General features: G+C 38.3%; 2 protein-coding genes and 1 non-coding gene across 8 annotated transcripts in view; 2 read left to right on the forward strand and 1 right to left on the reverse strand.

Moving 5' to 3' along the window:
* Positions 1–16,047: 16,047 nt before the first annotated feature.
* On the reverse strand, positions 16,048–55,487 carry NGLY1 (N-glycanase 1). 6 transcript variants are annotated; one of them, XM_036266179.1, is made up of 11 exons: positions 55,345–55,487; positions 50,532–50,777; positions 40,288–40,453; positions 36,096–36,174; positions 33,457–33,578; positions 32,013–32,158; positions 29,615–29,725; positions 28,197–28,361; positions 23,871–24,056; positions 16,782–16,959; positions 16,048–16,433 (listed from the first exon to the last, which is right to left on the reverse strand). In XM_036266179.1, exons 1-11 carry the CDS (start codon positions 55,357–55,359, stop codon positions 16,258–16,260), a joined length of 1,590 nt encoding a protein of 529 aa, XP_036122072.1. In that variant the 5' UTR covers positions 55,360–55,487; the 3' UTR covers positions 16,048–16,257. The 6 variants fall into 6 exon arrangements, with proteins under 6 accessions (XP_036122072.1, XP_036122073.1, XP_036122074.1 ...); XM_036266178.1 differs by lacking the exon at positions 36,096–36,174 and adding an exon at positions 35,645–35,867 and having other exon boundaries at positions 16,065–16,433; XM_036266180.1 differs by lacking the exons at positions 28,197–28,361; positions 36,096–36,174 and adding an exon at positions 35,645–35,867 and having other exon boundaries at positions 16,049–16,433.
* On the forward strand, positions 18,507–18,612 carry LOC118633703. Its single transcript, XR_004960246.1, has one exon. It is a non-coding gene; the product is annotated as a U6 spliceosomal RNA (small nuclear RNA).
* Positions 55,488–71,634: 16,147 nt separating the features above from the next.
* The window catches only part of OXSM (3-oxoacyl-ACP synthase, mitochondrial), a 3,853-nt gene continuing 3,398 nt past the window's right edge, over positions 71,635–72,089 (forward strand). The window contains exon 1 of the mRNA XM_036266184.1: positions 71,635–71,677. The gene's annotated coding sequence lies outside the window, so the exon portion shown is untranslated. The remainder of the gene's footprint in view (positions 71,678–72,089) is intronic.

The following is a 72,089-nucleotide window of genomic DNA, read 5'->3' on the forward strand; positions in this document are numbered from 1 at the left end:
AGAGTCTCTCTACCACAGCTTAAAAGAGATATACACGTTTTAAATAACTTTGAAACATAAGCTAACTTCCCACATTTCTTTCCAGTCTGCTTGAAGCATGGGCAACTTGATACTCAGCCTACAGTGAGAAAGTTTAGAGTGCACAGTCAGAAAAGCTAAAAGAGCTTCTGACTACAAACCAGAGAAATATGCATATTCCGCTCTGTTATTTGGAAACTAACGATCCACAATCATCCAAAATTAGCCAGAATAGATCGGCTAATCTACTAGATTTCCCTCATTTGCAGTCACTGATCAGCAAGGTGTACATTTTTCAGGAGTACCTACAGAAATTAAGCTAAGAGAAAAAGAAAACTTTGCTATCAGTTAATATTTAGGGTTCTAAAACCCAGCTGTGGTAACCATAGCGATGGTTATCAGCTGGGGTCATGGAGGAGCGAGAATACACCAAAAACACCCTTGGAACTTTTTCAACCAACTCACAGATTCTGTTCAGTTTGTGCACTTTGATCATGTACATGTGTCACTTTGAGCTGCGTTATACAATTAATCTGAAGTTTTTATTCAACCTTATTTAAAGTTAAATGATCACAGCTTTGGAAATCCTAAAAGAGCAAACGGGAAGAAGATAAAGTACATCCACTCCCAATGCAAACATGTAACATTTCATATAAAACTTCTTTTCAACATGTAATGATTAAACTCCATAAGCTCAATGGATTCAACTGATTTATAAACATTTATGCGGTAGCCAAAAACCCTAACGTTACAATCCTGTTTAGGGATGGTCTTGCTCATCAGCATCTCATAGGCAGATGATTGACAAGTTGGCTGGGTCTAAAAATAAAAGAATGGGAAGAAGGGTTGAGCATACACAGGGAGGTAGAAAATAATGAGGCTGATTTGCAAGTAAGGATTATGGAAATCAGTTTCTTCACCTTAAAGACACACATTGTGGATGATTCAAGTTTTAATGAAGCGCAAGTTAGATTGTGACTCCAAATTATTTCACAAGATAAGTGTATTTAATCTCCTTAGTTTATTTTATTGTTAACAGTCATTTTCCAATGCCACCATACATTTAATAATTGTAAATGAACATAACCTGAAAGGAGTATCACAGTAACAAGTTCAAGCTTAGTGTATCACATATTTAAGCTGAATCAAAAGGGAAACCTCACATTTTGGAAACCAGTCCATGAATTAGTTCATTAGGCCTTTAACTTTTCCCTAAAACCTACTGGGGAGTCAAGGGCAAGTTAGAATTGGGGGTTGATCTGATGAAATTAATATTTTAGGAAGATCATATGTCATGTTAGCAATGATTTATGGAATGTTTTAGAATAGGGAGATATCAGAGGTACGGAAACCCGTTAGGAAAGATGAAGGCTTGGATCATGTTGTGGGTTCAGAAAGGAATTGGGTGGAAGACAGAAACATGTTAAAGGAATGATCAGCAAGAAGGACTTGATAACATCTCATGACAATTGGTGGCATTATTGATAGAAATAAGAAAGAGGAAAGGGAATCACTTGGAGATGAGGAGCTAGATTTGGGGTTGGTGTGGTATACCTTCAATTTAAGGTGACAGTGGCTCATTTAACAGTTGCTGAGTCAATTAATTAACTATCAGAATTCAAAGTGTGTATAATTTCTTTCCAATGGTGTCACCCATAATTTATGCAGTGATTAGTTTTGAAAGAAGGAATCAATTGTAGTTATATGTTTACACATTGACATTCTATTCATTAATAATAGTCAGGTATAACATCTATTGCAGAGAGCTGAGTTTCAACTGTATCTTTGAAACCTTACTTTCTTATACAATGAACATTGTCTGTATCTTACCAGTCACTAGGTTGAAACTTTGCCCATGCTGGCAACCTGTCGGGAGATTGGGGGCTGCACCTGTTTTACATAATACTGAGTTAATCACAGCCTGCCATTATCTCTGAAACAGCCCACCGAGGCCAGTGTATTCCGGTTCATGTGGGTCTCTGAATTCTAGAAATTGGAGTGTCCGTCTCTCTGCTTTCTTAAAAGCAGGCTGCCTGCAGCTCCAGGACCCCCAGGCCTGTGCTCAGCCACCAGGTTCTATTTTCATCTCACTTCCTCTTCAGAATTACCATCATCCTGGAAGGCCACACATATCTGCCACAGATGACAGAAGTCCTTCCCAGTTCTTATAATATTCCTTAACCTTTATGGGACATGGAATGAGCAATAAGATTATGTTTTGTTTTCTAAGCACCTGATAAGTAGAAAACAGTTGAAATGATATGTTTGATGTTCTCTCTGTTTAGACTAGTTAATAAGTTTGAACTTCAGATTTAAAGACTATCTCTGTAATGCCTGGCCGGTGCGGCTCGGTGGATTGAGCAGTGTCCCATGGACTGAGAGGTCCCAGTTTGATTCCCAGTCAGGGCACATGCCTCAGTTGCGGGCCCGATCCCCAGTGCAGGGTGTGTAGGAGGCAGCCTATCAATGTATCTCCCTCACATCGATGTTTCTATCTCTCTCTAAAAAATCAATAAAGACATATATTAAAAAAAAAAGAACATCTCTGTTCTAATTATATATGTGCCACAAAATCTGGCTTATTTCATTTCATTTATTTATTTATTTTGTTAATCCTCACCTGAGGATATTTATTTCCATTGATTTTTAGAGAAAGTAGGAGGGAGAGAGAGAGAAACATCAATGTGAAAGAAACCCATCAATTGGTTGCCTTAGGCATGCACCCCAACCAAACCTGCAACCCAGGTACATACCCTTAACCCTTGACCCTTCAGGGCACAGGACAATGTTCTAACCAGTGAGCCACACTGGCTAGTATGGGCTGATTTTATTTATATTAGATTAAAACAAAAATGTCTTTTAAAACTCTTTGCTTAAATATTTACTCCCCAAAAAGTATTTGTCCTATGCTGAAGAGTTCAATAGCTCTTCAAAGGCTGGGCTGGTTCCTCAGTTCCCACTACAGCACTTGACATTGAGGAGGTATCCAGCACCGACAGAAGTAGTGTGGGAGACTAGACTGACTAGGTTATCTCAGGACATGCTATGAGTATTTTGATTAAAAAAAAAAAATAGCTGAAAGCTGCTTTTTCTTGTCATTTACCTCTTTCTCTTAAAAACTCAGCAAAACCCAAACCAAAACAACAAACTAACCAAAACACCAAAAATCCAAGAAGAGATTGGTTTGCTTTAAATTATAATGCATCTGTATAGTTGATTACTATACAATGATAACAAATAGTGAAGATCACATTATGATTTACAACATATTTAAATTATAAAACATTGTGCAAAGTGCAATTCTATTTTTGAAAAAAATAAACACATAAACGTTGCAATACATATCTTTATATGAAGGCAAATATCAGAATCTAAACAGTGGTTATATTTGAACATTGAGATTATAGGTGACTTAATTTGTGCTTATTTATATTTTAATTCTTTTATGTAGTTGATTTATATTATAATAAAAAGTTCTAAGAAAATTAAAATTAATTGCCTTTAAGCTAGTAAAATATTACTGCATGCTATTATATTTCTTCAACATTTCTGATTTTTTTGGCTACATTTTTTTAAAACAAAACTGTAAATTTACAAAAAGATGCTAAAGGTGAAGCAAAATTATAAATGAGTAGAATGATATCTAAACAGGATTGGCCAAGGCCAGAATTCTGGAAGAACATATGGTGTGGTCACGCCTGGCCCTCTGGGGAGAGGGAAGATCAATCATAGTGGCCACTTCTATGCATTGAGTCCTAATATATTCAAACATCATACTAATGCCCTATATGAAACATCTCTAATTCTTACTTCATTCTTGAGAAGTTGGAAATTTTTTTCTATGTTAATCTTTACCCAAGAATAGTTTTCCATTGATTTTTAGATAGAGTGGAAGGGGGGAGGAAGGGGGAGAGAGAAATGGGGGGGGGGGACATTGATGTGAGAGAAACACATTAATTGGTTGCCTCCCACATGACCATGACCAGGGCCAGGGATCAAACCTGCAACCTAGGTATATATCCTTGGCCAGGAATTGAACCTGTGACTGTGGGCCAATGCTCGAACAGCTAGGCCAAACTGGCCAGGGCTAAAAGTTGGAATTCTTATTACCACATATCATACAATAACACAGACTCAGATGGAACTTATTTAAAGCTATATAAGTATTTAATAAAATGGCTATACCAGAGCTGACAAGATTAGTGAGACCTAATTTGCAAGGGAGCAAATTCAGATGCCAGTAAGTACTGCATTTCAGTGCAGTGTTCCTCCTAATCAATGTTTGGTTTAACACCACTTGGCCAATGGCTGGTCCTTCAACAGGTGGGGCCACAATTTACATTAGTAACCCAAGAGATGGGAGAGTTAAGTACTTTGCGTGGAGAAAAGGTGCATTGGGTTTATCCTAAGGACAATAGATGTGTGGGCAACCAGAGTGACAGAAAGGGGAATGCTTTGCAGGCACCTCAGAGAATTGTGCAAAACCCACAGCTTTGTAAGTTATTAATGGATGGTACTGTGTCCTTGTAATCATCATGTCAGGTAGAGGTGGTTCTCAACCTGTGGATCACGACCCCTTTGGGGGTCGAACGACCCTTTCACAGGGGTCGCCTAAGACCATCCGAAAACACATATTTCTGATGGTCTTAGGAACCGAGACACCGCTCCTCTATCCGTCTCCAGGCGGGTCCACCCACATGCAGATATGCCCACATACCACATGAAGAACTGTATTAAAGGGTCGCAGTATTAGGAAGGTTGAGAACCACTGATAGACAATAAAGCCACACCAAACTGCCTGTCATTTCACTCAGAGGCTGGGGCAGTCAGCTAGGTTCATTAACTAAGCAAACCACTACTGGTTCATCAGCCTAATTTTGTGTGTTGCCAGAATAATAGTCTAGTATCTTTTTGTTTGGAATTTATCACTATCTAAATATAAGAGAGTATCTTGCTTAAAACCCATATCCCTCTTTACAGTATAAATTCCACAAGGCCAGGGAGTGCTGTCTATTTTATTTGTTCCCGTATGCTCCATACCCAAAACAATTCCTAACACAGATTAAGCTGTCAGTAATATTTATTGAATGACTAAATCAACTATGTCATAAACATCAAGGTGGCTCAAATTTATTTGTTAGTGCCCTGGCCGGTTTGGCTCAGAGGTTGGAGGGTCAGCTTGCGGACCAGAGTCCCAGGTTTGGCTCCCGCTAAAGGCATGTACCTTGGTTACAGTCTGTCCCCCGCCCCGGTTGGGGTTGTGTGGGTGGCAACCACTCGATGTGTCTCTCTCATGTCAATGTTTCTCTCCTCCCCCACCCCCGCTCTATCTGAAGATAAATGCAAAAATGTCCTCAGTGAGGCTATAAATAAATAAATAAATAAATAAATAAATAAATAAATAAATGTAGTTGTTACCAAGAAGGTTGCCCTCCTGGAGACTGGGCTGGTTTGAGAATGGCAATGGGGTATCTGCATGGAAACTGACCTCATGGGGCTGTAGACATGAAACTCAGGCATGTCTGAAATGTCAGCATAAAGTTGAACTGTGGGAGGCATCTATGTCTGGGTTGATCAATGAAGCTACGAGATATGTTTGATTCTATAAGAGAAATAGTGAAACTATAACAAAAACCCAGATTTGGCTGCCTACCACAATGGAAGCCAAACGCTTGAGACAGATACTGGTGGAAAAGGAAAGAGGTTTATTCAAGTGTCAGCCACCTGAGAAGACGGAGGACTCTTGTCACAAAGCCCATCTTCACATCTCACTGTAGGCAGAGGTTTTCATAAGGAGGGAGAAGGAAAGCAGAACAAAGAGATCAAGCAGAGGGTGGTGAAAAGTTCTCTATGTGCAGACCAGCACAGTCCAGTCTGATAAGGACCTTGAAATTGGTCAAGCGACAGTCTGGTGTGCGTCATCTTGGTTTTACAATTGAAGGTCAGCAATTCTCCTAGAGGTGGGATGACTGAATGTCGGTCAGAGTCTGTATCTTCTGAAGTTAGTTCTTAGCATTCTTATACACACATGCTGTTTATCTACAAGCTACATAGTAGTCAGGTCAGCATTTACAGAAACAATGTGAAAAAAATGCTCAGGTGGGTTACAATTCTTCACTGTTACAAAGTTAGAAAGAAAATGCAACATGGAGCTTCAGTAAAGGAGAACTGATAGATGAATAACAATTGACCATGACAAAATAGTTTTAAGAAAGATGTGACATGTGCCACTAGCTGCCCAAGTGTTCCTATGATTATTTCAACCACAGATTTTACTTTAGATAACGTTAATACTATTTTTTAATATATGAGGACTTATTGAACTTATTAAGGGAATGGAAAGCCATTTGAATGATGCTGATAGATCCAATTAGAAATGGAACCAGAATGTGGATTGAGAGAGCGAGTCCCAGAGACTAAGGAAGAATGACAAGCTATCTATTTATCTGAGACCTAACAGAAAAGATAAAGAAGAGGTGAGAAGCAGATCTTCAATGACATTGCACTATTTTATACTAGAATCCACAGCACAGTGGGTGCAACATTTTTAGATTGTGTCCTGGAGCAAAACTGCTAAATATACTGCCAAAGAGTAGCAGTTCCCTAAAGAGGCAGTAAGCCCACTGTGGGGTCCTTTTATTCTGCAGTTTATCCTCTTATCCTTTGTTGCCTCTTACCATATTCCTTCTAAGTTCTGTGCTAGATGTTAAGAGGGGCAACACAAGAATGGGACATAGTTCCTGGCTTCAGTGGGCTTTCCATCTTGTGTTTTCAGCACCAAAGAGAGGCAAAAAACAAACAAACAAAAAACAAAACCACAAAAACCCAACAAACACAAAATACTATAATGAATTCAAAGTGAACTAAGATGCAGAGATGGGCTCAGCTCATCTAAAACACCATTTTTGTTTCTTTGCTTCTGCTTTCCTACCCTCTTCCTCTGGAGGTAACCTTGGTCTGCTCTAACAGTTGAGAGAAGAGAACCAGGAAAAAAAATATATCATATTCCTTTTGCATTAAATTAAAGAAAAAGCAGCCAGCACATAGGATGCAAGGAATAAAACCAAACAACCTCATGTTAGTCAAATCTTGGTAAAAAGGATAATGAGACCGGTTAACAATAGTAGAGGCTTCCAAATATTAGGCACTGGGGAAGGAATCACTAACCTGTGTGAACTTGGGCCAATGTCTTCACCTCTCTGACCTTCAATTTCCTTGTCAGAAAAAGAGAGCATAGGGTAGAATGGCAGTTCACAGATGTCCATTTAAGAATCGGGGAATTGTTAATAAACCAAATTCCCTAGCCTCAACCTAAGAATTTTGACTTAAAAATCTCCTGCATGAGGCCCAGGAATCTGAACCCCTAAAATGGTCTAATCCAGTCCTCTGGGGAACACCACCTGACAGATTCTGTGTACTGAGGCATCTCCATTACAAAAGGGAAATAGCAGAAATATTAAATACACAGCTTGTAATTTATTTTCTTCCTGTTTCTATTTATGTAGTCCCATTGTAATACATTTGCAAATGGTTTAAAGCGGGAACTATTTCATAAGTGGAAGTCTAATTTCATCTGTATGCAATTTCTCCTGCAGTGAGTGAAATCAAAATTACACTTGTATCAGAAAAATGGGGCTTAGACACAACACTACATTCAAATTAAGAAAAATAATTAACTCTTTCTCACAAAGCAAAATGCAGTGTTTCAAAAAAAAAAAATCATGACTTATGATGTGGAGAGCAGAGTCTGAGAAATCAAACGTAAACTATTTCTATTCTCCCACAGAAAATATATATTTGGAGTAGTGATTATTTAATATGCATGCATATTTGTTAGCAGGCATCATATAGCTCCTGCATCCAGGGACTGGCATGAAGGATTCTACAGAGGTGTGGGGAGGGGGGGGAGGGAGCAGGAGGGCACCCAGCCCTTGGCTGGCAGTTCAGGTAGAACAGGAACCTTGTGATATACTCAGAGTACATACACATTCCCAAACATCTGGATAAGAAAAACTGCTAGTTAGGTTTGCACTCTATCTTTTGGGCAATTCCTCTGCCATCTGGCATTTTCAGGCTAATAGTATTTTGTTAAAAGTATTTTTCCTTAGTGGCAAAGATGCATGACTTGATTGTATGACCATTCAGTACGGACACTCATTTGTGAGATGAATTGAATCCAACTGAAATTACAGCACTCATTTTTTTTTCAACCATAAATTTTTTTTTTTGAAATTCAACTACTTCCGTGATTCATTTTACAAAGTTCTCCTGCCATCATTCTCCCTGAGCATTTAATCTGTTTCAAATTTAAGTTTACAAGAAGTACCAGAGCTTTGATGGTTCCATATTTATTAAGTGAAGATCAAAGGCACCCTTTGCTTTTTTTAGTCTTTTACATCTGCAAGGGATGACATAACATTTCAGATGACAGTATTTCTTTCCAGCAAAGAATTCGGCATGAGAATGCCTTCATTTTCAAACATTTATTTCTCCCGAAGCTGAAACATCTCCAAATTATAAGCATGCAGCCATCACACATGGAATTTCATTCAGTCTTATGTTGCAGTACCAGGAAGTTAACACACCATCCTTTATTGCCACCAGACACTGCTTTGTCTTTTCTTTCCACAAAGCCCTTTTCCCAGTAAGACTGGCTTCAGGGCTTATAAGTCAAAGGTCATCTTCCTAAAGAGATCTTGCAAGGGAGATGACTTTTTGTTGTGCTGTTTCTGTCTGACAAAGGATCATCCACATATTAAAAAGGTAGTTCATATATGCCGAAAAATATATCACAGGCAAATAACTGCTGTCCCAAATACATGAAGAACTAAAAGTCCATGAGAAAGGACAAAGAACCCAATAGAAAAGGGGGCAAAATATTAGAAAAAGCAATCACAGGATAGGCAACCCAAAAGGATCGATAAATGTGGAAGGATACGCAAACTCATCAGTAGTCAGAAAAATACAAAGTAAAGCAACAAAATACCATTTAACTCAGATCATCATGGCAAAAATTGTAAAGCTTAACAAAATTTTTGGGCCAGGATGTAGAGACGCAGAAACTTGAGTACACTGCCAAATAACACTGTAAGTTGGCAATAAATATCTTGGAGAACAATTGGCAATACATTTGAAAAGTACATAGCCTGTGACTCAACATTTCTATTTCTAGGAATATATCCTAGAAAAATTGCATTTATCCACAAGGAAATACAGATAGCATTGATTGCAGTAGTAATAATAACTGCTTGTAATAAACACTAATAAATTATGGTACTGTTAAATGATGAAATCTATGCAGGAATTAAGATAGGTAAATTTGTTAACATACATTAGAAAATGACTGAAAAAGCAAGTTGTAGAACATTATGTACTATTTACTTATTTAAATTTTTTTTTCCTTTATTGATTTTTTAGAGAGAGAGAGGAAGTGAGAGGGAGAGAGATATAGAAACATCGATGAGAGAGAACATCGATTGGCTGCCTCCTGCATAAACCCCACTGGGGATTGGGCCCACAAACTGGATTTGTGTCCTGAAGGGGAATCAAACTGGCGACCTCTTGGTGCATGGGTCGATGCTTAACCACTGAACCACACTGGCTGGACCATTATGTACTATTTATAATACTGTTTAGGTATACTTAAAACTATACAATTCAACATTATTCATTGTTAAATATATGTATATAATAAAAATTTTAAAAAATGAAAACAATTCTAAATTCCTGATTATAAATGCCGCTGGAGAAGAAAAAAAGGGGAAATGGGACTGAAAAAATGTGCATAGGGGACTCCAACTTTTTAAGTGCTGTTTTGATTTTCATTAGATTATGTGAATGAAACAAAATGTTAACATATTTCACTTTAGAGTGAAGAGTACACTGGTTTTTGTCATTTCATTTTTGTATTTCTAAAAATTATAATAAAGTATTAACAAGGAATGGTAGGGGAAATGTGGGGGGGGGGGAAACTATAGATATTGTGTCCCTTTTTTAAATTAATTTAATTAAAAAATTTTTGATCCTCACTCGAGGACATTGTTCCATTTCTGTTCAGGTAGAGTGGGAGGGAGAGAGAGGAAAAAAGAGAGAGAGAGAAATATCAACATGAAAGGGACACATCAAGTGGCTGCCTCCCACACGACCCAACCGGTGCTGGGGACAAACTACAACCAAGATAGGTGCCCTTAGCGGGAATCGAACCTGGGTCTCTGGACTGCAGGCTGACGCTCTAACCGCTGAGCCAAACAGGCCAGGGCTGTGTCCCTTTTTTTTAAATTGATTTTTAGAGAGAGAGGGAGAGGGAAAGATAGAAACATCAATGAGAGAGAAACAGTGATCGGCTGCTTGCACGCCCTCTACTGGGGATCGAGGCTGCAACCCGGACATGTGCCCTGAGCGGGAATGAACTGGGATCTCAGTCCATGGGACAAAGCTCAATCCACTGAGCCACACTGGCTGGGCTGAGTCCTTTCAAACTGCGCGAGTGTCATGGTGCGGCTGGCCACCCTGCAGTGTGTCACAAAATGATATTTACAAAGCATTCCAAGAATATTTATTATGAGGATCTAAAGATAGCTACGAGGAATAACTAAGCATATTTGCCTCACAGAAAATTGAAAGATGTTGGGAAAAGCACACATTTTAGAAATATTTAAAAATAAAGTCTCGTACATTTGTTTTTGATCATGGAAATAATTCCTAAAATCTTAAGTTACTGACGGATTCTAAGTTCCTGAAAATTCAAAGACAACCTCCTCCTCAAAAGCTATTCAACATGTCAAATTATCTTGCTTTAAGCAACTTGTAATACAAAGCAATTACTTTAAACTTCCCTGAAATATGCACAAGTAAAATAGTACATCCCTTCAAGGTAGTCACAAACTCCAACGTGTACAGGCAGATAACGTTTGTGAGTCAAGTGACTGAAGGTAAATAAATTAATGAATAAATAAAACCATGCAATTTATTTAGTCTTTGATTTTATCATTTTGGTAGACATGAGAATGGAGAAAGATTTCTTGAAGAAGAACACATAGTGCTAGGATTACAGTAAGTGGTGACTGACACTGGGCTTCGGCATTGGAACTGGGGCTGGGGCATGGGAATACGGGCCGTCTTAAAGGAAGCACAGCTACTGTCAGGCTCCGCCAACTGCTGCCATGATGAACAGTTGTCACATCATTCAATTTTTTGATGTAAGCTGAAATCCAGATTTTGTTATGTCTACTAATATAAGTAAATGTTGTTTGAAAAAGACTGGAGATAGCCCCGAATGTGATCATGCATTCAAAGGAATACCATGTTCCAGCAAAGGGGATGAGGACACTCTTAAAATACTGATGTAAGAGTGATCTCCATGATACATTGAAAAAGGCAAGCTGCAAAACAGTGTCAGTAAGGTAGTATAGTTCTATCATGATGAAAAGGGGAAGAGAAGTTTTACTTAGATTTAAAAAAATAAAAATAAAGGACAAACCAAATAAATGTGGTTACCCACGAGGGTGGAGCGGGTGGGAGAAGAGAATAGGGAAATGAGAGAGAACAGGGCTGAAAGCAAGACTTCAGTGCTTTTACCTTATTATATGGTTCTGACTTCAATATTTTGCAAATGTTTTCAAGAAAAAAACAAAATTAGATTAGAAAGAAAAAGAAAAATCTCTAAAACAAATGAATCTAAATGAATACTGAGCAAAAAGGGTGAGGTGTGAAAGTCTATGTGTCCGCCTGCTTGATGCCCAGGCACTATGCTGAAGCCCACTGCTGGCCCACCACACCCACCACTGACACAGTTCTGTGATCAGTCCTCCCAAGGGAGGGAGCTGGCGAAGAAATACCCTACACAATGAGTGGGAAAACCCAAGCCAGCTACCTGTTAGCAGCAGCTTAGTCCTTAATCATAAATATAGCTGATCAAAGGAAAACCAGTAACATGAAAGGGAAACCAAGATGGGCAATGTTATATGATCCAGAAGAAAAGAGATAATTCTTTAACAAGAGAATTAGAAAAGTTCTAATTAATAATCTTAGAGAGAGGACATTATAAACATTGAATAAGCACAGCTGCTATGAAGGAAAGCAATCAGAGTTGGATATTAAAAATAATTGTCAAAACAAAACACCCAATAGGGATATAGAGAAACTTCAAGAACATGGCTAATGAATATATAAAAATTTGTTTAATCTCACAAGTAATCAAGGAAATGTTACTTAAAACTAGGTATTTTTCACCCATAAGATTGGTAAAATTAGCACTGCTGTTTTAGTAATTGTCTTAGTGAGGGTTGCAGACTAGGGGGCTTAAACAACAAACCTTTATTTCTCAGCCGAGGAGGCTGAAGTCTGAGGTCAGGCTGGGTTTTTTGTGATGGCCCTCCCCCCTTTCCTGGTTTATAGATGGCTCTCCCATTGTATTCGCAGAAACAGTAAGCTCTCCTGAATCTTTTCTTATAAGGGCACAAATTCCATTTATGAGGGCTCCACTGACCACCATGGCCTAATTATCTACCAGAGGCCCTCCTCCTTCTACTATCACATCAGGGGCTAGCATTTCAACATACAAAATTTAGGGGACACAGCCCTGGCCAGTTTGGCTCAGCAATAGGGGCATCGACTTGCGGACCAGAGAGTCCTAGGTTTGGTTCCCACTAAGCCCTAGAGGCTAGGGGCACGTACCAAAGAAAAAAGGGGGGGGGAAGGGGCACAGACATCTAGTCCATAACAGTAATCTAATGCTACATAAACAAATCACTCCAAAAGTTTTATTTTTAATATTTTTTCTTCATCGATTTGAGAGAGAACACCGACTGGCGGTCTCCTGCAGGCCCCCCACTGGGGATTGGGCTCACAACCTGGGCATGTACCCTGACCCAGAATCCAACCAGCGACCTCTTGGTGCATGGGTTGCCGCTTAACCAGTGAGCCACACTGGCCAGGCAGAAGGTGTTTTAAAAAATCATTTATTGTCACCCTGGCCAGTTTGGCTCAGCGGTTAGAGCATCAGCCTGTGGTCCCGAGAGACCCTGGTTTGGTTCCCGCTAAGGGCACGTACCTCGGTTGCGGTTTGTCCCCGGCCCTGGTTGGTCGTGCGGGTGGCAGCCGCTCGATGTGTCCCTTTCACATAGATGTTTCTCTCTCTCTCTATCTCCCTTCTACTCTATCTGAACAAAAAATGTCCTCGGGTGAGGATAAAAAAAAAAAAAAATCAGTTGTCTCATGGTTTCTGTGCATTAGGAATTCAGCAGTGGTTTGGCTGTGCAATTCCAACTTGGTGTTATCTCATGAAGCTAACAGTCACTGACGGCTTGGAGGTTGGAGAGCCTTTGTTCCTCCAGACTTGCTTGAGAAGCCTTGCGGCATGGAAACTGACTTCCTCCAGAGCAAGCAGTCAAAGAAAGCAAGGCCTTTATGACCAAGCCTTGGAAATGCATGGTCACTTCCGCTATATTCCACTGGACACCGAGATGAAAAGCCAGGAGGTGAGGATCTTTGGAGGCTGGCTATCACAACTGCAGTATTTAGTTTTGGCAAGAATGAGAGTAAATGAGTGTGCCCTGATGTACTATTGCTAGTGTGTTAATTGGTAGACTTGACTTGGGTGATCTGACAGTAGATAGTAAGAATTAAAAAGCACATACATACCTTTGCATATATTCTATGTAAAAAAAATATGTATGGTGATGCATTGTTTGCAATAACAAAGGAAGAACAAACCTAAATAAGTGTAAAGAAAGGAATGGGTAAAGAAATACTAAGGAACAGTAAAAAAGAATATGGCAGATCTATGACTAACCAAGAAATATTTCTAAGACAACATGGTTAAGAAACCATGAAACATACTTCCATTTACATAAAAATAAAAAGCAAATCCATGAAAACTTATTTTATGTTTATATGTATATACCAATGTGAAAATCTATAGCAAAGGTCTGGAAAGACACGGGAAACATTTTTGTAGTTATTTCTAAAAATGGTAGAGTGTGGGGACTAGAGGCAACATTTTTACTTTATAACATTGTACTGTTTGAATTTTTAACAAAAATGGCTTTAATACTTTCAACATTTAAAATTGGTGAATAGCAGACTTTGACAACCCAAAATGCCCTCTTCCAGGAAAGAATATGGACTTTACTGGTCAGACTTGATATTTACATTAGCTCTTCAGAGTCTCTCTCTGTCGTATGGATTTTCAGTTGCTGCCACAGTTTCACTGATCTCAGACCAAGTCTTTAGAAAACTGAGAGAAGAAAGCAAGGTCTCACCGTGAATGTTTTTGCTTGTGATTGTGCTATCGAATAGGGAATGGCTGGATGTTAGACCTATAGGCAGTAAAATACTGGCTCTCACGTAGCCTGTTTCATCATCTAAAAACTGGGGTTAAGAACGCTACCTACCATACAATGCCATTATGATCAAATGAGATACTGAAGTCACTGGCACTTATTAGATACTTAAAAGGTGGTCATTATCAGTTTAGGTCCTTCCTAAATCTCTCATCAGAAGTAAAAGCGGTTTGGTCAGTATAAAGATGTGATGGAATACATGCTAAGGGAATGAAGCCAATCATGACATGTTGGTTTACTCTTACTCTCTCTCCTAGAGTATTTAAGGAAGGAATACCACCTGGGTCAGTGCTATTAGCTTGTAAGAGGGTACTCATTCTGACTTAAAAATCAAAACAGTTTATTGTGTTGTAGAGGAATAAAAATCCTTTAAAAATTAGTACACAAACAGAAAAGCATCCATATCTAATCTATTGTCAAATTACAATATATTTATTTTCCAGAAAAGTTTAATTACGGTTAGAAAAAAATCATTGGTTCTAATATCAATTTCAATACCTCCTTCAAATAGAATGTTCCTGTCAAAATTAGATCTATATTTGGGAAGCACCTACTAAAACAGCAACCCACACAACAGGACTATAAGACTATAATCCTGCAACTTGGTAGAAGACTGAGATGTGTAAGTGAATCTTGCCCACGTCATGAACCCACTGAATTGTTTGGCTACTATACAATGCTATGATGAACTCGAGTCCAAGAATTCCGGAAAATGTTCTAATATTAAACCATATTAATAACTTTATATGCACAAACTACTTTTTTTAAAGAAACTTTTTAGCAAGAAAGCGATCTTCAGCTGAGTTTGACTACAATTAAAAAGCAAATATAAAACCTTTGTTCCAGGATCTTAGAGTATATTTTATAATGCATATACATGGTTTACTGCGTTGCACAGAGTGAGAATCTCTGAGAATGCACTTTCCTTGTATGAAGAGTTGAGAACTGTAGAACATCAGCATCACAAAGGCATTCAGAGGACAGCGGCTGTATCCTTTGCACCACTGCCTCCTTCATGATGCTATCACAACGCTCTTCCACAAACGCTAATAAACGTTCACTAAATTTAATTGGAGAGGTACATGGAACACATACAAACGACCCCTAACACAGCTATAAATACTGTACAACACAGTTACATAGTTTCAAAGTCAAGATAGTTTATTCAATGAGGTAGATAAAAATACTCAAAGGAAAATAGAAAGTAAAGCATTTTAAGTGTCTACATATTATGGATTTATAATGCAGCTGAATTTATGCAGTCAATGATACATGTTTTCATAACTCTTGTCTATTCAAGCAGTTTTCAATGTTTATCATACTTATTAAAGATTTTTATTTAGGCAAAGTAAACACTAAAAAGATATAAAGCAAAATAATTCAATTTATTTCTTAAATGCCTACATATTTACAATCATAAAAATTTTCATGCATTATAACTTATGAGATACTACACCTTTCACAGTTATTAAAAATTAAAAATCTTAGGAAACCTGATTCAATGAACTTACAAAGAAATTAATGGCTGATCAGAAAATATCAAACTACTATTATTACCTTAAGGTTTTCTCATAATATGAACAGTTTTTAATCATGAATACCTTCATTTTACTTTTAAAACTATACTTACACTTTTTAGACTGAAATCTCATACTGGAGTAATGAGACTTTACTCCAAATTATAGTCACATATGGAAAGGAGCCTTTAATTCGAGGTTTCATTATGGTCCACGGTACAAAGATATATTTTCATGAGGGTTACATGATGGATAGCCAGCAAAAAAATATGCTAGCAGAGGGTAGTAAACTGCCCACTAAGCATGCACTGAACCAACAGACTAATTGAAAACATGGTAAGTCCTTGATTATTGCCAGCTTTTCTACAATATTCAGGTTCTCAAAGGTCACTGAATTTTATAATTATCTCCAAACAATTTTCTTCATGGTCATTTAAGCTTTGTCTAAATAGTTGAGTATGTTGCCAAGCAACATCACCATCTCCTCTGCTTAATTCTGCTTCCAAAATAATTTCAGTGGCACCAGAAAAATCATTATAGGAGCGAAGAATTTTATCTGTTGGAGGAAAAAAAAAAAACCACGTTGCTTTTGGAAACTTAAACATAAAATGACTTTTGGAATGCATTTTAACATATCTTACTTATAGGTAAAAATCAACTCTTAAGAATGTGTCCTTTGAAACAAAGAAATGATTTTTCTTCTTCCATTTGTGTTTCACAATAAAAAAATATAAGCCCTTCTACTAGAATGAGGCTATACAGGCTTCAATTACAATATTTTTTCTGCAATAGTATGAATAACTCTTGGGTATGAAAAACTCAAAACTGCATGTCAAATAAGTACGATTCCTCTTCAGAGTGGTAAATACACCCTTTGCGATTAATTCTCCGGTCAAATGCTTACCGCCCAACAGTTCTACTTGTGCTACACCAGATCGCAGTCGCCACTGTACTGTTCCAGTCTGGAAGGTCTGACTGCTTGTTCTAATGGAAATACTATCTAGTTTTAGGCCAACTGACCCACACTCAAACTTCCAGGAAATAGAAGCATAAGATGATCCTTCCTTTCGGGCTAAATACACCTACAAAACAGGATGAAAAAAAGGAATTGTAAGAAAAAGTTAAATAGTGTAGAAAACACATATAGTCAAAGTCATTGTCACAGGGTACTAGGTACAAATGGTTATTAAAAACCTAATTTTTTTCCCACTGAAAAAAATTTTTACTAACATTTAAACATTTTTATTAGTTTTACCTGTGGTATCTTTTGCTCTGGAAGGAAAATAATATTTGAATACAGGTAGTCCAACAAGTACAGCCCTAAAGGGCTGTATGCTAACTAATGCTAACTAAATTTTGGTAAATTATATTCTTTTAAATTAGTAAGTCCAGGTATTTAAACTTTATGATGAATCCTGCCAAAAATGAAGAATCCTTTTAAAATGCAATTATTTCTTGTCTCTTCAAATTCTGGATTTTCAGATCAGCTTTCCTAGAGTGAGATGAGCCATATCCTCTAAATTAAAAAAAAAACAACACACCTCAGTCACTGCTAAGGAATGGTGTAGCAAAGGTAATATCCACGCTGGCCTCCTAAATGGCACGCTCTCCATTCCTTCACCATCAGTGACCCTTAGCACTTTAAATCTATACTAGTTAAGGCATCCAAGTTTATTGGCTGCTTCCAGCTTATCTCCTCTCATAGTTTCATCTATACTCTTCAAATGATGACATGACAATTGACATGAAAACTGACATCCCCAGCCATGGTCTTTCACAGGTAACTGCATTCACCCAGGTGCAAACCCCCAAGGGTCTGACTCTTTGATCATTAGGATAAAGGCCCCCACAACAATCAATGCATTTTCTTGAAATAAATCCACTACAGTCATGACTTTATGCTCATCTTTGTGCAACTGCCTAATTCCTGTTTTAAAAATCCCACTTCCCTCATCATTTGCCTGGTCTAGAATGTACAGCAAGCATCTGGCTCTTGCATTAAATCCACACTCTTAGCTTTCACAGTTCTCCAGAATTTTATCCTACCCTGAACTACCAATATGCAAGTATTTCTCAGATCAAGTATTTCTGGTGTACTTGTGTGATTTAACTTAACCCAATCATAGCTCTCTGGGGCATAGATTTTGCAATCTTAAGAGGATTTAATAAATAGTATTTAAATATTAAAGGATTGTACACACATTCACATTCTTTTGGAAATGTCAAATCTGCTTCTCAGGGGCAAATAGTGGGAAGTGACACATAAAACATCTGCATGAAAGTCCTGCTCCACATCTTTAGTCATCAAGGAAAAAATCACTGCCAGCACTCCGGGAGTCGTTAGTTTCACCTACCCTAAACCACTGGCTATCCACAGCTTGCTTACTCCTTCCAAGAAGTGGCTAGTAAAGGACATTATCTGGGAAAGGTGAGCCAAAAAGCAGGGTTACAGGAAGAAAAGGGGTTGGGAACGACTAAAAAACTGGGGAAAAGTAATCTTAATACAGAAATACGTTCAAACTCATATTTCAGTATATACTTCTATATAATAAATTTTGAGAGCTCAGTGGTTTTAAATGCCCCCCCCCCCCCCGCCCCGGCACAATATGGGTGTAAAACATGATGGGCTGTGCTCACTCCGGCAGCACATGCACTAAAATCGGAACGATACAGAGGAGATTAGCAAGGCCCTGAGCAAGGATGACACGCAAATTCGCGAAGCGTTCACCTTTCCTCATGCTCGGAGACCCCACTGCCTCTGCAGCGCAAGTTTTATTTCCTTCAATAAAAGGGATGGGGAAAAAACCATATGATGGGCTTAAGTCAAGTTAATTCCAAATTTCTAGCTTGCCCCAAGAATTGTCTTAATTATACCATGTGGCTCTGGGCCAGGATTGTGGTTTTAACTGTCACAGGAGGTTTGTAATAGTTGTTGAACATGTCCAAGAGGATCGCTTGTTTCTAAGACTTACATATTTTCAATACTAAAGGCATCAGCTTTTAAGACTTTAAACAGTTAAAGGATAAGATGGACCACCCATGAATTCTTAAATGCTTAAATAAACAATCAAACATATTGTGAGCAAATAAAAGGTCTAAGGCTAAAGAAATGGTATTTGGAGATAAAACAGACCTTATTTATATGGAAAATTCATGTAATCTCTTTCACAAAATACAGTCTGTCTAGAGCATTTTAACCAATTTATTTTAACTCAGTATTTTTAGAGGTGGTAGAAAGTTACCAAGAATATGCATATTAGTTTGGTAATTTGAAATGCACCAAAACAATAGGATTTATGTAAACCTCCAAATGTCGTCCTGTCTATGTGTAATACCAATAAAAAGAATAATTTTATTTAGAATAACAATATATATTAACAAATACTATAACAAATACTCAATTTTTTGATTGTGACACCCCCAAAAGCATTTTTATAACTGTTGGGTGTTCCTAACTTCTTGAAGTTACGTTAGACAACTTGTTTGTTCGCATTTTAAATTCATAGGTGTCATTATTGTGTATAGTTCTACATGCTCATTTTTGCAATTTGTGGGCCTACTAAGAGGTGGGTGACGCTACCCTACTTTAGCAGCAGTGGTATTACATAAATCACGGAGTTTTTCTCCTGCAGACTTAAGTCTATATAGCACCCCTTCCCCTTAGCGACGCACCCTTGACCCTCTGGCATCTGTAAGGACATGCAGGCATATCACAACCTGTGCGTGGGAACAAGGCTGTGTCTGTGGCTAAAGGTGTAAGCTGTATACTCACAATGTACACAAATGAAACTTGTCCTTTGGGTTGTGTCTATAACCACTATTTTCAAGACTGAGAACAATCTGCTTGTCAGCTTTTTTACACGGTTCACATTCTGCAGATCTTCACTTAGAGATGTTCTGATTACGACATGCCAGGCTGGTTGCCAGCTGCCATGGCTCCCTGGAGGTTCAGTTTGTACTGCACTATTTGAAGTTCTTCTCTAGGATGCTTTTAAAATTATCCTTCTGCTTCGACTCCTGGATTAACTCTCATTAAGCTCACCGTGCAGTAGACATTCTGTAGTCAGTCATTCCTCCTACAGATATCCAGCAGAGCAGTTTTATTTCAAGAGATTTAAATTTAACGCTGGTAAACTGATATTGCTCATGAATCTTATTTTTGGTTATTCCATTTTATCACTGAAATCAAACGTGAATCACTATCAGTCCCCTCTGTAATCTTTCTATACTACGCTTCTGATTTTTGCCATTTGCAGCCTCTGGAATGACCTCTGGATCGCTAGTGTGATCACATCCTTTCCTTGCCTGAACTTTCATGGGTTCCTATTACATAATCATAAGGTAATCCAAGTCCCTGGGACCTGACAACTCTTTATCTCTCCTCTCTCATTTCCCATTATTCTTCTTTCTACTACTTACTCTTCCCTGGATATATCAGATGTTTCTCTCCTCAGTACATTCGTGTGTTATTTCTCACGCCCCAAATCACCCTGACCTTCCACATCCTGTCCCTCCACTGAGAAACTCTCCCTTTGCCACTTCCTCCAAAAGCCCACCCAGGTATTACCACGCCTGTAAGGCCTTCTCTCAAGAATGGACAACAGCTCTTCCTTCTGTCATCTCTCCCTTAGTATCATATGCTTCTAGCACTTACCTTGCTAATCTAAATTGTAGGTCCGTGTGTCTTTCTCTTTATTCAACAGTATACCCTAAGTGTCCAGCGCAATGTGTGACAAGATGCATGTTTGCTGAGTGACTAAATGAATTAATTCTGGACATAATACTATTCATCAAAAAGTGTTAAAATGGCGCTAGCGACAAAGAGAGTGATAAAACTGCTCAAAAATGCAAAATATCTAAGAACAGCCATAGTCTGTGGTGGTCTACCATAGTCCTGGCTGGGGTGATGCAGAATTTATGCCATATACACTTATTCTTATAGTCACCAAACTTTACTAAACATTTTTTATACATCAAATACCATGATAAATAGAGAAATGCTGAGAGTTGTACAAGTGAGTAGAAAAAGACAAGCTCTCCCCCCAAATGATGATTACAATCTAGTGGGCGAGACAAATACTCTGTTCTCATACTATTTGTTGGAAAAAAATGTCATGAAGGAGAGGTACATGGTATAGTAAGCCAATAAAGAAAGAAATAAATCCAGCTAGCTGGGACTGGAGGGAGTAAGGCTTAAGCCAAGTTCTAAGGACAAGAATAAGCTAATGTAACCGAAACAGAAAGTACAGGAGGTTCTGTGGAGAGGCTGAGGGCAGGGCAGCTACAAAGCAGAGAGCAGCGGGTAGCATGGTACGAGGTGAGGCCAGAGAAGAAGGCGAGGGCCAGCCTGGAAAGACACTTGAGCTGGTTTTTGCCCTAAGAGCATTTAGTAATGATTGGGGTTTTGAAAAGTTTTTATGGCGACAGCACAGAGAGCATCTTTGAAGGGGCAGATGCAGGGAGACTAGCTGGGAAGCTATTAACGTCACTTTTATCAAGGTGTTATCACTTGCCTCCTAAAATGTGTATCAGTCTTCTTGATTTAGCTTTTTATATTCCTTTCAAATCCACACAACACTGAAGAATGTACTTGCTAAGCAGTACAGTGCAGTAAGTCTCTGTGCTCTTGGGAGGCTACCTCTTTGAGAGAGTAAGAATCTGTTCCAAATACCCAAGAGCAGGCTGCATGTGATCTGTCTTGATTCCAGGCTTACCAAGGAAATGTGTGGTGAGAAATAGGCTTGAAAAAAATAGTCAAGGTGAACGTATTAAATACAAATTGGTAGTTACAAAACAGTCACAAGGATGTAAAATACAACATAGGGAATATGTATGGTGCCAGGTGGTACTAGGATTTATTGGGAGGATCACTTTGTAAATTATACAAATGTCTAATCACTATGCTGTACATCTGAAACCAATATAAAATACTGACTGTGAACTATAATTGGCAAATATAAAATTACATTAAAAAAAAAAAGAAATAGGTTACTTCCATTTAATGGAGCTAGAGAATCCCTAACTGGGGACATGCTAGTACAGAACTAAAAAATGCCGATTTAGGGGGAAAATTTTAGAGGCAATATCTTAGTTCTGAGTTATTAGTTTCTACAATATAGTTAAGATTTAAATATTTGTCTTCATCGTATATATTATAAATTATATTAAATATTATATATTATAAATATTATAACTAAAAACAGATTAATTCAACTTCTAAAAAGATGCCCTTCGTAAAAGTGTATCAAGGCATAAACTTAATACGTGAGTAGGAGCCTGTTTTTCATTTAATGGCCTTTGTATCTCATTTACATTATTTAAATCTTTCTCATACAAAATACCCTCTCTGGCCACAATGCTCTATTTAGAAATCTCGAAACATGCCATGTGCTGCATGCTTCTCCCCTTCTGTTCCCGGGCCTTACGACACCTACTCATCCCTCAGCGTCCAGCTCAAATGTTGCCTGCTCTAGGGAGCTTTGCCCAACTCCCACAGCCAGAGCTAATTACTCCCTCCTTGGTGTTTCCATGGCAATGTGTTAATATCCTTATTATAGCACTCTTCATCACAGTTAAGATGGCTGTTTACACTTTGGTTTCCCGTTAGACTGCGAGAGCAGAAACCGTACGTCTATCTTTTCATCCATGTAGCTGACAAATGCCTAGCACAACAGGCGCTCAGTAAATGTTTGCTGATGAATCAATGAGTGAATCGCACAAAGAAGAATTATGCCATACAACAGACCCGTTCCTCTGCACATCACATCTTCTGCAGCACAGCATCATGTCCTCCACTTTCTCCATTCATACTGCTGGTTAGGAAGAATGGCAAGCTAGCCTAGTTTAGTCCTTGGATAAAAAACAAATCTATTCTATCCTGCTTCTGTTCAGAAAAATTTTAAGGTTAATGATATTCTTCCAGAAGAAGTTCAACACCTCTCAGCAACTATATAATCGATTACAGATATAGATACAAATACAGATTCAAATCTTGAAATCTTAAATTTTATCTAGTTTTTTTATGCCCTTCTATAACTAAAGAAAATTCCTAAATCTACAATTTTAATAATGCTATAAGTTATTCTTGCTTTAATACAAAAAGATCACCAGAAACTTTTGTTTGAAACAAAAACTTATGATTGGGGGGAAAAAGCAGGAACCTCATCTCTGCATATCTTCTGTACTCTGATTAATGCCTGAGTACGGTGATAAGCATATAGATGCTCATAACACTAGCAGCTGTTAACCTGTGACTCACTCTTTTAATCGATCCAATGTTTTGCCAAGTGAACAACTCCCTTCCCACTCAAACATTAGCAAGTTAACTTTAAAAGCTCCCTATAAGTTCATCTATCAATAATATGGTTAGACCTACTGAGGTCATTTGAATAGCTGAGTTTATTTTTAGCGCTTTTCTAAGGAATAGGGCAGATTAAAAGCAAAGCTTCTTGTTACAGATAATGGGACAACGATATGCAAGTAGGCATATGAGAACTACTACAGTCCTAGCAAACCATTTCTTTATTCTTTAAGACAGAGTAGAAATAACCAATATCAGTGCTCAATCATCCACATTATAATGAAATGAAGGTGTGTTAAATGGTTAGCTCTTGGGACTTTGAACTAAATGCTATATTCCATAATAGCCCACCTTTAGTAGGCAATCAACGCATACCTGTGAAGAAACTAAATAACAACATACTTCATACATTTATGCTAAAATTAGTCATATGGATTAGTCATATACTTGATTATTTTTCCCCATGAAAGCATTAAATTCAGCCTCTTTGATGAAAACAGATACTTCCTTGTTATAAATGCACAAATCTTGGGATTAGATGCTGGGAATAAAATTTTCTTTTACAGGTTTAAGGAACATTAAAAGCAATTTTGATGTATCAGTTTTCATGTCGTGCACAACTGAAAAATGAAGCCAATCTATATCTGTTTAAACAATGACAAAGGTTTTAAACAGTTTCACGCATTAAATTACCATGTTCCAGTCTGTTTCAACTTTTCTGAATATGGATTCAGTTGTCCACACACCCTTTTCCCATCCAGAAATGGTTTGATTATTATTTGAAACTCGAACATAACGATCTTTCACAATATTATAACAAAGGTGAAGCTGTTTAGAAATCTTCTCATTTTCGGAGGGGATGAACAAGGTTTCTTTTTTCTTAAAAAGAAAAACAGAGAATTAGTTTATCAAGATAATGAAAGATTTATATAAATATGGGGGGAAGAGGGGGGAGGGAGGGAGAGAGAGACTGCTATGTGTAATGGTAAGAGATTACTTCAACTTGAAAATGACAAATCAGTGCCATTAAAAATTCAGAAAATATTTTACAGGTTAAACATGATCAGTATAATGTAGATACAGCACCAATTGCTACAAGACAGAAAACAAGAAGTATAAACAATAGCTCTGACTTCAATTTTTTTGATTTTGTGTTCACCTACATTCATTTCTTTTCATTTACACCATCAACATCTTCTAACTGACTGTAATAATCGTCTCCTGAAGTTACTCCCAGCTTTCAAGTTTTCTCTCTCCTGTCAATGCCTCCACATAGCAATTAAAGTGATTTTTTAAAAAATGTAAATTGCGATGGTATTTCCTTGCTTACCTCACTCCACTGACTTCTACTGTTCTTCAACTCTAAACCTTTATCAAGAGTTACATTACAGGGCCCTACATGATCTGTCCCCTGCCTGTTTCTCAAACCAGATCTCATGTTATTCTTCCCTTTTGTCTCTATGCTCTCACCATATTACTTTTCCTTTAGTTCTTCAAAAAGATCCAGCTCGCTTCTGCCTCAGTGCCTTGACACATGCTGTTCCTGCTGTCTGGAATGCTATTCTCTCTACTTCCACATATATTTGATTGTTTATCATCCTTCAAGCCTAAACATAAAGCCATTTCATCAGAGAGTCCTTTCCTGATACCCTACGGTAGGGGAATGTCTGGGAGCTTGAAACAATCGTCTGCACATGTGCAATTACTACAAAACCCCATGTTTTACCTTAAAATTCCGGGCAAATTGTGTATTCTAGCCCAATAAATCCATGTTCGTTTTATTGTAAAACAGTCCCCAGAAATCCTAAAATCACTGAGTGAATCTAAAGTTTGAGAAAGATGATATACTTATTTGGTCTTTATGTGCCACTGACACAATGGTCCCTCTCCCTTAGACATGGGCTTAGTAGCATTTTGAATCAGATAATTCTCTGTTGTGGGGGGCTGCCCTGTGCATTGCAGGTTGTTTAGCAGCATCCCAGACCTCAGACCACTTGATGCCAGGGGCATCCCTCCTCCCAGGTGCAACAACCAAAACATCTCCAGACATTACCAAATTTCTCCTGGAAGGCAAAATCATGCACCTCTGCAGAACCACTATTCTAGTCTGTGTTAATGTCTTGCTACAGTATTTACTCATCAATCAGGATAGCAGGTAATGCTATTTTTGTTAAATATTGGGTACTAGGTATTAAACATTATAAAAACTTTGAATGTACAAGAATCAGTAAGAATATATATATTAGACACAGAAAAATTACATATGTGTATGTATATGTGTGTATACACACACACACACATATACATATAATCAGTTAGAATTACAAAGTAGTAAAATTAAGTGTATAAATAAGAAGATAATTGTCCAGTAGAACCTGTGTGTATTACTACCATAAAGGTAAAATAAAAGCAGTTTATTATTTTTAGAAATTGGTATTATAAGTTTGTGTACTACACTCAAAGCAAGCATGTAACAAAGAGCTTGACATAAGCCAAATGGAAATAAAACTTAAGGTAGCATTATCTATATTTCACAAAGGATAACTAACTGCAAAAGGGAAAAGAAAAATATATGTTACTGAACATACCATGTATGCAACTGAACAAAAAATCTGGAGTAGGAATAACATATTTTGTAAAATCTTTAAAGTCTAAGATTAAGATGAAACTATTCTTTCTGGAAATGATATCACCAATGTTTTCTTCTTTTTCCAACTCATTTCAAGGTATAGTTCCATAATTTTTTAGAACTGACATTTTTCGATTTACTTTTAAAATAAGCATTTATTTCTAAAGAGAAAAATGACATTTTAAATCCATGGCCCTAATATGGTCTTCAGTAATTGAGAAATTAAAAATATTTTCAAAAGGAGAAACAATCTGAGTATATGACCCAATTCATATTTTTAAAGTTTAATCAACTTATACGCCATATAAGAGGAAGCACACCCATCCATAAAAAGAAAAAGAAATGAAGACCTAAATAATATCAATGTTTTGAATTGAACACAGCTGTGAATTAAATTAGCTCTTTTAAGTTGGCTTCATTTAGATTTATACTTATAACTTGCACTGCATCAGCAGTGATGTGAATGATTTGTTGAATTTAGATCTTGTAATTCTATGGCTAAACCAATACTTTCAACTGCCTGCTAAAGATGCTAGAATAAATTAAAAAGCAAACAAAGTTACTGGGGATAATTCACCCCTTGTGGTCATATTTCTTTACTGGAGAAATGAGTTACAACAATGGCAAATTTAAAAACAGCAGATATAAAAATTTAATTTGTTTATAACTATTGATATTGATCCTGTGATGGGTTATTTTCCTTTCAAGCATTTTTCATTACATATCATCTTAGACCTTCATATGAAATACTTTCTAGTGAGTCAACTTTAAACCCTAAGGTCAAGAGACAGTCTATTGTACTTTCTTTGTGTCTATTACAGAGCTTTTCACCTAGCCTCTAATTATAGATATTTTGACATTTTATTTCCATTGCTTGGAGATTAATCAAGAGACACCTTAAAATAAGTTTGATCATATAACAGTAATCACACCAGCAGCAATAATTTCTAGCCAATACCAGAAGTACGCAAGTCGAGCCCTGGCCAGTTTGGCTCAGCGGTTAGAGCGTCGGCCTGCGGTCCGGAGAGACCTGGGTTCGGTTCCCGCTAAGGGAACGTACTTCGGTTGCAGTTTGTCCCCGGCCCTGGTTGGTCGTGCGGGTGGCAGCCACTCGATGTGTCCCTTTCACGTCGATGTTTCTCTCTCTCTCTCTCCCTTCCTCCCTCTCCCTCCCGCTCTATCTGTACAAAAAAAAAATAGAAAAATATCCTCGGGTGAGAATAAAAAAAAAAAAGAAGTACGCAAGTCGATAACAAGAAATAAACACTTCATTAGCTGAATTACCCAGACTGTATTATTTTCCCACTACAACATTTTAATATGCGGGAAAAAAAGGTAAAACCGAACTTTTTTAAGTGCATTAAAATCTTATTTTAAAAGACTGGATCAAGTACTTCACAAAAGAGGATATCCAAAAATTTAAAGAACAGGCATTCAAGTTCATTAGTCATCACCAAAATGCAAATTAAAATCACAACATACTGATACTATATACCACCAGAACTGCTAAAATGAAAAAAAAAATTACAACTATATATATGTAAAGATGTAGAAAAATATCATCTACTGCTGGTGAGAATGTAAACTGGCACAACCACTGTGGAAAACTTTGGCAGTACCTACCAAAGCTGAACATACTCATATTCTATCACTTCACAATTCCAACTATGTCCCTAGTATATACCCAACTGAAATGTGTATATCTATTCACTGAAAACATGTATATGAATGTTCACAGTGGCACAATTTTTGATAGCCAAAACCTAGACACAACCAAAAAATATATATTTTCATACAATGGGATATTTTACAGCAATGACAACAAATATATCATAAACATGCAGCAACAAGTATGAATTCACTAATACTGAGAGAAAGAAACCACAAAAGGGTACATATATATGATTATTTAGGCTACTTACATAAAGCACAATAACAGGCAAAACTAATTAGAAATCATAGTCATGGTTACTCCTGGGGTGGAAGGCAGTGACTAAAAGGAAACTCAGGGTTGTTTGTGAGCTTCTGATGGTCTATTTCTTATTCTGGTTAGTGGATACATGGGTGCTCAATTTGTAAAAATTTGTTCAGCTATATACTTATAATCTGTGCATTTTTCTGTATATACTTCAGTAAGTTATTCTACACTCAAAATTTTTATATAAGGTAAGTAGAAAAATCCTATTTTAAAATGTTTTGCTAAATATCTTGTATGTGATTAGACCATGTTAATCAATCTTTGGTTCTCTTCAAATGTTTACATTTTTTAGTAATTAAGCTGAAAAGTTAATTGAAAGGTCATGGCCAATGCATTTTTTCAATAAGTAAAGAGCACAGTATAAGCAGCAGGAAAGTAAGAAGATCATCATGCTATATAATGAATTATATACCTCTAGACCCATTTCACCTCGGGCTACTCTCCAAGCCACTGACCCAGATATTCTTCCACCAAGTTCTCCAGGTTTAGGGGTTTTGGGAGATATAAATTCAACAAGCTCCACAATTATCCTCTGGAGAAGTTCTTTTCTTCTGTTTTCTGACAAAGATATTTGCCTCTGCAATTCATGTTTTAAAAAAAAGTCATTAAGATTAGGAAAATGTAGAGGTCCATCTCTAAGTAAGAATGTACTTAAAACATTTGTATCTTAAGGGGATCTTAAAAGAAGAAACATACTTTATTTTCATATGTATAATTATTTGGAAAATAAAATGGACACTACAAAATTCGAAATAATTTTATAAAATTTATGTAAAGAAATCATTTTATACCCATATCCAACTCTACATGACCTTTACTGTCCTAGTTTTAAAAATGAAGGTAGTAACCTCTGTTTTTGGCCACAATAAACTAGCTTGTGTCAGACCAACTGTTTGCTGAGAAACGCTAGAAAAGGGGGACAACGTGCACACAGACACACACACCTGTTTGAATGCAACAGAAAACTACCAACATAGCCAGGACGGAGGAAGCTAAGATCCCAAAAGATGAAGGAAACTGAGGTGAACCAATATTGCACCTTTTTTGCCTTCCAGGCATTTGCTAATTATTAACTGAAATGAGGAGGGGAGGCTGAGAAACCAAGCACAAAGTGGAGGCTAAAGTGCTGAAAAACAAAGCAGAATTTTTAGCAGAAACAAAGTGCTGGCAAGTAAATAATTAGAGTCCAGAGCCTTCCGTGGTGAGGGGCTCTAGTAGATACTCCAGGTTTTCAGTTTAGCATCTCTGAAGGGTTACACATTAGAAGTAAGGCGAGACTCAAAATAGACTAAAACCTCACTCTGAATCTCAATCACTGACTACATTAAGGTGATCGGCCTCTAATCTAATTAGCCTTCTAATCTAATTAGCCTTCCAGCAGCAAAAAAGTCATATAAGTATACAGTTTAAAATTTCAATACTACCACAGGGGTGTACAATAAAAACAATCTTCTCTCTTGAACCCTCAGGTCTTCTCAGAAGTAATCACTATTAAACAATTTCCTGTGCTTTGTTTCAGAAACTTCGATAATTGAACAAGTGTGTGTGTGTGTAATTATATTCAAGACACAATTACTTGGATAAATAAAACAACACACTTTTTGTCAAGTATTATATATACTTAAATTTTGTTTCCCTGATCTTTAACAGACAAGACAATTTAATGTAAAAAAGTACAATATGTAAAATAGGTCGTCGAAATTTTTAATGAAGAAAATGACATTTAACTTATTAAAATATTTCTGCTTGCAAAATAATGCTACAACTTTAAAAACTGGCTCTTGATTATTTCAAATGTCCTCTCGAAAATGACAAATGCCCATCACCTACCTGTTTATTAAGTCCATTAATAGTTTCTCGAAGTAAATCTTCTTTAATCTGAGTTCTTCTGGAGATTACCTCTTCATGTTTACAAGAATATCGCCAAGTGACATCAACCACCTCAAATTACAGAATACAAATTAACGAGATTACAACCATCAACCTTAAATACATAGAATGTAATTCTTAAATATAAAATTTTAAATGCTATTTTTGTTTAAAGTTTTAAAACCTGTGGGAAAAAAATCAGAGAATGTGTTTTTTATTCATTTTCTAACAGGCACACTTCCAAAAAATACTCATAAAATGCAATTTTCAGAATATTTAGGCATTTAAAACTTATCTACAAAGCTGATTTCACAAAAAACAACAAAATATAAAACCTTTTCCATTTTTACTAAATAATATTTGTATTATAGAACTGATTTTTGACAAAGGTGCAAAAAGAATTCAATGGAAAAATGATAATCTTTTCAACAAATGTTGCTAGAACATGTTATCCATATGCAAAACAATGAATTTCAATCCACACCCTGGAGTATATACAAAATTAACTCAAAATGGCTTGCAGACCCAAGTGTAAAATTAAAAGCATACAACTTCTAAAAGAAAATCAAGGCAAAAATCATTGTGTCTTGAGTCAGGCAAAAAGTTCTTAGAAACAACATCGAAGAGCATGATCCATGGAAGGACAAACTGATATACTGGAATGAGTTTATTTCTTTTCGTTAAAAATCGTTGAGAGAATGAAAAGATAAGGCACAGATAAGAAAACATTTTTTTGCAAAGCAGTATCTAATAAAGGACTTGCATTCAGAATATGTAAGGAATTCTCAAACTCAACAAATATAAAATAGACTAATTTTTAAAAGGGCAAAGAGGACATGTGGACAACAAGCCCATAAGAGATGCCCAGTATTGCATGGCTACTGGAACAGTCAGACATCTCTCAGAGGGAGGGGGTAGGGTACTGGATAAAAGAAGGTGAAGAGATTAGCCAAAGAACATATATACATGACCCACAGACACAGACACCAGTGTGGTGATGGCCAGGGCTGGGTGGGATAGGGCAGGGGACTGGGTGGAGGTAGGCAAAGGGAGGGGAAAATGGGGGACATCTGTAATAGTATCAACAAAAAAATTTTTTCCTGTTAAACTAAAAAATAACTAAAAGTGCGGATAAGATGTTTTATTATGCAATATTTTCATACATATGAATGTACATGTGTAAGCTGTGAAAAATAATAATAAATTGAACACTATAAACCCCCCCCCATAAAAAAAGATGCTCAGTATTATTTGTCATTAAAGCAATAAAAATGAAAACCACAATGAGATCCCACTACACATCTAGTACAAGGGCTAAAATTAAAGAGTGAGACTACACTAAATGTTAGCAAGGACATGGAGAAACTGAGCACTCCTACTGGTGAGAATGTAAAACGGTACAATCACTTTGGAAAACAGTATAGTAGCATTTCTTAAAAAGTTAACCACACATTTACCATATGGTCCAGCCATTCCACTTCTAGTAATGTACCAAAGAGGGTAGAAAGCATATTTCCATTTAAAGACTTGTGCTGAATGTATATAACAGCTTTATTTGAAATACAAAAAACTGAAAAATACCCAAATGTCCATCAACAGGTGCATGAATAAAAAAACAAACAAACTATGGTACATCCATACAAGAGACTACTACTCAGCAATAAAAAGAATAACCACTGATACATGAAAACACATGGATGAATCTCAAAATAATTATACTGAATGAAATAAACCAGACTCTCCCATCCCCGCCCCACCAAAAAGAGGATACAGATGCTCCTTGATTTGTGATGGGGTTACATCCCAATAAATCCATTATAAGTTGAAAATATCATAAGTTAAAAATGCATGCAATACCACTACACTAGAGTATTGGTTCTTTACCCTATGACTGAACGGTTTACTGGGAGCGGCAGGTCGCTGCCACTGGTCAGCATCACGAAGAGTATGCTACTGCGTATCGCCAGCCCAGAAAAAATCAAAATTCAAAATTCAAAGTACAGTTGCTACTGAATATATATTGCTTTTGCACCATTATAAAGCTGAAAAACCATCAACAGTCGTAAGTAGAACCATCTATATATCATATGATTCCATTTATATAAAACTACATCTGTGGTTGCTTGGATAGGGACAAGCAGCAGAGATACCAAAGGGACATGTGGAATTTTCCAGGGATAGTGGCTATGTTCACTCTCTTGATTTTGTAAAGGTAATTTCAAAGGTGTATATAAATGACAATGTTTATTAAACTGTATATTTTAAATAGATGCCACGTTTTGCATGTCAATTATACTTTCAAAAGCTGTCAAAAAATTGTATTTTATTCTTAGAAAAAATGTTTCCTCTTACGCCCTACCTCATCTTTAGAAAACGCTAGGACATAGGACAGCTTCTTGCCCCAGCCTACTTCATAGAGAAGCGGCTTGTCACAGACATCTTCACATGCATCACAGTGCAGCCACCGCTGCTGAGAAAGGGAGTAGACTTCGGTCCAGACGTGGTCTAACAAGTGAGACAAGACAGCAACAGGAAAAAGGGAAAAATGGTTAAGTTTATAAAACCGGAACGAGCCCCAGTAACTATATACAAACTCCTAAGATAAGAACCACATAAGAAAGTTAGGTGGAACAGTCTAAATTTTAGTTAACACATTGCGTACCGCATAGAAATCTCTAAGACATACGCCAGGGACCGCACGTTTTTGGGCAAACTGCACGTTAGGTTCTGAGCTGCACTCTTTTGAACCAGCAGATATCCATTCCCTAGCTACTTCAAGAATATAGAACGGTGTGCTGTTTTGCGAACTTCGACCCTCAGGGCATAGAGTCACAGATACAATAATCCTATATTACCCTGAGTTTCAAAAACTGAAATAGCTAATGCAAGTGCAAACCCGAATTAACTCATGCGCGGTCCGCAACATCTGAGCAGGAAAACACAAGTTAACTCATGAGTGGTCAAAAATGTGTTAAGACTGAACATTTTGTGGCACACACGGCTCTAGAACATTTGTTTTCTCTTGTCTCTTTGAAATCCTTGAAAATGTTTATGAAATACCTCTTTTAATGTAGTCAGTTTTAGGCTTAATTAAAAATAATGTGAGTTATAACTTTTAAAAAGGTGAACATTGAATAATAGCATCAAAAACACAGGAATCAATTTACTAACTGGAAGTTAATGCCACTTTTGAAAATGCAGTCTCTCTCCACCCAGAACCTGAAGAAGGTCTAAAAGAGGATCTCTGGTTACTGATGTTTATTTGCTTGTAAGAGAACCATACTAAGTGGTTTAACTTTATTAGTTAAAAGCAACAATAATGAAATACAAGTAAGACGGTAAGAACAAGGAAAACAACTTTTTAACATATAGACGACATGAGTCATTTCTAAATAAGGATAAAATACAGTTCACATGGCTTTCATTACTTTTTTTGTATATTAAGACTTAAGATTACTAAATCTTATAAACTAATCCCTACAAAAGTGAAGATTTCTATAATACATCATTATTATATATGTTCTTATCCATACAGAAACACCATTACTAAAAATGGCATGGTAAATTATTAATAAAAGGTTTATAGTACAAAGTACTAGGCAAAATGCTAGGTATACTACAAAAATCTTGTGATCCCCACAAAAACCCCATGAGGTTGGTACTATTATTATTTTACAAAAGGCAAATGGAAGCTTAGACTGACAAGGCCAGAAAGTAACAGACAACATAACAAGCCCAAACTGTAACCCCCAACCCTTGAGTCTGCAAAGCCAGACTGCTCTCTGCTCATACCAGTCCTGTACCTGTGTAATCCCACACATAGCGAGCTTCAAACCCTAAGGCTCGGCAGCACAGTGTGAAACAATTGGCCCACTCGCCACATCGTCCACATCTTGTTTCCAAAAGTTTCTCAGGATTATTGTACCTAGTTTTAAATAACAGAAAAGAAAAGAAAGAACAATCCTTGATTCATTATCAAAAATAAGAATTTTAAAGAATTTGTTACTTCTGTGCTAAACAGTAATATTTCTAATTTCATATTTGTAATGATTAAAGAACCTAGACATATGAGGCAGTGTACTAGAATCTTTGGTGGAAATGATTAAACAGTGGTACAACCTTCAAGGAGTTTACAGTCCTAAGAGGGAGAAGGAATTAACACAACTAACTTGAATACACAGGAATGTGATTCAGACTGTCCAGTAGGTCAGATCAGTGTTACAGGAAGTGGCTGGGGAGGACAGCTTGTATTTGAACTGGCCTTGAAGGACAGACAGGATTTGCACAGGCGGAGATTCTCCAGGAAATCTGCTTTGAGCATTAGTATTATCCTAACAAGTAATATAATTAGCTCATTGTATTTAAAAGGTAAACAACTTTAACAGACTACTCAATAAAGCTTGTAAGCTTAGTTGAACTCAATTTTACTTAAAATACGATTTTTGTCTCTACTGATTGTTTTAATTGAAATTCTGTTCTTCTGAACTAACTTAAAGGTGCTTGCTAATTTGGAAGTTGTTCTTTAAACAATAGTTGTTTGCTATGTCTCAAATTATAAAATTATCACAAAACTGGAGAACAGCAAATTTTGCATGTGTGTCGAGAAGGATTTTGGGCTGATAAAGCTAAGCAGGAAAAGTGCCCCCGATGAGCAGAAATGCTGGCCATGAGCTTGGGAGAGAAGGACCAGCTGCACGAATAAACTGCTCTGCAATGAGAAGTTTGTCTTAAGCAGATGCTCTTGCTTAAGCTAAGTTAAATGAATTTATAATTTAGGTAATTAAGTTATTGCAAAGTTATAAATTTACATTAGGAAGTCGAATAGCATAATCAGAGCACCCTATACCTCCATCTTCTGTATACTACTTGTGTCAAGTTGAAGGACCAGCTCAGCCTCTGATTAATAGTGCTAATCATTCCAACCTTACAGAGAGCAGCTAACAAACAATACAATGAGCAAATGTTTAGAAAAAAAGAAAAATAACACTGTGTATAAATGTTTGTTAGCCTGGGTCCCTCCACATTACATTATCAGTTAATATCCAACTGCCTTGAAAAAATTTGAAATTTAATTATATATAGCTCGTATCTTCAAATCTTTGCAAAATGTCCCTGCACACATATGCTGAATGAAGAAATAACTTGTACAAATTTTAGATAATTACTGGATATTGGTATTATTGATCCTATATTCTGTATACACAGGGATGGTTCCCATTAGGAGAGAGCTGAGTTCCTAAACCCCCCAAATTAGGTATTTCAAACACACACTATTTTTTCTTGCCTGACGATACAACCAAACTTGACAAGTATTGCCAATTAAGAAAACCTGACAAGAGACTTATAAATTAATAGAAAAAATAAATCGAAAAGTTAAAAAATTTCCCTATTTGAAAATTTAGAGATACAAGGGTAGGTTAGGCTGGTCAGGGGAGGCACGTAATTAAAACAAACTTCTGTAGTTAAAAAAAAATACATATGATGGCACTATACTTTTACCTTTCCTATTACTATCTGATGATTATTTTAAGTACAGCATTGTCTTTGCTGTCATAATTATCAGTATTATTATTTTTATATTCTATCAAGTATTAATATTAAAGTTATCAGAAATTTAAAATTAATGTATTAGAAGAACACAAAATTAATAGCATTAAATGCACTAGGACTATACTCAATTTATATTCAAGAGTAAGAGTCAAAAACTTTACAGGTCATTGATCTGTTGCCAGTATTCAACTCTGCCACTGCAATGTAAAAATAGTTACAGACTATACATAAATGAATCAGCATGGATATGTTCCAATAAAACTTTATTTATAAAAAATAGCACGTGGGCTGGATTTAGTCTGCCAGCCATAGCTTGGTGATAGCTTGGTGATCCCTGTCTTAACAATTAAAACAAAGATTTAAAAGTTCATTTAGTAAAAATTCTCTTCTACCCATTTCATTAAGTAATGATTCTGACTTGGCTGGCCAGTGGATACCCACCTTGGGAACCGACTGCTGAACTGGCATGCATCACAATAATGATCTTCTACTCTGTTTGCACCCCACTTTAGCTCATCATCAGTGGGAAATAATGTTTCACCTCTAGCCTTAGTCTTGCCACCACATTTGCTGCACAAAATGTCATTCACCCACTGGAAAAATTCTTCCTTAAACCAGTGTAAAAGCTCCAGCAAAAGAAAATCCTCATTACTTAAATTAGTACCTGAGAAATTAAAACAGAACCAAGTAAGGGCTAAAACTGACAAAAACTAAAAATATCTACATACTTTATTCTTAAATATGAGCTGAAATATATGAAAACATAAGATGATCTAAAAGGTTTGCACAAATACTGATGCAAGAAAGAAACGTCAGTATATTGTGAACCAGGCTGAAATACAAAAACAATACACTGCACATTTAGAACAGCAGGGTGTTTACCAGTTTGTACCTTCTAACTGACATTATGCATGAACATGTGAGCTGAACACGACAATCTCTCAGGGAACTATGGTCAGTTTGGAATTGATCCTGAAACACATGGGAAGTAAGAAAAAAATGTCTGATTTGGAAATACACTTTAAAGTTACTACATTAAATTTGTTACCAGATATATATATATATATATATATATATATATGTAAATATGAAGTAATTACTAAATCACAGGCAGAAATCACAATATCCCAGACACTTTCATCCCATTAGCTTTTCTAGCAGTGCTTCGATGTACAACATAATCCATCCATGGACACTCTCCACAAAACACAAACACGAGCATGTCTACACTGTATATAATGACCCTGGCAAATAAGCATGGCATATAATATTATACCCACTTTAGCAAATGAAAAGATCTTTCTTGCCCGGCTGGTGTGGGTCAGTGGCTGAAAGTCAACCCATGCAACCAGAGGTCCCTGGTTCGATTCCCAGTCAGGGCACATGCCCATGTTGTGGGCCAAATCCCCAGTGGGGGACATGCAGGAGGCAGCCAACTGATGTTCTCTCATCAATGTTTCTATCTCTCTCTCCCTTCCTCTCTCTAAAATCAATAAAGAAAAAAAAAAAATCTTTCTTGACCATATTCAAGGCAATGGTATCTCTGGAACGAAGAAAAGGGGGAAATAATCTAGGAGACCTATACAGGGAGCTCTCATCTTTCTCTACCATGTTTTATTACTTAGTAAATGATACATGAAGGAAATGTATGGCATAATGTTAAGACACAAAGTTAAATGCTGGTCATGAGTGTTTGATATATTACACTCTATTTTTGTATTTATGTTTGATATATTTCTAAATAAAAACTATAAAAGATACACAGAGGATTTTAAAAGGCCAGAAATGTATTATTTCCCTAGATTAAAATACCCAATAAAGTTTTTAATTCTCCACAAATTAATCTGTAATTTAATGCAATCCCAATTAAAATTATAATTTTTCATAAAATCTGCCAAGCTACCTGAAAAATTCATGTCAAAAGAAAAAATGCACAAAATAGTTAACATAACATTGAATAAGAATCATGAGATAAATGTGCCTACTCCATATCAAAATACATCATAAAATTCTAATGATTAAAATATTGTGATATTGGTGAAGAACAGACAACAGATCAATAAAACAAGAGTCCTGAAAGACAGATTTCTTTTTTGTTTTTCCTTCTTAATGAATTTATTAGGGTGACACTGGTTAACAACATTATACAGGTTTCAGGTGCACAATTTTGTAACACATCATCTATACACTGTACTGTATGTTCACCACCCCAGTCAAGTCTCTGTCCATCACCATTTATCCCTCCTAGTCCCTCCTCGACCTCCCCCATTCCACCTCTGCCCAGGCAGTTCCCACACTGTTGACCATATTCATGAGTTTTTTTCTTTTTTTCTCAATCCTTCCACCCCTGCCAAACAGCCATCCCCTGAACCACTGACAACTGTCAGCGTGCTCTCTATGTGGCTCTCTCTTTTGCTTGATAGTTCACTTTATTCATTATATTCCACATATGAGTGAAATCATATGGTACTTGTCTTTCTCTTACTGGCTTATTTCACTCAGCATAATGCTCTTCAGGTCCATCCATGCTGTCACAAAGGGTAAGATTTCCGTTTTTACGGCTGAGTAGTATTCCATTGTGTAAATATACCACAACTTTTTTATCCACTCATCTACTTATGAGCACTTGGGCTTCTTCCAAATCATGGCTATTGTAAATAATGCTGCAATGAACATAGGGGTACATATATTCTTTCAAATTAAGTGTTTCAGGTTTCTCAGGATATATTCCCAGAAGTAGAATCATGAGGCAATTCCATTTATAATTTTTTGAGGTAATTCCACACTGCTTTCCACAGTGGCTGCACCAAACTGCATTCCTACCAGCAGTGTACTAGAGTTCCCTTCTCCACATCCTTGCCAGCACTTGTTCGTTGATTTATCAAAGACAGCCATTCTGATGGGCGTGAGCTGATACCTCATTGTGGTTTTAATTTTTATTTCTCTGATGATTAGTGACGTTGTATATCTTTTCACATGTCTATAGCCCATCTGTATGTCCTCTTTGCAGAAGGGCCTATTAAGGTCCTTTGCCCATTTTTTAATTGGATTGTTTGGGGTTTTTTGGTGTCAAGTTTTATAAGTTCTTCATAAATTTTGGATATTAACCCCTTATCAAATGTATTACTGGCGAATATGTTCTCCCATTCAGTGGGTTGTCTTTTAATTTTGCTGATGGTTTCCTTTGCTGTGCAAAAACTTTTTACTTTGATATAGTGCCATTTATTTATTTTTCCTTTTGTTTCCCTTGCCCGAGGAGATATATCAGAAAAAAGATTGCTATGAATAATGGCTGAGATTTTACTGCTATAAACCATATTTAATAAAGTTAGTCTTTCAATATAGTTCTAAGAGGATGGACTGTTCAATAAATGATACTGGGACAGGTAGCTTTCAAAATAACAGATCCCTGCTGTATCTCATTCATCTTAATGTGTATATAATATTATATACAGAAATACTATAAAGTAGAAAGTAACAGAAGCTACTAAAAAATGTTTGACTTTTGTTCATGAATATGTTTATGGCTTTAACCAAGACAAAAATTGTAAAATACTGAAAAAAATTAAATTTTGTTATAAAATTTATAACTTTGCATATCAAAATATATACTAAGTGAAATTAAACAAAGAGCATTGGGGGAAAAAGTAACATGTATAACAAAGAAAAGTACCCAGAATATATAAAGAACTTCTACAAGTCTGAAATAATACTAACAAACCCATCAGAAAAATTTTAAAAGTCCATAAAAGGAGTTCAATAATTTCATTAAGTGGAAACCAATACTCTTAAGACATTTCTGGTATAAACTGGAAGTGAATTTGTTTGGCAGGATCCATCATAACAAACACATCACACACTTGTGACACTTTTATGTCAATCTAGGGGAAACGTTCGTGCATGTACACCAAGAGGCAAGATTTACAAGACTCTTCACTGAAGCAGCATTTAGAATAGAGAAAAATGGTAAAAAATATCAATGTCCTTCAATAGAGAACTGTACAAATAACAGTATATGCATACTACAGAACACCATAGAGAGTTAAAAATATTTCTTAAACATAATAGTAAATGAAAAACACCAAGGAGATAAAGATATATGGGATGATAAATTTTATGTAAACCCACACAATTTAAACTATTTATTTTTACAGATAACTGTAAATGAAAGTAAATACACATAAAAAGATATAAAAAGGGACGTGTCACGAGATAACAGCTGTTACCTATAAAAGATAGGAGGACTGACTGGAAGGAGAATTTAACTTTTCCTGAACAATATGAAAGTTTTCCAACAAAAAGGATATTCATGAATGTTAGATTAAAAATGAACTTTCAGAAATACAGCCCTGCTATCATCTTTCTCCTCAGAGTCCCTACAATAGCCAGATAAGAAACATTTACATAGAAACTCGTAGTAAAATGCGGAAGTTGGAATGATTTAACAACTGAAATCCTAAAACCATTCATGATAACAACATACAATTATTGATAGATGAATATGGCAGGCATTGATCAGAGCAATTTATATGTAATATCTCATTTACTTCTTAAAATTATCATTCCTATTTTCAAATGAAGAAACTGAGGCATAGAGATTAAAGTACTTGCTCAAGTGGTGCAAAGTGGCACAGCTAAAATTATACCTAGGCAATTGGCTTCAAAATCTATACTCTTAATTAGTAAATAATGAGTCTCTATTAACCAAAGTGAATCAACAGTCTAACCATATAAATTAATTGTGAATACGGTTTCTGTCAGATTCACATTAAAATTCACTAGTAATGCCATAACATATTCCATGGACTGAAGTTCTAGTACACCTAAAAAATACTAACATACTAATGATTATGATTAAACTACAAATACATATTCAGTTAAAAAAAGTTTTGTTTTTTTTAAATGTTAATGGTTGTGTTTATTAGGTATATGCAATAAATTTATGCTGTTATTGTATTCTTTAAAAGTCCAAATAGATATAGCTTAGATATTTTCAATGTATAGAGCAAAAGGCACCGTTTAGTGTTTATATTTGTTTAGAAATGATGCATTTTTAACAATGAATGGTCATGTAAAGCCACTACCTTTATCCAATTTTCTAGCTCTAGATACTTTTTCTTGAGATCTCTTTTTCAGTTGTTGGACTGGAATACAAGCCAATGCTTTCTCCTGGAGAGCACGATTCTCATAGACCAGCACATGCTGAAGGTTGGACCGAAGAACTTTTAGAATGACTGAATCGGCAGTAACCTAACAAAAAAAAGAAAATTGAAACTCGGGTTTCTCCATATGCTACAAAAATAACATAAAAACACTGGTTCTATAATTTCATAAAGAGGAATGTGTGGATTTACTGAAATAATTATACTCAAAACCTTTACAAAATTAATTATCAGGAGATAGCTATCTCTGTGTCACAGTCTAAGATCTATCTATTTTTCCCCTCTGAGTATTTATATTCCTGAGAACATATTTAAACAGGAGTATGATGAATTCTTGACCACAGGCTTGGATCACAACAATGCTCTGTGCAATGCATATGACAGCCCTTTTCCACTTCAAATTCCTGTAAGAAATGTAATTTTTAAGAACTCTATTTGGCATTAGCAAAGGAGAAGTATTCTTAAAGAGGAAAGTCAAATACAAATGAATTAAGGGAAGAAACCACAGCAATATGCCCTCCAGAAAGAGTGATTACAAAAACTTAAAAAAGTTTGCAAAATAATCCCAAAGGCAGAGGAGTCACAGAATCCACAGAGCAGGAAGAAGCCTGGAGCAAGCATCAGGGAGACTGGGTGGGCCCTGCAGAAGGAACATCGAGACACTGTGCACCCCTCACCCCATCACTCCTTGTCAACAAAGAACGTGCCTCTGAACAGTGGTGGGAGATGCTTCGACTCCTGAGGAGAAAGAGGAGTGTCCAAGCTAAGGACAGTTACTTCTGGCACAGTCCATTTAAAAACAAACAAACAACAATAATCACACACACACACACACACACACACACACACAAACAAGAACATGGAAAATACAAAATAAAATGTCAGAAATAAGTTCAAATATGTTAGTAACTAAAGTATGAATGACTTAAATATGTATATTAAAAGGTATAGGTTAATTAAAAACAAAACAAAACTTTGCCAAATACTTATTTCAGTGTCAGGTATTGTATTAAGCACTGGGGATGGGTGCACAAGACAGACATGAATCACTTTATGGTCTAAGGGGGGAAGGCATTCAACAAGAATGATAGAACCACATTATGTCAAAAACAATAGAGACCAAAACAGACAAGGGCATTAACCTCACAGAGTAAGTAATCCATGGATACATAAACAAACAGTGATACAACAATGTTCATTTACTCAAATATTTAATGACCTTTTTTATTTGCTAGGTAATGGGAATATAATGGTATGTCAGACAATTTACTCATAGGTTTGGTAAGAGTTTAAGCAAGTAATGAGAACAATGAGCCTTTTCAACAGGGTTCTGAACCTAGAATTCCCTGAATATATGATATTTGTGGTAAAATATAAAGGATGAGAAGCAGCTCGTAAATAGGAAAAGGAAAAGATCATCCCTGTCAAAAGAACAGCATGTAGATAGCTAGGGAACATATGTATGGGGGATCTATTTAGTATAAAATGATGGATCAGAGAGAAGAAAATGGTAGAGAAGGCCAAGAACAGAGTTGCGTTGGTAAGCAGCTGGATCTTTCTTACCTCTTTCCATTGTAATGGGAAACAATGAAAAAGACTTAAGCAAGGGTGTAAAATGTTTCAATTTGTGTTATCAGAATATCAATCTAGCTGTAGTGTGGAGAAAACAGGTATGAGAAGACCCAATGGGGGACGACTGCAGAACTCCTGAGAGAGCTGGTGTCTTAAACTAGGGTGGGTAGAAAAGTGAATGGCTATAAAAAGAACTTAGGAAGTAGAATAGCCTGGATGGTGTAGCTCAGTGGTTGAACGTCAACCCATGCACCAAGAAGTTGCTGGTTTGAGTCCTGGTCAGGGCATCTGCCCAGGTTGTGGGCCTACTCCCCAGTGGTGGGTGTGCAGGAGGCGGCCAATTGATGTTCTCTCTCATCGATGTTTCCATCTCTCTCTCCCTCTCCCTTCCTCTCTCTCAAAAATCAATAGAGTAGCTCTGGCCAGTCTGGCTCAGTGGTTAGAGTACTGGCCTGCGGTCCAGAGAGACCCGGGTTCAGTTCCCGCTAAGGGCGCGTACCTCGGTTGCAGCTTGTCCCTGGCCCTGGCTGGCCATGCAGGTGGCAGCCACTCAATGTGTCCCTTTCACGTCGATGTTTCTCTCTCTCTCTCTCTCCCTCCCACTCTATCTGAACAAAAAAATGGAAAAATGTCCTAAGGTGAGGATGAAAAAAAAAATCAATAAAGTAAGAAAAAAAATAGATTAAGAAAGCTACAAAAAACCTCTAGCCACTGATGCTAATACAAATAATGCAAACACACGTAAACAAGAAAACTGCAGGGCTAACACATCTTGAAGGGCTCTTTTTTTATATTACTATTTTTCCTTTATTGAAAAGTACATATACATGCACTTTTATGCCGATGTACACAACATATTGGCATAAAGATACATGTGTATACTTTATTAAGAAATACAGATTGAGTATAACCATGCTTTAACATTATCAATTTAGTGATCAATGTTATGTATTCTTTATTTCTTTTTAATCCTCACCTGAGGATAAGTTTTTATTGCTTTTAGAAAGAGAGAGAGGGAGGAAGGGAGAAAGAGAGGGAAACAATGATGTGAGAGAAACAATGATGTGAGAGAGAAACATCAATCAGTTGCCTCCTATACATGCCCCACCTGGGGATCTAACCTGCAACCTAGGTATGTACCCTGACCAGGAATTAAAGTTGCCATCTTTTGGTGTACTGAACAACACTCCAACAAATTGAGCCACTTGGCCAGGGCAATCCTGTGTTTTCTTGAAGTGTGAAACTCATTCCTGTGCCTTCACCTTTGCCCAAGTTCTCATTATAGTTGAGCAGGCTGTTCTAGGAGTAAAGAATGCTGTGGCTGGCAATAAATCCACTGAGGCTGGTAGTAAATCCACAGATGCTGGCAATAAACCACAGATGACAGGTTGATGCAAATTTAAAGATAACATCAGAACAGAAAGAATGAGTCTAGGCAGGAACTGCAAGTCTGCAGAATACTCCCCTTCAGCTTTTCCTCTTACTCCCACTTCCCTTTCTGCTCTGTATAACTACTCAGCTTGCCAAGAGTTGCTAAGATAGGTTTTGAGGATATGTTTTGAGGATAGGAGTCCAGTCTTCTCAAGTTGCTGGCACTTGAATAAACCACTTTCCTTCTCACCAACACCCGTTTCATGAGTTTGGCTATCATTGTGGCAGGCAGCCAAATCTGGGTTCAATTTTAAGAGGATATGCTTGAAAACATTTTATTGACTGGACATATAATCAAAATATGAAGACCCACTAGACAAATATGTGAGATGCAGCTATGAGTACAGGGTACTTGTAAAACTTGCTGTAAAAAGTAAGTGAGAAATACAGGACATGCAGAATCCAGGGATATCTGTGTGCTTGTTTCTAAGATAAGAAAGCTTACAGAAAAGGTTCTTGCACTTTAATTTGCTTATGAAAAAATGCAGATTCCCAAGTTCCCCCTCTCCCTTTCTGGTTCAGCTGGTCTGGGTTATGTAAAGGAATCTGCACATCTAAGTTATTCTGATACTAATGGTCCAACCTTAGATGAAAACTGGCCTTAAAGCAAGGTTTAAATGCCACTGAGAAGAATCCCCAAGACTGGACACAATCTATGTGAGATCACAAGGTGAACAGAAGAGAAGGGATACAGACAGGCACAGAAGGAGAACTGGCCTTTATTAAGAGTAGACACATTTCACCTTTTAACAGAAGGAATGAGGGCAACAGATGACTAAAGAAACCTGATGATTTAGTGATAAGAAATCCAGGGCAGCCCTAGCCAGTTTGCCTCAGCAGTCAGAGTGTCGGCCTGCGGTCCCAAGAGACCTGGGTTCAGTTCCCGCTAAGGGTGCGTACCTTGGTTGCAGTTTGTCCCCAGCCCTGGTTGGTCGTGAGGGTGGCAGCCACTTGATGTGTCCCTTTCACGTCGATGTTTCTCTCTCTCTCTCTTCCTCTCTCTCCCTCCTGCTCTGTCTAAACAAAAAATGGAAAAATGTCCTCGGGTGAGGATAAAAAATAAAAAAAAAAGAAATCCAGGACATTCATAACAGGGAGAAATACGCTCCTTTATCAGAATTGATATAGAAACATAAAAAAAAAAGTTTCCATAACCATATGATTGGCTTGTGATCCTGCTTCAGGTTTTCCTAAATTCTTTCAAACAAGTGGCATCAGATAGCCCCATACCTCTCGTTAAGTAATACACAGAAACAAACACAGGGAGGCAGCCAAAATGAGGAGACAAAGAAACAGGTCCCAAATGAAAGAACAGAACAAAACTCCAGAAAAATAACTAAGCGAAATGGAGATAAGCAACCTAACAGATGCTGAGTTCAAAACACTGCTTATAAGGATGCTCAGTGAACTTAGTGAGGGCCTCAAGAGCATAAAAAAGGACCAGTCAGAAATGAAGGAGGCACTAACTGAAATAAAGAATAATTTACACAGATTCAATAGTAGAATAGGTAAAGCCAAGAAGCTAACCATAGTTTTAAAAGATAAGGAAGCAAAAAAAATACCCAATCAGAACAGCAAAAAGAATCCAAAAAAATGAGGATAGTGTAAGGAGCCTCTGGGACAACTTCAAGCGTGCCAACACTCGCATCTTGGGGGTGCCAGAAGAGAAGAGAGAATAAGAAATCGAAAACCTATTTGAAACAATAATGGCAGAAAACTTCCCTAACTTGGTGAAGAAAACAGACATACAAGTCCAGGAAGCACAGAGAGTCCCAAACAAGATGAACCCCAAGAGGCCTACACCAAGACACATCATCATCAAAATGCAAAAGGTTCAAGACAAAGAGAGAATCTTAAAAGCAGCAAGAGAAAAGCAGTTAGTTACTCCCTTATAAGTATAAGGGAGTTCCCATAAGACTGTCAGCTGATTTCTCAAAAAAAGAAAGCTTGCAGGCTAGAAGGGAGTGGCAAGAAATATTCAGTGATGAAAAGCAAGAACCTACAACCAAGATTACTCTATCCTGCAAAGCTATCATTTAGAATTGATAGCCATATAAAGAGTTTCCCAGACAAGGAAAAGCTAAAGGAGTTCATCACCACCAAGCCATTATTATATGAAATATTGAAGGGTCTTCTTGAAGAAAAAGATAAAAAATATGAACAAACAAAATGGCAATGAATACATATCTATCAACAGTTGAATCTACAAACAAAATGAACAGCAGAACAGAAACATTCTCATAGATATAGAGAACATTTTGTTGGAGGAATGGGTGAAAAAGGTGAAGAGATTAAGAAGTACAAATTGGTTGCTAGACTGACAAGCCTCAAAGGGAAGGGTGTTGGCAGGTGGGAAGAAATAAACCAAAGAACTTATATGCATATATGCATAACCAATGGACACAGACAACGGTGTGAGGAAAGGCAGGAGGAGGGCAGGAGTGGGGAGGAGGGGGGTCAATGGAGAAAAATGAGGAACATCTGTAATACATTCAACAATAAAGATTTTTTTAAAAAAAGTTTCCGTTTTTTATTTGAAAGAATTCTTATAAAAATGAGGCATTTATAGTGGCATCTTTTATATTTTTTCTTAAAAGCAGATTTTCATTTACCGAGAGGGTAAAAACTTATCCAGTAAGTTTTTATTTTCAATTTAATATTTTCAATCTGGAAATTACCTCATTCACTGTGGTTTTTAATGGCAAACAATCTTGAACAATAAAGTTTATTTTCTTGCCTTATTTCTTTACATATTTATTGGCCCAATTCCAAAAAAAAACCCAGAAAACAAAACTAAGTCATAAAGAATAGCACAAGTTTGCTGATTGCACGGTGATTACAGCAGCTGGGAAACCATGTACATAAGGCAACAGTTAATGGCTTGAGAGTTAAAGTTATTTGAAGTACAAATGGAAGTTTAAAATGTGAAATCTGTATCTTTAGATCAAATAGATTTTTTCTTCACTAATCATACCTGAATTCCAATTACGTTGGTATCTAATATGAGATATATTTAAGATTCTTTATAAGAAAAGAAGTACAATGTGTATATTTTGTCAAATCATGTGATAATAACCAGTGGAAGTTGGATCAACAAATTCCTTCTTGGTAAAGAACCAATGCTTGTCAATTCTACTAGCCTTCTGTCTACCTTTATGCAACTCTTTGTTTTTGTGGCTTTTAAATTTAGAACCTGTTTTTTAAACACTAAAGTTCTGTTTAATCGATTTCTAATGATAGTTTTAATTAACTTGTGACTTCAATAAACTTTATTTCTTATGAAAAACGCTTATAAATGCTGCAAAAAATATTTGAGAAAATACTGAATGGTATAAAAAATATGACATTGCCTATAATTTCACCACTCAGAGGAAATTACGGCTAAAATGTCTGTATATAGCTTTCCAGACTTTTTAAATTAAACATATTTATGTATGTGCATTTTTATAAGAAAAACTAAATTATATATACACACAAATGTGGATCTAATTTCAGAATTCTGAGTTTACCTTAAGAAACACAGAAAAAGCCCTGACTGGTTTGGCTCAGTGGTTAGAGCGTCAGCCTGTGGCAGAAAGACCTGGGTTCGGTTCTCGCTAAGGGCACGTACCTCGGTTGCAGTTTGTCCCCGGCCCTGGTTGGTCGTGCGGGTGGCAGCCACTCGATGTGTCCCTTTTATGTCGATGTTTCTCTCTCTCTCTCTCTCTGTTCCTCTCCCTCCCACTCTACCTAAACAGGGGATGGGAAAATGTCCTTGGGTGAGGGAAAAAAAAAAAAAAGAAATTTTGTGTAAAGGATTAGAGAAATAAAGAGTTGATATATACTAGCTTGCTAACAGCATCTGTCTGAGAGTTTTTCGTCTAAACTCTAAATTTGTTTAGGCGGTAAAATGAAATTTTAGTGTAGTGCGGTGGTTCTCAACCTGTGGGTCGCAACCCCTTTGGGGGTCGAACGACCCTTTCACAGGGGTTGCCTAAGACCATCGGAAAACACATATTTCCGATGGTCTTAGGAACCGAGACACCACTCTCTATCCAGGCGGGTCCGCCCACATGCAGATACGCCCACATACAACATGAGGAACTGTATTAAAGGGTGGCAGCATTAGGAAGGTTGAGAACCATTGGTGTAATGTCTAGAGGCTTTCTGGTGATTAACAGAGTTAAAAAAAAACAAAACCTCAAACTATATCTAAATTGCAGGTTAGGAATGGAAAAAAAAAGGAAGAAAGTTAAAGAAGATTCAGAAAATGTAAATAGATTTCTTAAGCCCAAACATTAACAAAATACTACTTATTCCAGGAAAACTCTATTTTGTAAAATAAAATGTCTTCATGCATTATATGCTTTTCAGTAACTCTAATTAGAATTGTGCACTTTAATACTGAGATTCAACAAAAGAGAAAATAGATAATCTTGAAAGATATATTCTAACACTTTAGTTGGGAAACTCAAAAGAAAAGGTGCTAAAAATCAAGGAAGAGGTTAATTCTGTTTCTGTATCAACCTTAACTGAAAAACTGATGGAGACCTCCTATGTTCCAAGGAAGAATACATGTGCTCAAGAGAGGGGCACAAAAGAATCCACTGTGGTGCATTGCAGATTTACTTATTTCTCTAATTTTTAAAAAAAATATATATGGTTTTATTGATTTCGGAGGGAGAAAGGGAGAGGGAGAGACAGAGAAACATCAATGGACTGTTTCCTGCACATCCCCTACTGAAGACTGAGCCTGCAACCTAGGCATGTGCCCTGACTGGGAATCGAACCTGCAATTTCCTGGTGCATGGGATGATACTCAACCAAATGAGCTAAAATAGCTGGGCTCATGCTTTCATTTTTTTCCCCCCCTTTATTGATTTCTTAGAGAGAGAGGAAGTGAACAGGAGAAAGATAGAAACATTGATGAGAGAGAACATCGACTGGCCACCTCCTGCATGCTCCCCACTGGGGATCGGGCCCACAACCTGGCCATGTGTTATGACCGGGAATCGAACCGGCGACCTCTTAGTGCATGGGTCGATGCTCAACCACTGGGCCATACCAGCCAGACTCATTCTTTCATTTTTTACATGTTGTATAAGGTACATAACATATTAATATAGAAATACATAATTTGTAAGTAAATAGACATTTATGAGGTTATGCATGCAACATTTTATTACTGGTTAAGATGTACAATAAAAAAAATGGGCCCTGGCCAGTTTGGCTCAGCGGTTAGAGCGTCGACCTGCGGTCCGGAGAGACCCGGGTTCGGTTCCCGCAAAGGGCACGTACTTCGGTTGCAGTTTGTCCCCGGCCCTGGTTGGTCGTGCGGGTGGCAGCCACTCGATGTGTCCCTTCACGTCGATGTTTCTCTCTCTCTCTCCCTTCCTCTCTCTCCCTCCCACTCTATCTGTACAAAAAAATGGAAAAATATCCTCGGGTGAGGATTAAAAAAAAAAAAAAAAATGGAAGCTACTATTTTATAGAATGGACTGACTATTCTGTCCCATTAGAGTTAAGTAGTCCCACTTTTCTTTTACTCTGTGATAACTTTGTACTGAATAAAGCAGCTCAGATACATACAGAAAGAATTATTATCACCAAGGGCAAACCTTTAAAGTCTTTTACAATCCACAAAGCTTTCTTTTTACGTACGCTGTCTTATCTGATGCCTACAGCCACTTGGCATCATTACTAGTTGATCCAATACTATCAATTAACAGCTTCTCAGAAGCATTCATAAACACTAGCTGCACTTAGTATTATTATGAACAAACATTAGCTAAGAAACTAATGATAGTAGAAAATATTTTAAAGACTTAAAGGTTAAGATAAGTCAATTAAGGCACAAAAGAATATATCTTACAAGAGTTAATACTAGATGAAAAATAGTTTTGAAACCACTCTAAAAGAATTGTAAAAGAACAGTAACTCTCTGACTCTTCCCCAACCAGTTCCTACCACCTTTATTCTTCATTTTTTAAAGACAAGCTTTGGGCCTTCCCAGCCCCAACACAAAGGAATAACTGCCCATCATTTGCCTATCAGGGAGATGAGGTTAAAGTCTCTGGAGTTATTCAGCTGGAGAAAATTAAGAGTAGATTTAATAACCAACTCTATATAAAGTTTTGATATATGGAGGATAATGACAAAGTGTTTTATAAAAATTAAAATAAGAGAATATGAGTTTAAATGGGCTACTGATAAGTAACTATAGAAAATTCATGGACACTTTTCTGATAGTGAAAATTTAGAATACTTAAGGACCTATATCAAAGAGATTTTTGTAAATAGGACAATTTCCTATTAAATGAGATCATTTAGGTGCACCAAGAATGCCTGCAAGACAACAGTACTTTGATTTCAGTTCTTCAGAAGCACATGTCTGTATGTGCTAATAACTAAATGTCACTAACTTGCTGCCACCACTATCAGTAAATTAATGCATTATTTACCTTAAATCTAAAGACGCTGAATTTTTTATTAAATTTTGGCAATGATAATGGTTGGGTTGCTGGAATTAATAATTCCCACAGTGTATGGCAGCAGGTAAAATTTAGATCAGAAGTATCAGTGCAGTAGAGGAAATCTTGTTTGACAACCATACTACTGTCCAACAAGGTCATTACTTTTCTTTAGGTTATATGCTAACTTGTGTAACTGATTTAAGTACCAAGGCACTTACGTACAGGTACTTTATAAGTGATAAAACTTAGCAATAGCCTGGCTGGTGTGGCTCAGTGGTTGAGCATCCACCCATGCACCAAGAAATTGCTGATTCGATTCCCGGTCAAGGCACATGCCTAGGTTGTGGGCCCGATCCCCAGTGGGGGACATGCAGGAAGCGGCCAGTGTTCTCTCTTATCGATGTTTCTATCTCTCTCTCCCTCTCCCTTCCTCTCTCTAAAATCAATAAAGAAAAAAAATTTTTTAAAAAAGAAAAAAAACAAAAAACAACAACAAAAAAACTTAGCAATAAACCACAAGTTAAAATTTAAAAGTATAAATAAAAGACAGCCATTCCCCCCAAATTTGACAATTTTTTGGAGTTGGGAAAATTTGAATATATTAGAATAGCTGGGACATCAATTCAACAATAAGTCATAACATATTTTAAAGCATTTGCTGTTTCAACACTTTATAAAAAACAGTTAAGGAAGGTTTAATTCTAACATTACCATTGGAGCAGATGGTGGATTTGATGACTGCCCTTCACTGTTCCCTGCATGCTGGGTTAACCCATTAGGATTTGAAGACAGTGCTGTAGGAAGCTGGGTACTGGTTGCAGGTTGCTGAGATAATTCTACTTTGTGGCTCTTATTTGATTCATCCAATCTGCTACTTCTCTCTGTGGCAATGAGGTCACGAATTTTTTGCAGCTGCTCCACTGAAGCTTTTTTAGGAAAGATAAGATGTGTTTCTCCCTGGAATTTCCAAAATTAGGAAAAATTTTATCCTTTGCTTTATACTGATAGCCATTCTTTTATATATATGTATAAATGAAGCCAATACTATAGAATATATAATATTTTAATAACCATTCTGTTTTCTTATGACACTTTTTAAATATACAAAGGTATTGCCCTAACATAAACCAGAAAATTAAGAAAACTGGTCTTTTTGTTAGCATATAATGATAAGCCTATTTTATTAGCTCAAAGAACCTTTAGAAAAATATTTATCTTTTAGGAATAAGTCACAAAGCCTCATAACAGTTGCAAATATGCACACACCTATCTTCTCTGCAATAGTAAGTATATGATACTAGTGTTCCCTATGACATTCCCCATGAAATAATGATGCTAGAGATACAGCTGTACAAAATGATCAGTGGTCACCTAAGACCAACAAGAAGTTATATAACAACTTTTAATCTTCCAAAACCAAGTCTTTAGAGAACAGCTACATGATTAGAAGTCTGTACATAGGCTTCACTTCCACCAAGATAACATAAAGTACACCCTGATGGTCAATTCAAACTATGATTGTTAACAGTAATACCTGTCCCAAGGACTAGAGAAATAAAAGTTGATATACACTAGCCTACTAAGATCATATCTTTGGTCCAAACAAAACAAAATATCAAACAATAAAAATCCAATACTTTATGTAGCAATTCATTTAATAAATATCCATATTATCAGAGTGTTTCAAGATATAATAAACATTATAACAAAGCTCAAAATGTAAAATAGCAAATTACAAAACAAGACAAAAGGTGAAATGAAAATATATTTAATTAATTATCAAGGTGTTGAGAAGCAGCAGTGTTACAACAGTGATTCTACTAATTGCAAATAATATAAAACAGTTGTTACAAAGTGCAGTCGACAGACTTGTAGATTTAAGCATTTAAATTAAAATCCACAATTGAGAATAACCGTATTTTCCTGGTGATGGCAGACCTAGAGGAATTAACTAACCAAGAAAGACATTACTCAATAATGACATGAAAATCAATTCCACATGAATCTTTTTAAAAAAGCTGAAAGAGGCCAGCAAGCTCCATACACTGCTCATAATAGCGCAAAAAGAGTATTTCCATTTTTTGTGTGTTTTAGCCTTGTGCTAAGCACTTTACATACATTATCTCAAGTAATTCTCACAACCAGTCTGAAAGATAGGCATTAGGTTAATTTCCACTTTTTATATGAAAATACAAGGACTCAGAAGTTAAATGACCTTCCTCTTGCTACAGAAATGTCAGAGCAAGGATTCAAACCACATGATCTTAATCATTAGGCTATCACTGACTCTATCTTAGACTGAACAGGGACCAAAAACCACATGTCTACAGTTAGAAGGGCCAAGCAAAAGGGAGTATTTCTACAGTTGTGATGATTATCTATATGATAATTAGCACAAACTGGAACACAATGATTTTCCCAAAATTAGAAGGAACCATCTCACATCTATGATGAGGTCTGGGAAGAGAAACTAGACATTGGTTTAAAGCCAAATATAGAGGTTTCTGATCTCTATGTTTAATAATCATTCTGTTTTCTTATCATATGGCACTTACGGTAAGTGTTAGTGGAGGAGCACTGAGAAAGATAGCTGACACCATGGACAGCGATTAAAAATTAGCAGAACAAGTATCTGGCACTACGTCTTAGGCCAAATATCAGAGAGGCCCCTGATAACATAGATGCTGCTCATGCCTTGGCTCCCTTCCCTTCATTCTTCACCAGTTCTAATAGAGCATATGGTTATGGCCAAAGTGTCTGTACCAAACAGGTTTAATCAACAGCACTATATTTTCATTAAAGAATAAAAAGTACAGGCTTAATGTTCTAGATCCAATAGCATTTTTAAAAATTGTTTGTTTATTTTTTATTTGTTTATGTATTTATTCATCCATCCTCACCCAAGGACATTTTTGCATTCATGTCCAGATAGAGCAGGAAGGAGAGAGGGAGGGAGAGAGAGAGAGAAACATCGATGTAAGAGAGACACATCAAGTGGTTGCCACCCACACAACCCCAACAGGGGTCAGGGACAAACTGCAACCCCTTTGCAGGAACCAAACCTGGTACTCTCTGGTCCGCGGACTGACGCTCTAACTGCGGAGCCAAACCAGCCAGGGCTAGATGGAATAACATTTTAAGATATCAATGAGAATTCTAGTATTTAACAAACCAATGTTTCACAACGCATTTTTGCTGAGACAATTCTCAATGTCAGATTTTAAGCAAACCTTGTCCCTGCCTGCCCACTAAATGCTGGTAATTACTATCTTCCCGTCACCAAGACAACCAAAACTGCCCTTGTCCAATGCCTCATCCTCACTGGGATGAGTATGGGGGCATAGATGGAGGGTGGGTATAGTTCTTGGTGAGAACCATTCCACTAAGCTAGGCTGATGGGTCATATATCCGTTCAGATCTCAGTCACTCTCCTCAGAATTTTCATAAAGAAGAATGCAGTCTCAGAAACGACGGGGCCCCAAAGTGCCCAGGATTTTAATATACAGCTGATAGTGTGGGGACAGGTCTTAGATTCCCAGTTCATCTCAAAGCCCACCACGTTTCTTTTGGTGGTAGAGTTCAGTTTCAGCTCCACTGGTTCCTCCTGCAATTTAGCCCTGAAAACATTTACTTCACACAGGTCCTGAGGTGTGAAGTCCAAAGCCAGCCAGAAACTTTAAGTACAGTTTAGTCTTATCATACATGTTCATATTTTCTGAAACTGTGACTGCATTTGTGTCAAATACTACTACAAGGTTCAATAAGGCTTGTTACCTGGCACTGGGGTGAACAACCTTCTGGTTTGTCTGAGACTGGGGGGTTTTCTGGGATGTAAGATGTTCAATGCTGAAACCAGGGACAGGCCCAGACAAACTGTGACAGTTGGTCACCCCACCTGGCACTCCTATTTGCTGGATGAAGGCAAATCTGATTCCACCAACTCTGCTACACTTCAACAGTAACAAATCGGTACAGGTGTCATTCACTCACTTTTTTTGTCACTAGATTCAAAAATCTGCATTTCCTGCTTTGTCCCTTGCCCCCATCCCAGAACATCCAGAATATTCTCCTTACAAGAACTAGAGTAATCTTAAAAAACATTCTTCTTTGTTTAAAACCTTCCAATGGCTTCCATCTCACTTAGAATGGAGTCCACATCTTTATCACAGTCCTCAAAACCCCATGCCCCAGCCTCTGCCTGCCTCTGTGTAACTATTTTCTGTGTCAAAGCTACTCCCGCTGAAGTCCACTGCACAGGTGAATCTGCCTGAAACACTCTGACCGGAGAGTTTCGGGTATCTGAACTACTTCTTGTCACACAGGTCCCAGTTTGAACGTTATCTCCTCAGAGGCCTTCCCTGACCACTCTTTCTCTGTAGCTGCCCGCCACGACACTTTCTTTTTATTGTATTACCAGGTCTTATTTTCTTCTTTTTTTTTAATCCTCACCCTGAGGACATTTTTTTGCATTTATCTTCAGATAGAGTGGGAAGGAGAGAGGGAGAAAGAGACAGAGAGAGAAACATCGACGTGAGAGAGACACATGGAGTGGTTGCCAACCACACAACCCCAATGGGGTGGGGACAAACTGCAACCGAGGTATGTGTCCCCAGCAGGAACTGAACCCGGGACTCTCTGGTCCGCAGGCCGACGCTCTAACCACTGAGCCAAACCAGCCAGGGCTTATTTTCTTCTTTACACTCATCTTTGTTTTCAGGTCTACTGTCTATCTAACGTACTAGAATAGAATACAAGCTTCATGTAAGAAAAGATCCATAGCTACCTAGTTCACCACTACATCCCCAGGGCCTGAAACAGAATCTGCGGTGGCAAGCAGAGAGGCAGGAAGGAAAGTATATCCTATAGCAACTCAGCATGTCCCTTTAGCAATTTCTACATCCTTGTCAATTCTGACTGCTACTGACTATTCAGTACCCAAAACCTGGTTCAACTTCTCTCAGTATTCTATAAACTATAAATGGTATCTTGATAACTACTTCCATTGTGTCATAAAATTAAACTATGCCATAAGATGACAGAAGATGAGAACAACATACTTCTCTTTTGACCTAAAAACAAAAAAAAACACACTGAGATTCTTTTCTCCTGACACAGAACTTATGTGCAGCAACTAAACTCAGCTTTTCTGTGTTTACTCTTTTCATTTCTTACTGATCCAGGTGGTTGCACTTTATTAGTATTCACGTGTGCTCACAAATTAGGTTTTTGCTAATAGTCTAAGTGAGCCATAATTTTGTCCTTGGGTTGCATGTCTTAATCTCCCAATTCAGATTGACACTTGTGAGAATTTTCCCTATGAGAGAGTTGTTGTATTTTACTGTGATTTTACAGTGTACTTATTGTGACTTTTAAATGTTTAGTAGGTGAAGAAATAACTAGTTCCACAGAGTTCCAAAATGATCAATTGATTTAAAATATAATCTCATTTAGGTAATTATCCATCAACACAATAATGAATGCTTTGTACAGGAACTGAGGAGAAGAAACCTTTGAACAGACTTACCTCTTCAAAGCCCATTTCAAATAAACATTCAACAGCTCCTCTGACGGGCAAGAGTCTAGTTGAAAAAGCTGTGTTTCCAATCCGGATAGATCTATATTTTTCATCATTAGGGTTTCTGATTTAAAACAAAAGTTTGATTATATTTATATGTAACAGTAAATATTTTTCACAACGCTTTTGCATTCCTTTTCACATTTTCTACCAGCTATATCCCTACATGGTAGGATAAATCCTAATTTTAAAGAAAGGGAGAACTGTCTGGGAAAGTGCCTGATTTTGTGACTCTTTCCTCACTATTCATTTACTGCAACCTCACTGTTTAATTTCACAGCTGCAAATATTAATGCTGCTATAGGAATTCCACGTGACATTCTAATCCTGTGCTATTAAAGCTAGATACCTTGCCCTGGCCCGTTTTGCTCAGTGGACAGAGCATCGGCCTATGGACCAAAGAGTCTTGAGTTTGATTCCGGTCAGGGGCACATACTCTGGTTGCAGTTTGATCCCCAGTTGGCAACCAATGGATGTGTCTCTCTCACATTGATGTGTCTCTCTCTCCCTCTCTCCCTCCCTCTCTCACTCTCTCCCTCCCTCTCTATCTAAAAATCAATGGAAAAATATCCTCAGGTAAGGATTAAAAAGAAAAAACTAGATGCCTTTATGAGTTTTTAGGTTGCTAGGAAAAACATCCACGTCAGCTCCAGAGATGGGGGAGAGGGAAAAGGTTTTGCCTATTTTGTTCTGATGGATCTAAATTATCAATAATGGTGTGTGTCCCATAGATGGTGGCTAATAAACATTTGTGAGATGAATGAATAAAAGAAACTAAGAAGCTATAAAATGGATCACAGATCCTCAAAGACTTTACTCCTGACAAACATGAACCTAGGTATACGTTTATAGTTACTTGATTTTCTTTCTCCCCTAGAACAACTGTATTTATTGTAAGTTCTGCTTCAGCTCAAGGTATGTTTTTGTCACAGCAAATATGGTAATAAAATTAAGATATGAAGTTCTTTTACCATAATTAAGATTTTGAATAGTATACATGGGATGAGATCAGCACATGGGATTTTTAATAATCTTGATAAAAGGTTATATTAAAAAATAAATAAATACAAAGTTAAGATAATCACAATATTATACTTAAAAGATCTTCAGAACATAATTTAGGATAAGTAGGTTTTGTTTTGTTTTTAATCCTCATCCGAGGATATTTTTCCATTTACCTCCAAATAGAGTGGGAGGGAGGGAGGGAGAGACAGAGAGAGAGAAACATTGATGTGAGAGACACACATCAACTGGTTGCCTCCCACACAACCCTGACCAGGGCCAGGGACCGAACCACAACCAAGGTACGTGCCCTTGACCAGAATCGAACCCAAGACTCTTTGGTCCACAGGCCAATGCTCTAACCACTGAGCAAAACTGGCCAGGGCAATAAGTAGGTTTCTATCTGATACCAACTCTTTTAAAATGGTGGCGGCTTCCATTAGTATTATATTAAGGATTCTGAGGCTGTGTCAGGGGTTCACAGGAGGGAGTGCTGAGCCATCTGCCTGGGATATTAAATTGGTGGTGGTGGCCCAGCTGGTGTGGTTCACTGATTGAGGGTCGACCCATGCACCAGGAGGTCGCCGGTTTGATTCTCGGTCAGGACACGTGCCCAGGTTGTGGGCCTGATCCCCAGTGGGGGCATGCAGGAGGCGGCCAATCGATGTTCTCTCTCACTGATGCGTCTATCTCCCTCTATCCTTTTCTCTCTAAAATCAATAAAAAAGAGAAAATATTTAAATTGATGGCGGTGGGGCGGGATGCAGGCAATTGGTCAACTATCTTTGCCCTAACTATTCATGTTCTCTAGATATTATGATATAACTCCCCCAAAAGGATTTTTAATTGTGGAAGTCTCAACAAATTTCATATTTCTTTTCTTTTTTTTTTTATCCTCACCCGAGGACATTTTTCCATTTTTTATTCATACAGAGTGGGAGGGAGAGAGAGGAAGAGAGTGAGAGAAAGAAACATCGACGTGAAAGGGACACATCGAGTGGCTGCCACCCACACAACCAACCAGGGCCGGGGACAAACTGCAACCGAGGTACATGCCCTTAGCAGGAACCAAACCCAGGTCTCTCTGGACCACAGGCCGATGCTCTAACCGCTGAGCCAAACAGGCCAGGGCTATTTTTTTTTTTTATCCTCACCTGAGGATATTTTTCTATGTATCTTCAGATAGAGTGGGAGGGAAAGAGAGGGAGACAAAGGAAGAGAGAAATATCAATGTGAGAGGGACACATCGACAGGTTGCTTCCCACGCGACCCTGACCAGGGCTGAGAATGAACCGCAACTGAGGTACATGCCCTAGGCCAGAACTGACTCATTGCGGGCCGACACCCTAACCATTGAGTCAAACTGGCCAGAGCGAAATCACCTTTATTTGTGCTTAATCTTCTTCCACTAATTTTATTTTCTCTGCAGACTTTTCTCAGATGTTTTGTGCTCTTTGAGGTTTTTTTTTCCTTCTATCTCTGTTGACCATTAACTATTTCAGCAAGTTGTAATATTTATCTTGCTTGTTAGCAACTATTTTGCATCTTCACAAGAGTTTGTTGGAGGAGTGAGTGTTGTTGGATGATGTTGAATGAATGGGTCCTGAAAGGGCAGCAAATTCCCTGTGCCTCATGCAACCACACCTTTGAACATATTTTGGTGTCTTTCAAGTTGTATCACCCCCAGAATCTACCAAATTGTTTAATTTATGAAAAACAAAAGTCTTTTTTTTATAGTTGCAATATTAAGGACAAGTCATGCTTTTCTCCTTAAAAGTCATAATCTACTGTATTTCAAGATTTTAAGACATGTAAACAATAGGCTTCACACTAAGGTCATAGCATCTCAGAAAAAGAAAAATCTTAAACGTTTTTCTGTATTTCAGAAACACTGAGAATTAAATATGTCTGAACATTTACTAGCCCTATTCCTCTTTGGAATGCAAAATCCCAGAAAGGGTTCACACAAATGGATGAGCACATTCTATAATCTTGTATTTTCATTACTAATCACAAAAGTTGCTTTCTAGGTAATTTTTAAAATTATTTCTAGTCCTTCTGAAAATCTGTTATTCTGAGATACACATACATTTTCAAAAACATCTATCTGCCTTAGAACCATGTGAGAACCATCTCCAACTCTAACTCTACCATTCTCTGTAGCTGATAAGGGAAACATACACCTAATCTAGCTTCTTTAACAGGAAAAACCGAATAACAACAACAACAACAACAGATAACATATATGCCAGGTCCTTTATTTCTACCTTTTGCAACAATCCTATAATGTAGTTATTTCTCTTTCCTTTTAAAAATGAGGAAACTGAAGCCCAGAGAGTTTACATAAATTGCTTATAAATACACTTTCAGGAAATGGTTGACTGGGATTTAAACCCACTTGCTTAATAACAAAGTTTACATATTCTCCACCATGCAAGATGCCAACAAACTCCCCAATCCTCTTTAACTACCCTCGCTCAATGTTTCCAGGTGTTGATAGTAACCTAGATTAGAAATCTGAAGTTACTTCAGTTGTCTCCTCCCATTACCAGTCTCCTTGCATTCAGTTAACAAGAATTGCCCATCCCTGCCCTGGCCTGTGTGGCTCCGTGGTTAGAGCGTTGGCCCATGCACCAAAGGGTCTCTGATTCAATTCCCAGTCAACGGCATATTCCTGGTTTGAACCCCAGTCACAGTTGGTCGGAGTGCCTTTGAGAAGCAACTAATTGATGTGTCTCTCTTATGGATGTTTTTCTCTTACATGGATGTTTCTCCCTCTCTCTTGCTCCCCCGCCCCCTCCTCCCCTCCTTGCACTTATATGCATAAGCAATGGACACAGACAATAGTGTGGTGAAGGTGGGGGAGGGAGCAGAGAGGAGGGACATCTGTAAGACTTTCAAAAATAAAGGTAAAAATTTTAAAAATCGTAAAAAGCCTGACCATCTTTTAGTTTTTGAAATCAACTATCTCACTTTGCTAAAGTTTACAAGTCTGAATAAAAATAAAAATGCTTCTTACAGTTTAAAAAAAATCAATGAAAAAGATATCCTCAGGTGAGGATAAACAACAATAAAAAAAGAATTGCCAATCTCTGCCTATAATACTTCTCTCTCCATTCTGTTCACATTTACCCTTATGATTACAGCAACAGCTTCACAAATGAAATCCATGCCTTGTGTCTTCTTACATCATTATTCTACACAAAGCTCTTTCATAGGCTCTTCTTTCCGTCTAGAAACTAATCAGTCTGTCTTGCCTATAGTGTCAAAAATATGTTCTCTGCTACTCCATCAACAGGACCCATCTCATCAAACCTGTTCTCAAAACTGTTCCATGTTAGGTCCCCCTGCTATCTCTTTACATAAATATGTGATTGATTACACATTGTCTTGGAATTGTTCTCTAGATTTTATGCTGTGGCTATTTTCTGTAACTGTGTCTTTCTCCTAAACATATTTATTTCCTTTGAAGAAAAAAAAACACACTTTCCATTCTTGCTTCCCAATCATATATAGTGCTGTTCATAACCAATAACTGTGTGAAGTTTGCAAAGGAAATTAGTGGAAAATCAAACACTTTAAAGAGAACGAATGGAAAAATTATCTAAGAAACCCATGGGGAATGCCAGTGAAACTATTACAGACTTCTGAGAAAGCAGATACTATTGAAGGCTGCCCACTTTATCTAGAAGTCAGTGAACCAAAAAACAGGAAAAGGTTTAAATCCATGGCCTGTTGTGCAAATTAGCATATATTTTATTCTGCAATTTCATTAGCTTTATGACTCTTAGTTGGGAAATAGGAAAAATATACAAAATCGAAATTTAAAACTTAACCAGCCCTGGCTGGTGTGGCTCAGTTGGTTGGAGCATCATCCCAAACCCAAGAGGTAGTGGGTTCAATCCGCGAGGGCACATACAAGAGGCAACCAACTGATGTTCTCACATCGATGTTTCTCTCTCCCTTCCTCTCTCTAAAATGAATAAAACAAAAACAAAACACAACTTAATCAGAAGTTTTATTTTCACTTGTCACTTGTAGTGACAAGTATCATAGTTAAAAACAATAGCCCTGACCGGTTTGGCTCAGCGGTTAGAATGTTGGCCCACGGACCAAAGAGTCTCAGGTTCGATTCTGGTCAAGGGCACGTACCTTGGTTGCAGTTCAGTCCCTGCCCCTGGTTGGAGCAGTTTGGGAGGCAACCAACTGATGTATCTCTCCCTCTTTCCCTCCCTCACTCACTCTCTATCTGGAGGTAAATGGAAAAAGAGCCTCGGATGAGGATTTATTTATTTTTTTTATCCTTACCCGAGGACATTTCTCCATTTTTTGTACAGATAGCGTGGGAGGGAGAGAGAGAGAGAGAGAGAAACATCGATGCGAAAGGGACACATCGAGTGGCTGCCACCTGCACGACCAACCAGGGCCGGGGACAAACTGCAGCCAAAGTACATGCCCTTAGTGGGAACCGAACCCGGGTCTCTCTGGACCGCAGGCCGACGCTCTAACCGCTGAGCCAAACCGGCCAGGGCTCGGATGAGGATTTAAAAATGACAGCAAAAACTGCTAATGAAAGTCACATTTTAGCTGTCATTCTATGACATACTATGTCAGACCATGAGGTATGTGCAAGAAATATCAACACAACACTTACACAGTCCCTTATCTCTAAGGCGAACAGACTTCCTAAAACAGCAAAAGGTACAGAAAACCTTGGGTGTTCTCAACTCTCAAATAAGTTAGATTAGCAGATCTGTAATGTAGTGTAGCTAGGAAAAAAAAAATCTGAAGCTTTTCTCTTAAGAAGTTAGCAGGTCACTGGACTTGAAAGAGGAAAGAAATGATTTCCCCCCCATACCTGAAGGAGTTTATTTACTTATTTATTTATTTTGGTTAATCATCACCTGAGGATACCTTTCTATTGATTTTTAGATAGAGTGGAATGGAGGGAGAGAAAGAGAAATATCGATGTGAGAGACACACCTCAATTGGTTGCCTCCCCCATAGCCCCAAGGGATTGAACCTGCAACCCAGGTACGTGCTCTTGACTGGGAATCGAACCCGAGACCCTTCAGTCCTCAAGTTGATGCTCTAACTGCTGAGCCAAACTGGCCAGGACCTGAAGAAGTTTAGATTCTAAGAATCTGAAGGCAGAGACGAATACTATTATTTTAGACAAATTAAAAAGGGTAGTTTTTCATACAATCTCCAGTTATATGAGTTCCAAACTCCTACTTCCCTTTTTAGATAAACACTTTTTAAGATCAGAAACACAAGCCAGTTCAAGACTGTAACAGGAACTGATAGCATGCCAGGTTTCTTCTATGAGTTTGGTCAACATTCATAATGATGATTATGATGCCAAGACATTATTTGCATGCAAATAATTTTCTTCCTCAAAACACCTTGATCTTAGAATTTTTTGGTCTCACTGCATTGAAAGCAGAAGTAAATGCTCACTACAAGGCCACTTCCCTTTTCTGAATAGTGGGTTTAAAAAGTTTAGTGGCTTTCCAAGTGTAAGGTTACAGCTGACCCGCTCTGGAGAACTCAGCCTATGAGTCCACTGGGTCACAGAGAAGGCAGGCAGTCCCCACATAGGTCACAATTGTGTATCTGTGTACACTGCACATGCTGCACCCCATGTAACACCTGGCACAAAATAAGGGCTCACTATGTTTTTCCTTCAATTTACTTTTAAACCATTAATGTTACCTCTATGACCACTATTATAACTGCCATGGGTTAAAACACTGCACTTGTAACTAATGTCTCCAAAATTGGGTCACATGAAATCTATAACCCAAAACTGAGGGAGTTCCTTTTAGATTTCATGCCAATATACCCGCGGCTTAGAAGACCAAGTGCACCAGAGGCTGAGGGGGCAGAGAGAACCCAGACAATCATCCTGACCGGATACATGAGGCAACACGCTAAGCACCTGACACGTGCAGCTCCCTGGACCTCAGTTCCACTTCCCTCCCCCACACATCATGTTCCTTCTGTAAACACATCACTGGATCTAACAGCTGAGGCGGTAATGATTCAGAATGAATAATCAAATTTACCCCCCAACTCCCCAAATCTGCACGGTCCCTTAGAGTCTAGAGCTCTACTTTTGCGCTCAGGAAAATGAAACAAATTACTCTTATCAGAGATGATTATCTTCACACATTCGTAAAGAGACATTTCGAAAGTGAAACCCAGATATTAACATGAAAATTGTAACTTTAAGGTAATACGGTTAATAATGTTTCAATCAACAAAAATGGACAGAAAAGACCATGAAAAGATTAAAAACAAAAAACACAACAAACCCAGCATTTCAGTATGATGCTTAATATTAGGATATTCACACGACGTTAGGAAGAAAACATTTGTCAGTGACTAACTTCTGGTAAGCATATGGACATTTAAGGCACCCCGTTCCAAAATCCAGGCGGTGGGAATGAAAGGCTATTACCATCACCACGAACGTCCAGTCATGCAAAACTGTTCAACCAGCGGATCGGAGGCCGGTGTTCGGGGACGCGCCTTCCCACCTCCCTCGCCCTGCCCTGCCCTGCCCTCGGGCCCTCCGGTTCGCCCCCCGCACCCCGACGGCAGGTGAAAAGTCCCAAGTGCAAGGAAACTGCCTCTTCTCGGGTGGGGGTGGGGCCTGGCCGGATCTCCAGACCCCTGGCCCGCGGGCCGCGACTCTGAGCCAGAGCCAGGCGCCCAGCCCCGGCCTCGCCGCCCTCCGGAACCGGGGCCGGGCGCCCCGAACCCAGGCCGCGCCCCGCCCGCCCCCGCAGCCCGGCACCTGAGGATGTTGTCTGCATAGGTGAGCAAGAGCTTGGAGGCCTCCAGAAAGGTCTCCGGGGTGTTCTGGCAGAGCTCGGCCACGGCCGGGGACGCGGAGCCCGCGGAGCTGCCCAGCGTCGCTGCCGCCATGCTTGAGCGCCCGTGGCCGTCGCCGCCCCTCGTGCGCCGCGTCCCGCACTGAGCAGGCGCCACAGCGCGGCGCCCCTGCGGCCAGGCGGGAGCGCGGGGGCTGTTCGCGAGGGGCGGGGGCTTCCCGGGGTCGGGGGCGACGGCCCGATGGGCGGGGCCCGGCCTGGAGGGGGATGGCGAAGGCCCGATGGGCGGGGCCCGGCCTGGAGGGGGACGGCGAAGGCCTGATGGGCGGGGCCCGGCCTGGAGGGGGACGGCGAAGGCCTGATGGGCGGGGCCCGGCCTGGAGGGGGACGGCGAAGGCCTGATGGGAGGGGCGGGTCTGGAGTGGGAGGATCGGGTCCGGATTGGGAGGGGCGGGTCTGGAGTGGGAGGGGCGGGTCTGGAGTGGGAGGGGCGGGTCTGGAGTGGGAGGGGCAGGGGTTTGACCGACGGGGTAGGCGGAGGCGAGGGCCTGGTGGGAGGGGCGGGGGAGGTTCGCTGGGGTCAGGGCTCCGCCAAGAGGGGCGGGTCTTGGTTGCAGGGACCAGGGGCGGGGAGGTGGAGGTCGCGGGCGGCTGTTGGCAGGGATGGGGCTTGGGCGGAGGAACCCGGGTGCGGTTTGTCTAGGGTTAGAGTGCTCGGCTTGGTGGAGTGGGGGGCTGTCCCGGGAAGGCCCGGGGTTTTGACCCGGAGGGCAGGGACCTCTTTGTCAGGGTCCGCGGGCTTCGATCAGAAAGGGTGGGGTGCCTGCTGGTCAGAGCCGAAGGGCAGGGACGGTGCGCCTGGTGGTCAAGGGCCAGGGTGGGGCTCTTCTCGACTTAAATCGATCCAGCCACGGAGATGGGGAAGCCCTCATACCCCAAATAAAACAGGCTTACAGCTTCCTTCTCAAAGACTGTCAGGCCTTCCTGGATGGATGTGGAAAAACTCCTGAGGAAGGAGCAACACACGTTCAAAAACAACCGAGTGGCTGTAAAACCGAGTGCTGGGTTTCTGATATATAAATTATTTCTAGGATTAGCTGAATGGTTGAAAATCGCTTGGGTAAGCCCCAGCTCAAAGAGTATAATGCCTCTTTAACCCTGGCTGGTGTTGCTGAATGGTTAGATCGTGGGTCCATGGACCAAAGGGTCTTGGGTTCAATTTCGAGTCAAGGGTAGTACCTGGGTTTCAGGTTCATCCCAGGTCCTGGTTGGGACCCGTGTGGGAGGCAACCAATCCAGACACATCCATGTTTCTCTCTCCCTCCCTCCCACTCTATCTAAAAAAAATAATCAATGGAAAAATATTCTCAGGTGAGGATTAAAAAAAATTGTATAATGGCTCTTTAAAGAACTGTTTTTCAGACCACAGGTTGCAATATAATGTTTTGTGGACTCAACTTACCTTGTGGTGTGAACAGCATAATACACATACACAATAAAGACAACATAGAATAGAATCAGTGGATAGAAAAGACAATAAAAATATACATCCTACCCAATAAAGGGTATTATTTTGTGACTTTGTTTTGCAGATAGATCATGTGATCAGTGTCCATTATTCCTTTTAGATGAATCCTAACCTCTATAATCCAATCTATGCCTTATCATGTCCTTTAAAATGTACTTCCTTCTTTGCAGAAATTCCTTTCCTAACCTCAACAAATATTTGTCTTGACCTTATGTTTTTTTAAATATATTTTATTAGTTTTTTGGGTTTTTTTTTTTGGAGAGAGAGAGATAGAAACATCATTGTGAGAGAGAAACATCGATCAGCTCCTTCTTGCATGTCCCCCACTGGAAATCGAGCCTGCCACTTGGGCATGTGCCCTAACCAAGAATCGAACTGGGACCCCTCAGTCCACGGGATGATGCTCAATCCACTGAGCTACACAGACCAGGCTTGATCTTATCAAGAGAAGCTACTTGCCTAAGTAACTTCTTTAACGGTTCTTGACATTTATCTTTTATGTGCTTTTAAAATTTGAAATTTTCTTCCAATATCTATGAGCAAGGCACTGGCTGTGCCGTCTACTTCAATTACCATTCATTTGCCAGATTTTTGTGAGAAGTTTTTTGTTTTTGTTTTTTTATTCTTACCTGAGGACACTTTTTGCATTTATCTTCAGATCGAGTGGGAGGGAGGAAGGGAGGAAGAGAGAGAGAAACATCGATGTGAGAGAGACACATGGAGTGGTCACCAACCACACCACCCCAACCGAGGCTGAAGAGAAACCACAACCAAGGTATGTGCCCTTAGCGGGAACTGAACCTGGGTCTCTGTGGTCCGTGGGTCGATGCTCTAACCACTGAGCCAAACTGGCCAGGGAGAGAAGTTTTTTAATATGTAAGACTTGGGCCGGCTTCCAAGAATAGTGTGTTTAACTGATAGTATATTGCTATCACAAGAGAAATGTCTTTCTGGATGATATAACAGTTTAATAATGCAGGTGTCATTCGTCAGGGAGCAGCTTTCTTCCATCTAATGATTCAGGGACCCAGGCTCCTTCCATCCCATAGAATGGACGTCAACAAATACTTTTGGTAAAGGGCCAGATAGTTTATGTTCAAGGTTTTGAGGCCCCAGGGTCTCTGTTTCAACTATTTAACTCTGTCTCTGCTGTTGTAGTTCCATAGACAGTACTTTAAAATGTATGGTCTTGGCTGAGTTCCAAAGAAATTTATTTACAAAAACAGGTAGCCTGCTGGATTTGACCTGTAGTTTGCTAACTTCTGCCATAGAGATTTATAGAGATTTCTGCATTTAGTTAATAGTTGGACAGAAAAGGGGCCTATCTGCTTAACCACATGGGCCCAGAAATGACATACAGCATTTTCTGTAGCATGTTGTTGGCAAAAATGAAGCTCCATCTAGATAAAAGGAGGGCAGACTGGGAAATGTAGTCCCTGGCTGGACAAATACCACCCAACATTGTATAAAACATAGGTTGGGGGACTGGGATTATAACTAGCTGTTTCTACCACAAATTATATTCCTCTTAATTTTTCTTTTTTTCATTATCACAGTTATTTATCCTTATAATAATTGTGTAAGGTTATTAAATACTATATAGTATTTATGATTTAAAAACCCACTTCTTTTAAAAAATAAAATCTTAGGAGGAAACCCTGTATATACAAACACCAAAGTGGTGGTGCTCTAGAATTAAAGCAGGAGAGTGTGTGTGTGTGTGTGTGTGTGTGTGTGTGTGTGTGTAAGAGGGATAGAATGCTATTACCTTAGCCATCCCTTTAACATAGATAATGGCCTTTCAGTACTTTGATTTTTTTGGTTTTCTTTAGAACTAAAATTGAAAATATTAAGCTACCCTTAATCTCTTTATACCCACCATTGCTACAGACAACTAAAGGATGTTCTAGTATTAATTCAGCTTTGAACTTCCATTCTTTTACTTAATGATTTTTGTTTTTTGTTGTTTTTTTTTGCTCCAAAATAATGTTTTGTTTTTTTTTAGGATTCTAGCTTTAAAGCACACTATCTTTACAATTGACATATGGTGGCACTATTCTTAAATGGAATAGAGAAAAAAAAATAACCCATTACATTTTCCCCATGATTGGTTTTGTCATAAAAAGAAAATGCTGAACTCAATAAAGACCATCAGCAAAGAGAGGGGTTAAAGCCTTTCAGAAATTGGTGTGGCAATTCACCAATGTGTGATTGCATTAAGGGATTATCCAACAATTATTTGTTGAACACCTTGTAATCTGGCAGGAAAGAAAAAAATAATAATACCTTACATATGGGTAGCCCTTTAGTTGATGAAACAAAAAAGTTATTGTGAAAAGAAAAACAAAGTTATTTGGTAAGAAATGCACAAAGTGGTGCTTGTATACAAACCAATGTAAGGGTATGTGTTTGTTTATTTATTCCTTCATTCATTCATTTACCAAATATTTATAAAGTGGCTACTAAATGTTAAGCACTGTAGTAGGCTCGATGAGGCAGGAAAGGAGATAAGCTCAGGCCCTGCTTCATGGAAGTCATGATGAGCTTACAGCAGTGTTTAGACCGGCAGCACCACCAGCACAAGGGAACTTGTCAGAAAGACAGATTCTGATGCCCCATCTTTAAAGGTGAGGCCCAGCAATCTCCATAGCAACAACCCCTTTTGGTGTTTTGATGCACAGTCAAGTTAGAGGAAGGAAAATTTCATGTGGATTTCAGTTTCATGGAAGAGGAAGAGAATTTGAACAGTATCCTTAAATTTGAAAGTTAAGGAGGGGAGGAAGGGGAGGACTCCCTAGCTGTGGGAGAACCTCCCACACCTAATCAGGGCCAACATCCTAGCAATGTTTTTTTTGTTTTGTTTTGTTTTGTTTTGTTTTAATCCTCACCCGAGGACATTTTTCCATTTTTTGTTCAGATAGAGTGAGAAGGAGAGAGAGAGAGAAACATCGATGCGAAAGGGACACATTGAGTGGTTGCCACCAGCACGACCCAACCAGGGCCAGGGACAAACTGCAACCGAGGTACATGCCCTTAGCGGGACCCGAACCCAGGTCTCTCTGGACCGCAGGCCCACACTCTAACTGCGGAGCCAAACCAGCCAGGGCCCTAGTAATGTTTTTTCCGCAACATCTCCTGCATCTCTCTTCTTTGCCATTATCGTACTTCAGGGCCTCATCACCTATCATTCAGTCTTAAGTCTCTTCCCATGTCCATTCCCACATCCCTCAAATCCACTGTGCACTGCTGCGACAGTGTTCTTTCTAAAGCACACATGAGTCGTGTTATTCTTCTGGTAAAAGGTTTCCTATGGCTACCCCTTGCCCAAACTTTAAGGTCAAATGGTGTCAGGAACCAGGAAAGTAACTTCAATGTACGAAGTGGCTTTAAGACAAAAATGAGTAGCAGAGTCCCTGATGAAGGGAATATGCTTATCACATCTTTCTTAGAGGAATTTAGATTCAATAAATTACAGTACAAATTAGACCAGACCTACAGGCTCTAATCCAAAATCTTCAGCATGACATCAAGACTTTTTGTGATTGGCCCCTGCTTTACTCTCATGCTTTTACTGTTGTTTTGTCCCATGCTTCAAATCCAATATTGGCCGGATTGAACTACTAGTAGTTTGTGGCAGATAACCATGTCTCCAAGGCTTCGTTGTACTCTACCTGTCAGGATGCCCTTTCCCACCCAATGTACTAGACAAACATTACTCATTTTCAAGATGCAGCTCCAGGATCACTTTTTTGAAGTCTTTCCTGAATTTGGAAGGTAGCATTGACCTACATGTCCCCTTCATATTCTTTTTTTTTTTTTTTTAATCCTCATCCGAGGACATTTTTGCATTTATCTTCAGATAGGGCGGGAGGGAGAGAAGGAGGAAGAGAGAGAGACACATCGACTGGCTGCCACCCACACAACCCCAACCAGGGCTGGGGACAAACTGCAACCAAGGTACGTGCACTTAGTGAGAACCAAACCCGGGACTCTCTGGTCCGCAGGCCGACGCTCCAACCGCTGAGCCAAACTGGCCAGGGCACCCTTCGTATTCTTTTTTTTTTTTTTATCTTCACCCGAGGACATTTTTCCATTTTTTGTTCAGCTAGAGTGGAAGGGAGAGAGAGAGAGAGAGAGAGAGAGAGAGAGAGAGAGAGAGAGAAACATTGTTGTAAAAGGTACACATCGAGTGGCTGCCACCGGCACGACACATCCAGGGCCAGGGACAAACTGCAACTGAGATATATTGCCCTTAGTGGGAACCGAACCCCGGGTCTCTCTGGACCGCAGGCCAACGCTCTAACCACTGAGCCAAACTGGCCAGGGCCCCTTTGTATTCTTATAATAATAATTTTATATTCTTCTATGATAGCACCTTTTTCAGTAGTTTGCACATATGCTTCCATGGCTGTCTTCCTCTGTTAGACTATAAAATTCTCAAATGCAAGAACATGTCCTACTCATTTTTGTATCCCAGCTTCTAGCACAAGGTAGAAGGAAAATGAATGTTGCAGAAAAGAAAGTACGATCAGAGATACAAAAATGAAAAAAAAAAGGTAAAGTCAATCCAAAGATAGATCAGTTTTATTGGGTAAAAATCTATTTGATAGAGAATGGGAGCTATGTCTGGAAAGATAGTTTGTAATAAGATCACAAAATATTAAAGTAAACCTAAGAAGTCTGAATAGGAGGCAATGGTAAGTGGAGCACTTTTGAAGATTTTGATGCAAGAAAATACCATGGTGTTCTATAGCGAGGAATATAGTACTAAATCATATACAGCTATTAGAATAGCATATATTTCCCCACCCCATCCATACAAAAGGAAAGGAGATCAGAGGTAGAATTAAAAATGAAATGACTTTTGTGATTTTACTTTCCTTTTTGTATGTGTGGTTTTGCTTTTCCTTTCAAAAAGATTTTAATGGATTTGTCACTTCTTATTTAACTTAGTGATGTTACAAAATAAAAATAAAACTACAACTACATTGCCCTGGCCGGTTTGGCTCAGCGGTTAGAGCGTCGGCCTGTGGTCAGGAGAGACCTGGGTTCGGTTCCCACTAAGGGCGCGTACCTCGGTTGCAGTTTGTCCCTGGCCCTGGTTGGTTGTGCGGGTGGCAGCCACTCGATGTGGCCCTTTCACGTCGATGTTTCTCTCTCTCTCTCTCTCCTTCCTCTCTCTCCCTCCAACTCTATTTGAACAAAAATGGAAAAATGTCCTCGGGTGAGGATAAAAAAAAAAAAAAAAAACTACATTAAAACTATGTTTCATATGAGTTTGGCTTTAAAGAAAATATTGTAGGACTTTTCACACTATGATTTTAAAATATATTACAATGAAAAGAGAGAGCAAGTTTGGGTATTTATCTTCATCAAGTTTTAAGTTATTTTATAACTACATGTGTTTATCTTAAAGTAAATGTATTATTGTTGAATGAAGGTCATGCTAAGAAGTGACTGAATGGGCACTGGATCAAGTATGACTTAAGGTCATACTGGGTTTCACTGAACTATTTTAGACAAAGTATATGTATTTCAAAACTCATTAAACTCTAGTACTAAGCAGGAAAGACCAAACTTGACCCAATTCTTCTCTGGATCTGGGAAAGAAGGCCAAGCACTCTAGAAGCAACCACTTCTAGAGACATTGCCCAGAAAGAAGCAAAATGGTTGGGAAGTTCAGATGCAGATTATATAGTCAATGTTTTATCTAAAGAAGAAGAAAGGATACAAAGCTCATACCTGTGAGGTGAGGGCATGAGAGCAATAGAGATGGTTATCTAAATGCCACCTTACTCATTTCTTGCCTTTTAAAATATTTTCATATTATATTTTCCTTTCACAGACTCATAGCCAGCTCTGGGCAAATAAAGATATTGAATTTTTCAGCTGGGCTGGTGTGGCTCAGTGGTTGAGCGTTGACCTATGCACCAAGAGGTCACTGGTTTGATTCCCTGTTGGGGCACATGCCCACAACTGCATCCTCATTGGGGGCAGCCCATCGATGTTTCTATCACTTTCTCTCCCCCTGAAAAATCAATAAAAACATATTTTTTAAAAAGATACTGAATTTTTCAGACATTTAGAAAGAAACTTCTTCTGTTGTTTATATTTTTGTCATACATTGGATGTGGTATTTTGAACACTGCTCCAGATCCAGCAACAATTTTTAAAAAGTAAAAATGTTTTATTGCAAAAGCATTATTTATTGTAGAAAATATAGTAAAAAAAAAAAAAAAAAAAAAGGCTAAACAAAAATAAGGGGAGATCACATCACAATCATTGTACATCCTTGCAGACCTTTAAAAAAGAACTCTAAAAAAATGGATATACACTTTTTTTGTAAAATGTATCTCCTTACATGTTTCAACATCTTTCTGTATTAATATTCATTTATAAAATTATTTTAAATAGCTTCACAGCATTTAGATGTACCCACAGAATACGCAACCAATTTCCTGGTATTGGGCATTTAGGCTGGTTCTACTTGACTGTTAAAAATAACTCTGGGAGGTACATTAATAATAACTTTAAGGCTACAGTAATTTCCTCTTTCCTAATATTCCAGTAGAATATTATGGTGTTCCTTCTACAACAGGGGAATATGTGAGCATTATCATTACAAAAAAAAAAATCCCGTTGTGATGGATAAAAATGCCATTCATTCCATCTCGTTACGTGCCGGTTCTTGATTAATTTCGAATCCCTGAAGTTGCGAGAAACGGGATTCCGCGAAAGGGCCACTCCCACGGTCTGACCTCCGTCAAGGTGACGTGCAGAGGAGGACAACTGGCAGAAGCGCACTCGGACGGAAGGCGTGCATGCGCATGCGCAGGCGCGCGTACGCGCGTGCGCACGGGAGCATTGTCTCCGGGATCGACGTCTGCGCGACTGGCCAGGGGGCTGGTTAAAGGTACTGGCTGCTGGCTACCCTTGTATTCGTCCCCTCCACCTCCAAATCCGGTCGGGATCAGATCGGGAGAGGGGAGTCTAATGGCCTGGGGTCTGGCTTTTCCTCTCGCCAGCTTTCTTCGGTTGTGTGTGATGGTGATTGAGAGGCATAGGAGGGGTTAGCCACACCCCTTTACACCCCGTCCATGGCCTTCGTGGTCCCCGAAACCCTGGTTATCTCCAAGGTTTGAAGATTATCAATAAAGTTTACTTACTCCCACCTCAAAGAATAGGCCCCGAAATGTGTTTGGTAGCTCTTACACCAGAAATGTTATTTAGAATAAGGCCTCGGTAATGCTAAAGAAGCAAGCATGCTTCCTGCAGCCCCTATCAGGCTGAAAGTGTCTTGATCATTTTCATTGTATGATTCGGCT

The sequence above is a fragment of the Molossus molossus genome, unplaced genomic scaffold (genome assembly GCF_014108415.1).
Source record: "Molossus molossus isolate mMolMol1 unplaced genomic scaffold, mMolMol1.p scaffold_m16_p_18, whole genome shotgun sequence".
Classification (NCBI taxonomy): Eukaryota; Metazoa; Chordata; class Mammalia; order Chiroptera; family Molossidae; genus Molossus; species Molossus molossus.

Excerpts from the sequence above, each read along its gene's own strand:
- NGLY1 (XM_036266178.1), bottom strand. Across the intron at positions 33,579-35,644 it reads TTCAGCAGTCGGTTCCCAAG|GTACAATAATCCTGAGAAAC; the intron begins GTGGGTATCCAC and ends ATTTAAAACTAG. Across the intron at positions 28,362-29,614 it reads TTAATGGACTTAATAAACAG|AGGCAAATATCTTTGTCAGA; the intron begins GTAGGTGATGGG and ends CATGAATTGCAG.